Below are 68622 nucleotides of genomic sequence, written 5' to 3' on the forward strand. Positions count from 1 at the left end.
GCTAAACGGAGGCCGGACTGTCAGCGACCGAGCGGTCGGTCTCTCCCTTCACGCCGGGGCCTCCGACGGCTGGTGGCGAGATGTCTGTCAGCCATGCCGGGCGGTGTGGCTCAGGGGTGAGCGCTGACCTGTGAACCCGGAGGTCCCAGTTCAATTCCCGGTCAGGGCACAGGCCCGGGTGTGGGCTCCATCCCCGGTGGGGGCGTGCGGGAGGCAGCCGATCCATGGTTCTCATCATTGATGTTTCTCTCTCTCCCTTTCACTTCCTCTCTAAAATCAATAAAAATATTTTTTAAAAAGAAAGATGTGTCTGGGGCCCAAGAGACTGTGAATTCTCCTGGGTCACCTGTACGCTCAGTCACCTGTAGGCTCAGTCACCTGTATGCTCAGTCACCTGTATGCTTGGTCACCTGTAGGCTGGGTCACCTGTAGACTGGGTCACCTGTATGCTCAGTCACCTGTAGGCTTGGTCACCTGTAGGCTCGATCACCTGTATGCTCAGTCACCTGTAGGCTTGGTCACCTGTACGCTGGGTCACCTGTAGGCTCAGTCACCTGTAGGCTCAGTCACTTGTAGACTTGGTCACCTATAGGCTGGGTCACCTGTAGCCTGGGTCACCTGTAGGCTGGGTCACCTGTAGACTCGGTCACCTGTAGGCTGGGTCACCTCTATGTTGGGTCACCTGTAGGCTGGGTCACCTGTAGGCTCAGTCACCTGTAGGCTCAGTCACCTATAGGCTGGGTCACCTGTAGGCTGGGTCACCTCTATGTTGGGTCACCTGTATGTTGGGTCACCTGTAGGCTGGGTCACCTGTATGTTGGGTCACCTGTAGGCTGGGTCACCTGTATGTTGGGTCACCTGTAGGCTGGGTCACCTGTAGGCTGGGTCACCTGTAGGCTGGGTGGCCGTGACGCAGCCAGTTGTGCGGCCGCCAGGTGCTCCCGCTGTATGTGAGGCGGGCCCTGCCCCACAGTGTGTGGTGTCACCGAGCCCCTTGGCTCCTCAGGGGGCGTTTGGCCATTCTCAGGGCTCAGCTGCCCCAAAGCGTCGTCTCCCCTATTGGGGCAGAAGTGGTTCCTTTAACGTTTCCCCTCTTTCTTGAGAGTTTTCCAGGGTCACGGCGACCTTTTTACACGTGTGGGAAGGTGCTGAGCCAGGATGGGGCGGAGGACTGTGGGGTGAGGGAAGCATCGCCCCAGCCAGTGGGGTTGTCCCTGGAAAAGCCACCTGCCCCCTGCCCCGCCGCCCCCGCCTGACCGGTGAGCACCTGCGCCCAGGAAAGGCTTTGGGCAAAGGCGCTAACGAGGCTCAAGAGACACAATGAAACCCGGAAAGCCCGATGCTTGTCTGTACAGCAAACACTTTCACAATGAAACTCCTCCTTCCGGGAGGCTGGGGGGGCGGGGCAGGGGCACAGGGGCGTGGGAGCGGGGAGGGGGTGGGGGGTGGGGCAGGGGCACAGGGCGTGGGAGCGGGGAGGGGGGGCTCCGCAGGCGCTGGCCTCGCTAGGCGGGCCGCACCTTCATCTCGGCCACCTTGTAGCTGTAGTTGTGGCCCTTCCCCGACTTCCAGTTGATGCCCTTCGCGTAGCTCTCGTGGGGGCCCCCGAGGTAGCGCCCGTTCAGGTTGGACACGTGGCAGTTGTAGTACCACCAGGCGCCCTGGTAGACCTGGGCGCAGCTCCCTGTGTGCCCGTCGTTGTCCTGGTCCTTGGTGGAGAACAGGGAGCTGTTGTGGGCCGTCAGGGAGTCGCCTGCTCGAGGGAACACGGAGGGAGGTGCTGTTGGTGCTAAAGAGAAGGCGCTGCCCGGGGTCCCCGCCCAGGTCCTGCTCCCGCCTCTCCTCAGGGCCCTGCACCTCGGAGACCAACCGCCCAGCCCAGGGCCCCAGGAGCCCACACAGGCCTGGGGGCCCCTGACCCGGGGCCCAGAATCTTCCCTGGGACTCAGCTCCAGCCTGTCCCTCCCCCCCACCCAACCCCCGCCTGTGCCCGTCCCCCTCCACCTGTGCCTGTCCCCTCCCAGCCTGTGCCTGTCCCCTCCGCCTGTGCCTGTCCCCCCCGCCTGTGCCTGTCCCCCCACCTGTGCCTGTCCCCCCCCCCCCGCCTATACCGGTCCCCTCCCAGCCTGTGCCTGTCCCCTCCACCTGTGCCTGTCCCCCCACCTGTTCCTGTCCCCCCCGCCTGTGCCTGTCCCCTCCCAGCCTGTGCCTGTCCCCTCCACCTGTGCCTGTCCCCCTCCGCCTGTGCCTGTCCCCCCCAGCCTGTGCCTGTCCCCCCTAGCCTTTGCCTGTCCCCCCCGCCTGTGCCTGTCCCCCCTGCCTGTGCCTGTCCCTCCCGCCTGTGCCTGTCCCGCCCCCCCCCCCCCCCCCCCGCCTATACCGGTCCCCTCCCAGCCTGTGCCTGTCCTTACAGCCTGTGTTTGTCCGCTGGGCTTCATCCCCATCCCCGGTCCCCCAGGTCCTTCAGAGCAGGGACAGCACTGCCCTTGTCTGGGCCCTGCCTCATCTCCAGCCCTGGCCACACAGCTCACTGTGGCTCCTGTCCCCCCAGCCTCCACACACTACCCCAGCCTCAGCTTTACCCACCCCCCCACCCCCCGCCTCACATACAGATGGAGAGGCCGGACTCAGAGAGGCCGGAAACCAGGCCCCCTAGGGACACAGAACCAGGACACCTCACATATGCTCTCCACTGCCCACCCCCATGCCCTCCCTCTACTGCCCACTGCCCATACCCCCCTGACCCCCCTCACTTCCCACCCCTCACAGTACGGCTGACACTCACCGGCGGTGCCCCCAGTAAAGGCCCCCAGGACCAGCTGGTACTTCTCGGCCTCGCTCCCCACCCTGAACGACTGGTACTTGGCAAAGTGGCGGGTGCCCTGGAAGTCCACCAGGTCCACACGGAGCTCGTTGGTGCCTGCGGGGGGGGGGGGGGGCAGGGCCTCAGACCCGGGAGCAGGGACCCTGAGCTGCCAGGACGAGGTGCACTGGGGACCCAGGGAGACCCTCGAGGTCCCCCAGAAAGTCCCGGTCGCTGAGGGGTGAGGCATGTGCTCCCAGGGTCTGAGCCAAACCCCAGCCCTCCCTCCAGCCCCAGAGAGAAGGAGCCCAGGGGGGTGGGGTTGCTGCAGCCTCCCGTGTGTGTTCAGGGACGGGGCACGGTGGGCGGCGAGGGCAGGGCTGGGCGCTGGGCCGGACCCCGACGAGGGCCTCCATGTCCCCCCCCGACTTGGCCTCTGAGATGACAGCAGCCGTGACTGGAGGAGGTCTGCCCCCCAAACCCACTTCCTCTGGCCCTGATGCGCCCCCTCAAGCTGGGACCTTCCTGTCCTCAGAGCCGACACGTGTGGGGGCGGAGGAGCGGGCTCCGTCCAGGTGGCCCAGGTCGGAGGTCGGGGCAGGAGGGTTACCCCCACCCCCCACACCTCAGGCCACGGCCCAGGCCCTACCCTGGGCGGTCAGGGCGTGGATGTGGTCGTTGCCCAGCCAGAACTCGCCCAGCTGGCTGCCGAAGCCCTGCTTGTAGGCGGCCCAGTCCCGGTAGAAGTCCACGGAGCCGTCCACCCTGCGCTGGATCACCTGGGGGAGGGGAGACGGCGCTGCCGCCCAGCACGGCCCCGCCCACAGCCCAGACCCCGGGCGGGCAGACGGCGCCCACGAGGGACCGAGGAGGACGTGGCAGCTGGGAGAGGGGAGGCCAGGCCCGGAGCCCACACCCGGAGGCACCGGGCTCCCTGGGGCCGGGCCCACGGTCGGGTTCACCCACCCCGTCGGGTTCTCTCCGTCCCCTGGGAAGGGGCAGCCCCGGACACAGGGGCCTGGACAGTGACAAGGGCCCCGGAGCGCGGGTCCTCGGGGTGGAGCCTGGTCTGCGAGGCCCGGGCCCGGCAGCCGCCCCCCCAGCACCGCACCGCCCTCCCGCCGCCGGCACTCACGGTCCAGCCCCCGCCGTCCGTGTGCATGTCGCACAGCACGGTCAGCGGCCGGCAGTCGGGCAGGTAGATGGTGTGCCAGCCGCTCAGGGTGCGGCCCCTGGTGCGCATCTCCCCGCAGCTCCGAGGTCCTGGGAAGGGAAGCGGCACGTGGAGGCCCCAGGACGGAGGGAGGGAGGGCGGGACAGTGGGGTCTGCGTGGGCAGGAGGCTCCAGGGCTGGACAGAGACCCCACCAGGGCCACCCAGCTGTGACAGACAGGCCCTGTGAGCCCGCCCCTCCTGCCCCAGGGCGCCCCAAACTTGGTCCGGGGGCACCGGCCATTGGGGTCTAATATTTTGGGGGCAAGGGAGTAGGACAGTCATTGGGGTCCCTAAGGCAGGACAGGAGGGGGGGCTGAGTGCTGTCCCATGTGATTGGCCAGCGGTGAGGCAGAGGGCGGGGCTGAGTGCTGTCCCATGTGATTGGCCAGCGGTGAGGCAGAGGGCGGGGCTGAGTGCTGTCCCATGTGATTGGCCAGCGGTGAGGCAGAGGGCGGGGCCTCTGGGGCTGCAGGCTGATGGGCTGCATGGGGGACCCCAGGCCATGGTCCCTGCAGGGAGGGCCGGCACACCCACCACCTCGGGCCAAACTGGGCTCCGGACCCAGGCGGGTCGCCCACCTGTGTCACATCGCTCAGCTTCCCACGATGCTCCTGGGGGAGAGGAAACACCCGTGAGAGGCGGGACGGCCAAGCCCTGGTCCCTCCGCCCCAGGAGGCGATGGAGGCCCTTTCTAGATGCTTCTATAGGAGGCTGGTCCCCCAGGAGGCCCCAGCCTGCCCCCTGGGGAGGCCCTGGCTGTGCTCCCGGGAGGCGGAGTCTGAGCCTCAGCTGCCTCCTGGGCCCAGGGCAGCATCGGGGACACGGAGAGAGCGGGCTGCTCGGTGGGGAGGGCAGCGAAGGGGTGTCTGCACCTCGGACCACAGGGGGTGAGCCTGGGGGGGGGGGTGACTGTCTCGGGTCCAGAGAGGGGTCTCCAGGGCGTGCATGTCCGGGTCCTTCTCTCTTTCCTGGACTTTGTGCGGGGACCGTGGAGAAGGTGTCTGTGCCATCGACTCTGCACCAGCACACGGAGCGCGGACATGTGTGAGGGCCACACGCGTGTCATGGGCAGTTCAGGGCACAGGTTCCACATCTGCTCATGGTCTGTGACCGCAGCTTGGCTCACAGCCTCTGGCCGACGTTGTGTTTTAATCGCTGCCCAACTTCCTGGAGCCCCAGGCGGAGTCCCGGGAGGACAGGCCGGCCCCGCTCAGGGGTCCGAGGCCGGGACGGGAGGGATGGGCTGGGCGGGCTCTGGGAGGAGTGTGGCCCCACCCCGCCCTCCACACCCTCCCGGAGAGGGAAGGCCTGCTCTCCACCCAGCCCCTGCCCCACACCCTGGGAACCCCCTGTGTTCAGGGTCCGGAAGCCACCCCTGGGAGGGCGGGAGGGCCTCACCTTTCTCTCCCCGCGCGCCCTTCTCCCCTCGGTCTCCTGCAGAGAGAGGAGTGTCAGCACAGGCTCGAGGACAGGACAGGCTCATGCCAGACCCGTCAGCCAGAGGACTCGCTGTCCCCCTCCTGGGGCCGAGAGAGCCCAGGGCGGGGACAGGTCAGGGCCAAGGGAGCCGGGTCTCCTTTCTGTGCCGGTCAGTGCTGGGCGGGGGTCAGTGCTGTGCTGGTCTCAGGACTCGCCCTGCTCTCTCTCGGGGGCTCTGGACACACACCCAGGCCCAAGGTGAGGGAGCACCCTGTTTAGAGCAGGGTTGGCCCCTAGAAAGCCCCATGTGACACCTGGGAAGTGCTCCTCCTCTCTCCCTGCCCCTGGGGGGTGGAGGGTCCTGCCCGGGCTCTCCATGCTCTTTGCTGAGTTACCTTTGGGCCCGGGGGGTCCCGCCTTCCCAGGGACTCCTGATGGGCCTGCTTCTCCTGCAAATTTAAACATGTCAGTGAGCAAACTCCAGGTTTCGGACTCCTAGCATCTCCAGGTTAGACCCTCGGGAACCAGAGGGAGGGGACCCGGACCCCAGCCCTCCTAGTGCCCAGCTGTGCAGTCAGAGGCCAGGACCTGCTACCAGGGTGCCCTCTCATCCGGGCACTCACCTCTCCTGCCGTTGTCGGCGCCGGGCTCTCCTTTTGGTCCCTGGGCCCCAGGCAGCCCCGGGCAGCCCCGGAGGATGGTGAGCTTGTCAGCCTCCAGCCCCAGCACCTTCACTTCTGCAGAGAAGCACGGACAACCGTCAGGGTGAGGACATGCACCATTGCCCCGCCCTCCACCCTAAAGGACGTGCCAACGTGGGGACCCGGCCTGGCAGATGGCTGTGCCCGGACCACCTGCCTCAGCTGGAGGGCCAGCCTGGAGGGGAGGCGGTCCCGCCTCTGCTGAGCCTGTGGTGGGTCCTCCCCCAGGTGATGGGCCCGGCCTCAGGGTCCCCCTGCCCCCAGGGAACCCGCTCCTCAGGCTGTGTGTCCTCAGGAGTCACTCAGCCCCTCTGGGCTCTGTGCCCGGCTACACAGTGAGAGCAGAGGGAGGCTTTGGGGGGTCAGAGTGGCTGATGCGAATGTGTGAGACCTTAGGAAGAGCTCCCCCACTGCGGCCCGTCCAGTGAGTGCAGCCCCCGCATCTGTGACGGGGGGTGGGGGGGGCAGTGCCGCGAGTCACCCCCATTCCCCGGGCACGTGGCCTGGGAATCCCGGGCTGGAGGGTGCGGAGGGTGGGGGTCCCTGTGATCCGAGGACACACAGCAGCCCCCGCAGAACTGGAACCAGAGAGGCACCTGCCTCTCAGAGTTCAAGAGCGTCCGTCACAAAAACACGGCCTCTAGGGAGGGTGTGGGGAACCTGGAAACCCTCCCCTGTCCTAGCCTCTCCCACAGCCAGAGACTCCGGAGGGAGGGGTGGCACCCCCTGGAGAGCTCCTGGGCCAGGGAAGGAGGTCGGGGCCCGTGGAGACCCTGGGACCCTTGCCCTCTTCCTCTGCCACCTCGGGGACCCAGTGGGGCCACCTGTCCCCCAAGGCTCAAGGCCCCCAGCACTGGGTGGGACTTTGCACTGACCCGGGCTGGGGGAAGGGGGCGCTCTCCAGCCTCCCCCCTCACACCACCTTGCCCCTCATAGGAGGACCCCGAGGCAGGTGCCCCTGCAGAGGGTGGTTAAGCCTCAGTCTGAAGAAGAATGTTCTGGAAGGACCCGGCAGGGGGCAGGCAGTGGTCTGTGAAGAGGCTCTCGGCTCTGGGACCTTTATCAGACCGGCCCGCCGGGCGCCTGGCTCACCTGGACAGTTGTCGGTCGTGGTGGCTGCAGTGCCCAGGAGGACGAGGGCCAGGACCACGGTCCCCATGGCAGCGCCTGATCCTGGTGGCGGCATCCCAGATCCCGCTGCCAAGGCGCTCGCACCTTTTATTGCTGCCTGAGCCCCGCCTCTGCTCTAGTTCCCTCCCATGTGAGCCACTTCCTCCCCAGCCCCAGGGGACGGTCCCCCCACCACGCCCTCAGCCCCCCCTCTGCAGTGGCCCAGCTTCCCCTCATTGGGACCAGATGCCCCGGGTGGGGAGGGCTGTGTGGGGAGGGCCTGTGTGTGTCTTTATTATATTTAATTAAGGATATGTTTTTATTGAATTTGGAGACAAAAGGAAGGAGGGAGAGCTAGAAACACCTCAGTGAGAGAGAATCACACCCGTCCTGGGATCCAGCCCGCAACCCGCCCATGTGCCCTTGACCGAGATTGAACCTGGGACCCTTCTGTCCGCAGGCTGGCACTCTATCCACTGAGCCACACCAGCCAGGGCTGCCTGCATGTGTCCTTAGAGAAAGCCCAGGAGCCCCCTCTGGTCCCCCAGCTCTGCCCAGGGGGACCCCGGAGGGACTGGCAGGACAGCAGGGGTGGCCGGGCAGGAACTCACTTGCATGCAATGGGCTGCGGGTTCCAGAGGGTTACAGACTCACTGGGGTCCATGGTGGGCAGAGGGGAGGGGAGGAGTTGACTGCCCTGCAGAGGCAGGACTGGGAGCTGGTCTGGGGCAGCAGCAGCCTGAGTGGGGAGTGGGGAGGTGGCACTGAATTGTCCCCGGGACCATGTGGCAGCGTCGCAGCCCCAGCAGGGACGGGAGGCACGGGCCCTGTCCACGCCTCTCCCGCCCTGGGAGCGGGTTGCCTACAGGTGACCGAGCCTACAGGTTACCTGGGAGAGTTCATGGTTTCTTGGGCCCAGACACATCTTTCTTTTTAAAATATATTTTTATTGATTTCAGAGAGGAAGTGAAAGGGAGAGAGAAAAACATCAATGATGAGAACCATGGATCGGCTGCCTCCCGCACGCCCCCACCGGGGATGGAGCCCACACCCGGGCCTGTGCCGTGACCGGGAATTGAACTGGGACCTCCGGGTTCACAGGTCAGCGCTCACCCCTGAGCCTCGCCGCCGGGCATGGCTGACAGACATCTCGCCACCAGCCGTCGGAGGCCCCGGCGTGAAGGGAGAGACCGACCGCTCGGTCGCTGACAGTCCGGCCTCCGTTTAGCGAAGGGCCTTCAGGAATGAAAGGAGAGCCGCTCGGCCGGTCACCAGCAGCACGGACGGTTTCCTGCTTCCGCCGCGACGCGTTAGCACAGACTCGGGGCTTCAAGCAGCTGACGTGCGTTTAGCACTGAGAGGCCGCGGTGGGTCTCCCCGGCCTGGACGCCGCCGGCTCCATCCGGAGGCTCCGGGGAGAATGGGCCCTTTTGTTCCCGTTGCTAATCCTCACCTGAGAGCATTTTCCATGGCCTGTTGGCCTGGAAGGGAGAGAGGAAGGGGAGAGACAGACAGAGACCTCGAGGTGAGAGAGACACATGGACTGGTTGCCCCCACACACACCCAGCTGGGGCCGGGGATCGAGCCTGAACCCAGGTATGTGCCCTTGACCGGAATCGAACCCGTGACCCTTCAGTCAGAGGGCTGACGCTCCAACCACTGAGCCACACCGGCCAGGGCAGGGAGGACTTGTTCTTGCCCCTTCCAGCTTCCAGCGGCCTCTGGCAGTCCGTGGCGGCGGCCTCTCCCTCCAACATCAAAGCCGGCGACACCCATCTCTGGCTGCTCCCGGCCCCATCTCGCTCTGAGCACAGCCAGGAAAGTCCCGCGTGGAAGGATGCGCGGATGAGATGGCCCCCGAGGCCAGGGTCCTCCCCCGACGCAGGATCCTCCCGTCCACCGCAGGCGCCGTCCCTCTGGCCACGCGGGGTGGCACGGCCCGGTTTGGGGGTTTGGGCGGGAAGTCTGCAGAGCGTTACTCTGCCTAGGACAGCCTGTTCTGTAAAGTAGTTTCACTTCCATAAAAAAAGTGCCACCGCTCAGGGAAAGGGTGGGGTTTGAAGGCATTGCCCGAGAAGAATGCTGCAGTCCCGTCTGTTCATAGAGTTTCTCCATCACGTCAGCCTCGGGGAAAGGCTCAGGGTAGGGCCTGGCCACAGCCCATGCCCGGGACCCCCCTGCGGGTGGCCGCCTCCACCTCCCGCCATAGCCATGTGGTCGCTCGGTGCCTCCGACTTGGAAAACAGCTGGGGAGGGACTGTTATCGGAGAGACACGCCCGCCCAGGACCTGGCCCGTCCCCTCCCTGGCGTCCGGGGTCCTGGACCCACTCGCTGTGGGGAGGGGCCCCTGCAGCCCCGGCTGACCCCCTCCCCCAGGGCCCGGCCGTGGCTCAGGTCGGAAGAGCCTCTCCCTCAGGACATAAGCATCGCGGAGACCCAGGAAGACTCCGTCCGAGGCAAGCCCCGGCGGTTACCATGAGGGAGGTCACCGAAGCATGACTTCTGTTGGGAGGGGTCTAGATGGTGTGCTCGCTCACAGTCTTCTGATGTTTAAAGAGCTCAGCCTGTCACAGATGAAGTCTCATAAGCCCAGTCGGAAACTCGCGCCTCACTGATGGGCTGGGCCCTGCCAGGCAGGCGGCAGCCCTGCCCTGTTCACGGGCGGCGTCAGGCAGCAGGGGCGGGGGCTCCCTGAGTCTCTAAGAGAAACAGCTCCTACGGGGGCTGAGCGCTGAGCAGGTCGGTGCTTCAGACAGTGAGACGCCTCTGAGGGACTCGCCATTGCTGCCATTGCTGAGGGACACTATCGCTGCCATTTACAGTGTCGAAGGGATTTGATGGATTAAAGGGATGCCCTCAGATCCCCTAAACGCTGACTGTGAGGAGAGACAGGGGCCGGCGGGGCTCAGTGGGGGAGCATCGTCCTGAGGTCAGGGTTCCATTCCCGTCAGGGCACAGGCCCGGGTTGCAGGCTCCATCCCCAGTGGGGGGCGTGCAGGAGGCAGCCTGTCTGTGAAGCTCTCTCATCATGGATGTCTCTCTCCCTCTCCCTGTCCCTCTCTAACAGCAATAGACACGCATTTAAAATGTGTTAAAGGGCCGAGACCGGTTTGGCTCAGTGGATAGAGCGTCGGCCTGCGGACTGAAGGGTCCCAGGTTCGATTCCGGTCAGGGGCATGTACCTGGGTTGCGGGCACGTCCCCAGTGGGAGATGTGCAGGAGGCGGCTGATCGATGTTTCTAGCTCTCTGTCTCTCTCCCTTCCTCTCTGTGGAAAATCAATAAAATATATTAAAAAAAAAATTTAAAAAAATTAAAATGTGTTAAAGGAACATACGGATGTGCAGGCCTTAGGGAGACAAAGCCAGGGTCTCTGAGCCGACCGTAAAAGCGCAGGGAAAGCTGTGTTTAAAAAGTGTCGCTTCCTGAAGCCAAACATGAATGTTAAAGCGCAAAGGGCACCCACCAGGCTCTTTCCCAAACACAAAGGCCTCCTGACCAGAGCGGCAGCCCCCAGTGGCGGCCGGGCTGCTCCCGCTGGTGTTTGGGGTGAGATGGAGTGAGCCGCCAGCACAGAGGCCGCCTGGAGGGCATGGGCGAGCCCCTCTGGACGTCCCGTGGACGGTTCCGCTCTGCCCAGAAGCAGGGCCCGACCTGACGAGAGGAAGGGCCTCTGGCATCGCAGACGGCGCCCCAGACCCCGGCACAAGGTCCAGGGCACAGTGGGCGGCTCGTGCCCGGGGGCCGTTAGGAAAAGAGCGGGGACAGTCGGGAGCCGCGGACACTGGCCTCTGCGCCGGGGGGACCGGGGCGCTGCGCTGTGGCACCTCCTTCTCTGTCTAAGGCTCGGTGACTTCTGCTTGCACCCAGTTAAAGCCGAGAGCACCCTTCTGTGGGGAGGTCTGTGGGGAGGGCCGCGCCCGCTCCTGCAGTGCAGATGGAGGGCTCCCGAAGGTCCTGGATCGCTGGCTGGGACCTCTGGCCCGTGTTGGGGTGGGCGGCGGGGCCCCAGCCTCCGGCGAAGCTCCAGGAATCGGTCATCGGCGCCCCCCACACACATGGCTCATCAGCCACCGTGACAAGGACAACGAATTAAAGAGCTCACGGTGGCTGAGACGTCGGTGGGGGGCAGAGCTGGCTCCGCGCCCGGAGGGGGCTTCAGGCCCCGGACAAGGACGCGGGTCCATCCCCTCCGAGGCCCCTCCTCTTCGGAAAGGCCGGGTTTGGGAGGTGATGTTGACCAGCAGCGCCACACGCAGGGCCACGGCACACCACACGCTGGTTCCGGCCGAGGCCGGGTCTGATGCCGCTCGGCACGGCCGTGACCCCAACGCCAGCCCCTTCTGATCCCCGTCTTCTCCCCTCAAGGCTTCGCACTGGGTTCTGTTTCTTTTGTTCAGTCCTCACGGGAGGACATTTCCCCATTAATCTTTAAACAGCGGTTCTCAACCTTCTGGCCCTTTAAATACAGTTCCTCATGTTGTGCCCCAACCATACAATTATTTTCGTTGTTACTTCATCACTGTCATGTTGCTACTGTTATGAATCGTCATGTAAATATCTGATATGCAGGATGGTCTTACGCGACCCCTGTGAAAGGGTCGTTCGACCGCCAAAAGGGTCGCGACCCACAGGTTGAGAACCGCTGCTTTAGAGAGAGGAAGGGAGGGAGGAGCAGAACAGAGAGAAACATTGATGTGAGAGAGACACATCGATGGGTTGCCTCCTGCACACGCCCCGACCAGGACTGGGGATCAAACCTGAGGTAGGTGCCCTTGACCTGGAGTCACACCGTCCACCCTTCGGTCCAATGCTGGTGCTCTAACCTCCGGACTACCCAGCCAAGGCTCCCATGGGATTCCTCACCAATGCACCACCCCCCTCCCGCGCAGAACTGGGGGTCGGCACACACGCTCTCCCAGGCTGGCTGGTGCGGGCGGGGCCTGCGGCCAGACCCTGTGAGTCTGTGCTCTTCCGCGTGGCCCGAGGCTGCAAACCTGCCGGGAGCACAGACCGCTGGCAGGACAGGCAGGAGGCAGCGGCTGTGTGCCCTGGAGCGGCACTGCCACGCAGGCGCCACAGGCCCTGCTTTGCCCACCTCGTCTGATGCCACCAGAACCTCCTACAGTGCCAGGGTCTGGGCGGCACGGACAGGCACCAGACGTGCACAGGACCAGTGACCGGACGACACAAATGTGACGGGAATCGTGTGCTGCGGAGCGAGGTGAAGCTTTATTGAGGACGCGTGAGTGCGCAAGGTCAGGGTCACCCTCACCCTGGCAGGCGGGAGAGGAAGGCGGGAGTAGGTCGGGGTCTGGAAGCTGAGGGTCCCTGATGGGCCAGGGGCGGGGCCGGGGTGAGCTCTGCCTTTGTGTGGAGGCCTCCTGTGCCCGTGCTGGGAGCGCGGACCTGCTCGGAGACGCTCCAGGCCGCCGACCGCCCTACACGGGCCGCACCTTCATCTCGGCCACCTTGTAGCTGTAGTAGTTCAACTGTGCTGTCCACCAGTAGATACCGTTCCCAGAGCTCCCGGGGGAGCCCCCAAGGTGGCGCCCGTTCAGGTCGGACCAGTGGGAGCTGTAGAACCACCAGGCGCCCTGGTACGTCACAGCATAGTTGTAGGAGGACCCGTCGTTGTCCTGGTCTTTGGTGGAGAACGGGGAGCTGTTGTGTTGGGTCAGGGAGTCACCTGCCGGGAGACGCGGGCCGCTTACACTCAGCGCCAGGAGCTGCCGGCTCCAGGTCCAGCCGGAGCTGTCCAGCTGCGCGCCGTGCGCTGGGAAGTCTGACGGTGTCGCGCACGCCAGCGAACGCTCGGTCGGCGGATCCCCGGCCTCGGAATCCCCCCTCTGCTCTGTGCCCGCCAGCGAACGGGCACTGTGCCCCGTGGAGGGGAGGCCACTGCCCGAGACGTCCAGGTCCCGCAGGCCCCACGGGAGGGACGTGCGCCATGAGCGGTGCTACCCGGGCGTCCTGTCCACCTGCTCCGACGCAGGCGGTCAGGAGGGAGACGCTCAGGTCCTGCTCTTTGTAGCCCGTGTGTCCTGCCCTCCTCATGGGCGCATCCAGGTGGAGGTGGGTTATCCCCACGTGTGGATGGAGGAACGTGGTGAGGCCAGGCCCCGCCCAGACCCAGGGACACAGAGCCAGGACCCCGCCCAGACGCTCTCCACGGCCCACCCCTGACTCCCACCCCTCACCGTACGGCTGACACTCACCGGCGGTGCCCCCTGCAAAGGCTCCCAGGACCAGCTGGTACTTCTCGGCCTCGCTCCCCACCCTGATCGACTGGTACTTGGCAAAGTGGCGGGTGTCCTGGAAGTCCACCAGGTCCACACGGAGCTCGTTGGTGCCTGCGGGGGGCAGGGCCTCAGTCCCGGGAGCAGGGACCCTGAGCTGCCAGGACATGGGTGACGCTCAGGGGACCTACACTGGGCATGGAGGACGACCCTCGAGGTCCCCCAGAAAGTCCTGGTCGCTGAGGGGTGGGGGCACGTGCTCCCACAGTCCCGAGCCAAACCCCAGCCCTCCCTCCAGCCCCAGAGAGAAGGGGCCCTCTGCGTTCCCGGGGGGGTCATCACAGCCTCGCGGGAAGTGGCCTTCTCCCGTGTGTGTTGAGAGAAGGGGCATGGTGGGCGGCGAGGGCAGGGCTGGGTGCTGGGCATGACCCGGACTAGGGCCTCCGTGTCCCCCCATGTTGGCCTCTGATATGCCAGGGGATGTGACTGGGGGAGGTCTGCCCCCCAACCCACTTCCTCTGGCTCTGACGCCCCCCCTCCCACTGGGACCTTCCTGTCCTCAGAGCGGAACGTGTGGGGCGGAGGAGCGGGCTCTGTCCAGGAGGCCCAGGTTGGAGGTCATGGCAGGTGGGATTACCACCCCCCCCCCCCACCCAGGCCGCAGCCGGGACCCTACCCTGGGCGGTCAGGGCGTGGATGTGGTCGTTGCCCAGCCAGAACTCGCCCAGCTGGCTGCCGAAGCCCTGCTTGTAGGCGGCCCAGTCCCGGTAGAAGTCCACAGAGCCGTCCACCCTGCGCTGGATCACCTGGGGGAGGGGAGACGGCGCTGCCGCCCAGCACGGCCCCGCCCACAGCCCAGACTCTGGGCGGGAAGATGGGCGCCCACGTGGGACCAAGGAGGACGTGGCCGCTGGGAGCGGGGAGGCCACGGCCCGGAGCCCACACCTGGTGCTGGGGTCCAACCCCAGCAGGTCCAGGGGTCCCCAAGGTGTGGACGGAGTCGGCAAAGAGGGAAAGACTCGGTGGCAGCGTTCAGTTGATCAGCATGGTTGGGTTCTCTTGCCTGGTTCTATTGCCAGGTTCTGTCTGTCCATGTTCTCTTGCTAGGTTCTCCAGGTTCCCCACCCAGGTTCTCTCCAGGTTCTCCAGCCAGGTTCAGTCACCAGGTTCTTGTCAGGTTCTCTTGCCATGTTCTATCCAGGTTCTGTAGCCAGGTTCACAGAAGCTAGAGACAGAACCTAGAGACAGAACTTGGCTACAGAACCTGGATAGAACATGGCAAGAGAACCTAACTAGAATCTGGTGACTGAACCTGGCTGGAGAACCTAGCAAGAGAACATGGACACAGAGCCTGACTGGAGATCCTGACCAGAACCTACCTGGAGACCCTGACAAGAGAACCCGGCTATGATGATCAACTGAACGCTGCCTCCGTGTCATTCCTTCTTCGCCGACTCCGTCCACACCTTTGGGGACCCCTGGACCTGCTGGGGTTAGACTCCAGCATCTGGTGCCCGAACAGGGACCCCTAGGTAAGCCCCACTCTCGGGACGGATAGGACTTCACCGTAGGAAGAGGGTGGATAGTCTTCGCCGACTCCGTCCACACCTTTGGGAACCCCTGGAACAGGATTCCCATAGGTAAGCCCCCCCCCATTGAGAACCCCCACATTCGGGATGGATAGGACTCCACCAGGGTACTGCAGACCCCCCTATAGAGGATAAGTAGGGTAAGAAGGTGGATAGTACAGAATTTAGATTGAGAAGATATGCCATACTGAGTCCAAAGAAAGAAGACTCTGTATTGATCTTTAGATTAAGAAGATGTGCCATACTGAGTCTAAAGAAATAAGACTCTGTATTGATCTTTTAACACATATGCTTGCTAGCAGAGGAATTAAGGTTACTCCCTGTCAGACAGAACGTTTTATACAAGAAGGATGTCCATGCTTTTCTGAGAAAGGAAAGGAAAATGTAAAGGCATGGGAGGAGGTAGACCCAAGGAGCCTTATCCTTAACCCCACTGCAGCCTTTCCACCCCGGGAAAGTGCAGGATTAGCAAGCTCTCCCTGGGGTGATAGATCAGGACTCAGGTAATAGCGGAAAGTGCCAAACCTACCCTTAAAATGGATACAAGAGAGCATTTGGGGTTTTTCTTTTTAATGCCTGCTTTTAAAAAATAAAAAAGGGGGAATTTGCCGGGAGCCGGTCCATCCTTGCTGTTTCAAGGGACCTGGCATATATGGCATACTGTTCTTAATATGTTTGCTCACCTTCTTGGCACTATGTGTTTTAACCAAGGTCACCTCTCCAAAAAAGGTTGTTTCCCCAGGTAGGGATTTTCCCCTGAAGTTAGGGAGGGAATAAAACCTCTTAACTAAGTGCCAGGCGGGTAATTAATCCCTTTAACTACGAACAATCATGCTTAAGCTACATAATCTTTACTCCCTGGAATGGAGATAAGAAATGCCCTAACCTTTGGAATAGAGATTGATAGGATTGGAATCAACTGGTATAAATACAGATGTAACAAGACAACAGGACACAGAACTTAGATGAAGAACCTAGACACAGAACCTAGAGACAGAACCTAGCGAGAGAACATGGCAAAAGATCCTGGACAGAACCTGGCTACAGAACCTGGCTAGAACATGGCAAGAGAACCTGACTAGAACCTGGTGACTGAACCTGGCTGGAGAACCTGGACAGAACCTGGCTGGAGAACCTAGCAAGAGAACATGGACACAGAACCTGGCTGGAGAACCGAACCAGAACTTCGCTGGAGATCCAGACCAGAACTTGGCTAGAGATTGTGGCTAGAGATCCTGGCAAGGCTGCTGATCAACTGAACACTGTCTCCGTGTCATTCCTTCTTCGCCAACTCCGTCCACACCTTTGGGGACCCCTGGACCTGCTGGGGTTGGACCCCGGCACTTCAGCCAGGTTCTCTCGCTAGGTTCTGTCTCCAGTTTCAGTCCAGGATCTTTTGCCATGTTCTCTCCAGCGAAGTTCTTCTGTCTCTAGGTTCTGTGTAGGTTCTGTGTCCTGTTGTCTTGTTACATCTGTATTTATACCAGTTGATTCAATCCTATCAATCTCTATTCCAAAGGTTAGGGCATTTCTTATCTCCATTCCAGGGAGTAAAGATTATGTAGCTTAAGCATGATTGTTCGTAGTTAAAGTGATTAATTACCCGCCTGGCACTTAGTTAAGGGGTGTTATTCCCTCCCTAACTTCAGGGGAAAATCCCTACCTGGGGAAACAATCTTCCTCAGAGAGGTGACCTTGGTTAAAACACATAGTGCCAAGAAGGTGAGCAAACATATTAAGAACAGTATGCCATATATGCCAGGTCCCTTGAAACAGCAAGGATAGACCGGCTCCCGGCAACCTGGAGGCACAGGGCTCCCTCGGGCCGGGCCCACGGTCGGGTTCACCCACCCCGTCAGGATCTCTCCGACCCCTGGGGAAAGGGCAGCCCCGGACACAGGGGCCTGGACAGTGACAAGGGCCCGGAGCGCGGGTCCTCGGGGTGGAGTCTAGTCTGTGAGGCCAGGGCCCGGCAGCCGTCCCCCCCCACCCATTCCCAGGACTGCACCGCCCTTCAGCCGCCGGCACTCACGGTCCAGCCCCCGCCGTCCGTGTCCATGTCGCACAGCACGGTCAGCGGCCGGCAGCCAGGCAGGTAGATGGTGTGCCAGCCGCTCAGGGTGTGGCCCCTGGTTTGCAGGTCCCTGCAGCTCCGAGGTCCTGGTAAGGGAAGCGGCACATGGAGGCCCCCAGGACGGAGGGAGGGTGGGACAGTGGGGTCTGCGTGGGCAGGAGGCTCCAGGGCTGGACAGAGACCCCACCAGGGACACAGGCTGTGACGTCATGCCCATGTGCCAGGCCCCTCCCAGCAGGGCGCCCCCACCTTGGTCCCTGGGCACCGGCCATTGGGGTTCTAATATTTAGGGGGCAAGGGAGTAGGACTGTCATTGGGGTCCCTAAGGCAGGAGCGGAGGGCGGGCTGAGTGCTGTCCCCTGTGATTGGCCAGCGGTGAGGCAGGGGGCGGGGCCTCTGGGGCTGCAGGCTGATGGGCTGCATGGGGGACCCCAGGCCATGGTCCCTGCAGGGAGTGCCGGGCACACCCACCACCTCTGGCCAAACTGGGCGCCGGACCCGGGTGGGTCGCCCACCTGTGTCACATCGCTCAGCTTCCCACGATGCTCCTGGGGGAGAGGAAACACCCGTGAGAGGCGGGACGGCCAAGCCCTGGTCCCTCCGCCCCAGTAGGAGATGGAGGCCCTTTCTAGATGCTTCCATAGGAGGCTGGTTCCCCAGCCAGACCTCAGCCTGCCCCCTGGGGAGGCCCTGGCTGTGCTCCCGGGAGGCGGAGTCTGAGCCTCAGCTGCCTCCTGGGCCCAGGGAAGCCTCGGGGACACGGGGAGAGTGGGCCGCTCGGTGGGGAGGGCAGCGAAGGGGTGTCTGCACCTCGGGCCACAGTGGGGTGAGCCTGGGGGTGGTGACTGTCTCGGGTCCAGAGAGGGGTCACCAGGGTGTGCATGTCCGGGGCCCCTTCTCTGACTTCCTGGACTTTGTGCGCGGAACATGGAGAAGGTTTCTGTGTCATCGACTCTGCACCAGCACGTGGAGCACGTACATGTGTGTGGGCCACACGCGTGTCATGGGTAGTTCATGGCATATCCTATATAATAAAAGCCTAATATGCTAAGTGTCTGGTTGTCCAATTGGCTATTCAACCAATCACAGTGTAATATGCTAATGATATGCTAAGACCACTCAACTGCTTGCTATGATGTGCACTGACCACAGGGGATAGACAATCCCTCCGGTAGGTTAGCTCCCTCTAGGGTCTGGACAATTGGTCTGAACTGGACAATTGGTCTGAACATGCCTCCCCATGAGTGCATGATTTTCATGCACCAGACCTCTAGTATAGAACACTAGAGGCCCAGTGCACGAAATTGTGCACCGGGAGTGGGGGGGTGTGTCCCTCAGTCCAGCCTGAACCCTCTCCTATCTGGGACCCCTTGAGGGATGTCCAACTTTCCATTTAGGCCCTGGCCTAAATAGATATTCAGACATCCCTCTCACAATCCAGGACTGCTGGCTCCCAACCGCTCGCCTGCCTGCCTGCCTGATTTCTCCTAATCACTCCCCTGCAAGCCTGATCACCCCTTAACTGCCCTCCCCTGTAGGCCTGGTCTCCCCTCCAAATTGCCCTCCCCTGCAGGCCTGTTCACCCCTAACTTCCCTCCCCTGCAGGCCTGTTCACCCCTAACTGCCCTCCCCTGCAGACCTGGATCCCCCCAAGTGCCCTCCCCTGCAGGCCTGTTCACCCCTAACTGCCCTCCCCTGTAGGCCTGGTCTCCCCCAACTGCCCTCCCCTGCAGGCCCGTTCACCCCTAACTGCCCTCCCCTGCAGGCCTGTTCACCCCTAACTGCCCTCCCCTGCAGACCTGGATCCCCCCAAGTGCCCTCCCCTGCAGGCCTGTTCACCCCTAACTGCCCTCCCCTGTAGGCCTGGTCTCCCCCAACTGCCCTCCCCTGCAGGCCCGTTCACCCCTAACTGCCCTCCCCTGCAGGCCTGTTCACCCCTAACTGCCCTCCCCTGCAGACCTGGATCCCCCCAAGTGCCCTCCCCTGCTGCCATCTTTTGGTGGCCATCTTGTGTCCACATGGGGGTGGCCATCGTGTATTGGAGTGATGGTCAATTTGCATATTACCTCTTTATTATATAGGATTTGCTCAATGTCTGTGACCATAGCTTGGCTCACAGCCTCTGGCCGACATTGTGTTTTAAACGTTGCCCAACTTCCTCTAGCCCAGTGGTTTTCAACCTTCTGGCCCTTTAAATACAGTTCCTCATGTTGTGACTCAACCATAAAATTATTTTTGTTGCTACTTCATAACTGTAATGTTACTACTGTTATGAATCATAATATAAATATCTGATATGCAGGATGGTCTTAGGCGACCCCTGTGAAAGGGTGGTTCAACCGCCAAAGGGGTCATGACCCGCAGGTTGAGAACCACTGCTCTAGCCCCAGACAGAGAGCCCTGGGAGGACAGGGCCGGCCCTGCTCAGGGGTCCGAGGCCAGGATGGGAGGGATGGGCTGCACAGGCTCAGAGAGGTGTGTGGTCCCATCCTGCCCTCCACACCCTCCCCATAGAGGGAAGGACCTGCTCTCCACCCAGCCCCTGATCCACACCCTGGGAACCCCCTTGTGTTCAGGGTCCGGAAGCCACCCCTGGGGATTGCGGGAGGGCCTCACCTTTCTCTCCCCGCGCGCCCTTCTCCCCTCGGTCTCCTGCAGAGAGAGGAGGGTCAGCACAGGCTCGAGGACAGGACAGGCTCATGCCAGACCCGTCAGCCAGAGGACTCGCTGTCCCCCTCCTGGGGCCGAGAGAGCCCAGGGCGGGGACAGGTCAGGGCCAAGGGAGCCGGGTCTCATTTCTGTGCCGGTCAGTGCTGGGCTGGGGTCGGGATCCGCCCTGGGCCCCCGGGTGCTCTGGACACAGACACAGACCAGGCCCAGGCCCTGGGTGAGGGAGCACCTTGTTGGGGGAAGGGTTAGGGTTAGGGGTAGCGTTAGGGACAAGGTTAGAGTGAGGGTTGTCGTGGTCGGCACACTCATTAGTCAACAGAGCTAAATAGCAACAGTACAGCGATTGAAATTTCTTTTGAGAGCCAAAGTTTTTTAAACTTAAACTATATAGGTAGGTACATTGTTATTAACTTCATTAGGGTCCTCCCAAGGCTTAGGAAGAGCAGCACTCAAGGGGCCAAAGAGCCGCATGTGGCTCGCGAGTGGCAGTTTGCAGACCACAGGCGTTAGGGAATATGGATAAGGTTAGGGATAGGGATAAGGATAGGGTTAATGTTAGGGATAAGGATAGTGTTCCGGTTAGGTTTAGTGATAGGATAGACTTTGGGTTAGGAATAAGGTTAGGGTTAGGATTAGAGTTGGGTTAGCATTTGGGATAAGGATAGGGTTAGGGTTAGGCTGAGGCATAAGTTAGGGATAGGGTTAAAGATAAGGATAGAGTTAGGGTTAGGGTTAGGTTTAGGAATTAGGATAGGTTTAGCTTTAGGGATAAGGATGCAGTTAGAGTTAGTTATAAGGTTAGGGTAGGGTTAGGGATAGGGACATGGTTAGGGTTAGGATTAAGGATAGAGTTAGGATTAGGGTTATGGATCAGTATAGGATTAGGCATAATGTTAATGTTAGGGTTAGGGTTCCGGATAAGGAAAGGGTTAGGGATAGGGTTAGGGTTAGTGTTTGGGATAAGGATAGGATTATGGTTACCATTAAGTTATGGTTAGGAATCTTCCCATGTGTCACCCGGGAAGTGCCCCTCCTCTCTCCCTGCCCCCGGGTGGTGGGGGGTCCTTCCCAGGCTCTCCATGCTTTTTGCTGAGTTACCTTTGGGCCCGGGGGTTCCCGCATTCCCACAGACTCCAGCTGGGCCTGGGTCTCCTGCAAATTCAAACATGTCAGTGAGCAAACTCTAGGGACCCAGGCCCCTCGGGCCTCCAGGTTAGATCCTCTGGAAACAGAGGGAGGGGACCCGGACCCCAGGCCTCCTAGTCCCTGCTGTGCAGTCAGAGGGCAGGACCTGCGACCAGGGGCCTTCCCAGGGAACCAGGTCTGAGCCCAGCTCTGCCCTTGTCGGGGAACCTGGGCGTTTCCATTGGCTGTGACTGCTGGGCCCACTGTGGTCGCCCCTGAAGACAGTCCCCCCAGGCTCAGGGAGGGCAGGGAGGACAGTCCAGCCAGGTCCCCCCGAAGCAGGTGCATCATCACCAGGAGCCATGCTGGCTGCCCACACAGGCCCGGCACTCCATGGGTGACCCGACACCAGCTCCCTTATGGGAAACTGATATAGGGTTGAGCCTCAGACTGACCTACTGGCAAAGTCACAAACAAGTCCCAGCTTAGAGGGCTCAGTCCTCTCAGCATAATTAGGCTTGACCTTATAACACTCCCCAGATCTTACCTGGGAAGCTAATGGGCTGAGGGAAGGGCATGGAGTGTAAACATGATCAAAACAGGTGAAACTCACAAGAACTGTAACTATGGTAACCACTGCATTGTTTACCTCAGACTATAAAGGTCGGTGCGGACTGAGCACGGGTGGAAGTCCTTCCTCTTGAGTTGGACTTACCCTCCTGGTCCCCCAATATTTCCAAATTATCTCTTGTCTTTCCTATTTCATTTGTGTGCGGCTCCTCTTCCAGATATTGAACCCTGAACCACATGGGACGTGGGAGGAAACATTTACGACATCTGGCGCCCGAACAGGGACTCTGGAAGTGAAGTTTTCGCTAGAGCGGAAAAAAAAACGAAGTTTCGCTGGCAAAGTGAGGAACAAAGAATTAACCGTAAAGGTAGGAAAATTCTTCGTAAAGGTGAGGGGTTATTTCACCGCACACGAACAGCCACAATCAGCTACAGTAGTCCGGAGCTGTAAGCGGTGTTGGAACGTTTTCTCAACCAGGCTAATGGGGCAGGATTCGGCTTTAAAAAAATAGATTCGGCTTAAAAGAAAAAAAATAGATTCGGCTTTAAAAAGTAAGAAGAAGGTACATTAGATCTTGAAAGTTTGCCAAAAAGTAAGTCGGAGCTTGAAAAAAGTTCAGCAAGCAGGGGAAAACTTATCTTAAAAAACAAAAAACAAACAAAAACACACAAAAAAAAACCACACCTCCACCTCCATGTCCTAATCCTGAAATTATTAATCACCATTAATAGAATCACCTGTGCAAAAAGCCATCAGAGAAGGATTGAAGGACATGCCGGTGGAAGAAAGGCTTGCCATTTCCTATCATGCAGATAGCTGACCCACCGCTCCCGAATCAGATAACAAGACGCCATGAAAAAATTGACTTTAAAATGATAAAGGCCTTACGTGAAAGTGTACTTCAAAATGGTCCAACCACTCCTTTTACAGGAGAAATTATGAATAATATTTCTGAAGCATTCTTAATCCCTCATGATTGGTACTCTCTAGCTCGTGCAACTCCAAAAATAATCTCCTCCGTACTCTCTAGCTCGTGGAGGAGATTATTTACTATGGAAGGGAGAATTTTTGGAGAAATGCCAGGAGCAAGCCCATACAAACCGCGGACTGAATGCTCAAATAACTTATGAAATGCTAGCAGGACTGGGACAATATAATGACGTGCAAACTCAGTTAAATTACGTGCAGCTGGCATATGAGCAAATCAGAGCTTGTGGAAGGGAAAGCTTGGTGGGCTTTACCAGCAAAAGGGGACCCTAAGGGAGCTTTTGGTAAGTGCATGCAGGGGCCTTTAGAATCATTTTCTGATTTTGTGGCTCGTCTCCCTCGAGCAGTGAGACGACAGATTCAGCATGAGGCAGCAGGAGATACTTTAATTCAGCAATTAGCCTATGAAAACGCCAATGAGGATTGTAAGCAATGCCTGATGCCTCTGAGAAAAGGCAGTACCATTACAGAAATGATTCGAGCATGTCAGAATGTGGGGTCAGGCACTTTTCTAGCAAATGTACTCGCTGCCGCTGTAACCGTAAAGAATAATAAGTGCTATAACTGCGAAAACAGGACATTTTAGAGAAGAATGTAGGCAACTAAGAAGGACGCAAGGGGGCGCTCTCGGGAAAGGCGCGAACATCCCGCCTCCTGAGCCGATCAACACAAATCCAACCTCTTGGTGTCCTAGGTGCCGGAAGGGCTACCATTGGGTCGGCCATTGTAAATCAAGATTCCATAGAAATAGGCAGCCGTTATATCAAGACACAGGGTATGGCCAACCGCAGGGAAACGGCCAGGGGGGCTGCCCCCTGCCCCGTCATTAAAAGGGGAGATCTGCCCTGCAAAGCCCACAGTGGACTCTCTGATCCGGACCACTCCAGGGAGCGCAGGCCTCAATCTTAACAGTACTATAGCGGTCACTTTGACCACTGATGTGGCTCAGCAAGCTGCTCCTACAGGAATCTGGGGACCTGGGCCACCGGGAACTTTAGGATTAATTTTAGGGAGAAGTGGAAACACTCTGAAAGGATTAACTGTTTTGCCTGGGATCATAGATTCAGACTATGAGGGAGAGATTAAAGTTATATTAGAATGTAATCATATTATGCAAATTACTCCAGGACAAAGGATTGCTCAGATACTACTTTTACCTTATGTTCAGCAAGGCGAGGCTATAAACAGGAGGAGAGGGGCGCAGGGGTTTGGAAGCTCAGACATCTATTGGATACAGGAAATTAGCAAAACCCGTCCTATGATTAATTTGAGAATAGAAGGAAAAGTGTTTAAGGGCTTAGTAGACACTGGGGCAGATGTCAGCGTTATCAGCAAAGAATTCTGGCCTCCGAGTTGGTCCGTGGTAGAAGCTATGGACTCAATTAGGGGGGTGGGAGTTCCTGATAACACACAATCTAGTGCTGCAGTCTTAAGGTGGCAAGATGAGGAAGGACAGACAGGATGGTTCCAGCCCTACATTGTCTCTGGAATTGCAGTCAATCTGTGGGGCCGGGATGTCTTAGAAGCTTTACAAGCTTGTATTATTACCGGCAAAGGACAGCAGTTTATAGCTCAGATGGGATATCAGCCAGGTCAAGGCGTAGAAAACCCAGGAAGACGAGGATATCAACCTTTTTAGGAGTGGTCACTGCTCAGTCCCTCGCCCCCATGCTGATCCTATACAATGGAAAGACGATAAACTGTATGGGTGGATCAGTGGCCATTAACCAAGGAGAAATTAGGTCATATTCATGAATTGATACAGGAACAAATAGGAGCTGGTCACATAGAGCCTTCCAATAGCCCTTGGAATACGCCTATATTTATTATACCTAAGAAGGTGGCAGGAAAATGGCGATGGTTACATGATCTTAGAGCAGTTAATGCTACTATGCATACCATGGGAGCTTTGCAACCTGGACTCCCAGCGCCTTCCCAAATCCGTCTAGATTGATCTCTTATAGTAGTAGATCTTAAGGATTGTTTTTTCACCATTCCCTTGGCACCTCAGGATAAACAAAGATTTGCCTTTTCAGTGCCATCTGTTAATAATATAGAACCCATGAAAAGATACCAATGGAAGGTCTTGCCTCAAGGAATAGCCAATAGCCCTGCCTTGTGCCAAAAATACGTGGCTCAAGCTGTTCGGCCTTTAAGGGACAGATATTCCCGATGTTACGTTATTCATTACATGGATGACTTGCTCTTAGGAAGTCCACGGGAAGAGCAGACTTTGGAAATGTTTTTCCAATTAGAAAAGGAGCTCCCTAAATGGGGTTTAAAAATTCCTCCAGAAAAGGTACAGAAAGAGACACCTTTTAAATATCTGGGAACCATAATTGAAAACCAATGCATTAGGCCGCAAAAGGTGGAACTAAGAAAAAATTGCCTTAAAACTTTAAATGACTTTCAGAAATTATTAGGGGACATTAACTGGTTAAGACCTTACCTAAAAATCTCTACGGGAGAAATGACAAATTTATTTAATATACTTAGGGGTGACTCTAACCTTTCCTCACCCAGAACACTAACAAATGGAGCCAGAAAGGAGTTGCTAAGAATTGAGCAGGCGATATCCTCAGCCCAAGTAGCACGGGTACAGCCTGAATTGCCTTTATTGGGACAGATTAACCAGACTGCAAATAGTCCCACTGGAGTCATCTTCCAAAATAAAGACTCTCCCGCTATTATTGAATGGCTCCACCTAGGCCATCAGTCCTCTAAAACTGCTATTACTTATGTAGAACTTATAGCTCAATTGATATTTCAGCTTAGAAAGCGTTGCAGGCAGCTTAGAGGAGAAGAACCAAAATGCATCTATCTTCCCCTCACTGGGAAGCAATTAGAAATGTTATTTCAAACTGACTTAAATTGGCAAATTGGACTAAGTGGATATTCAGGGGAACTTAGCTGTCACCTATTAAAAGATAAACTACTACAATTTTTATATTATACCCCCATTATTATACCAAAAAATACTAGGCAGGAACCTATCCCTGGAGCATTAACTGTTTTTACGGACGGGTCATCTAATGGGAAAGCCGCCTATCATACAATAAGTTCAGACCGAGTCATACTGACCAGTCATACTTCTGTGCAAAGAATTGAATTGTCAGCTATTAAGGCTGCATTGCAAGATTTCCAATAGCCTGTTAACATAATTTCTGATTCCTCTTATGCTTCGGGCCTAGTAAGTAGAATTGAAACTGCCCGGTTGAAATGACCAAAGTTTGGCTTAGTGACCAAAGTATATTCTTACTATTTCAACAAGTCCAGCAGATTGTGCAGCAGAGACAATACCCTCTTTATATCACTCAGATCAGGGCTCACAGTGTATTACCTGGCTCATTAATGGAAGGACATGCACACGCTGATCAATTGGTTGCTTTATTAAAAGAGACCTCAGAGTCTCATCAGCTTTTACATCAGCCTGCCAGAATGTTGTCCAAACAATTCTCAATCTCTTGACAGCAGGCAAAACAGATTATCAAGGAATGTCCCACTTGCATGTTACATCTACCTCAAGGGCCTAACACAGGAGTCAACCCTAGAGGTTTGTTAAGGGACCGTATCTGGCAAATGGATGTAACACATTATACTCCTTTTGGACGTCTTGGGGCATTGCATGTCTCTGTAGATACCTTTTCAAAAGTCCTATGGGCTACGGCATCTACGGGAGAAATGGCAAAACAGGTTATTAATCATTGCCTAGCTGCTTTTGCTGTCATGGGAATTCCAAAAATTATTAAAACTGATAATGGGCCTGCTTATACAAGCTGTCAATTCCAGGAATTTTGTAAAAGGTGGAAAATTCAGCACATTACGGGAATACCATATAATTCCCAAGGACAGGCCATTATTGAACGACAGCATCAGCAGCTAAAATCCCAACAAGGAGGGATGGTGGAGAAATCACCTGCAGGTAGGCTGCACCAAGCCTTAATCACTTTAAATTTTTTCACTTGTGATGCTGATGGAAAGACACCTATGGAGCTACATTGAGGTCAGAATAAAACAAAAGAAAATGGTCTAGTTAAATGGAAGGATCCGGAATCTGGTTTATGGAAGGGACCTGACCCATTATTAACCTTTGGCAGAGGGTATGCTTGTATATTCCCAGAGAAGTTTTCCAAACCCATGTGGATTCCTGCTAGAAATATTAAACTGCAACAGGGATCCAAGAGAGAAACTACCCAGACTAATGAGGACCTTGTGTCTGGAGCCACACCATGCAGCTGCAGACAATCCACTACCTCAGCCGCAGAGAGCAGCAACTCCAAGCAGTCCACTGAAGCTGAGCAGCGGGAGGAGGACAAGCCGGACAACTAACAGCCCGGAGACCACCTGGGGCATGGTAAAGAAGACGGTACAGACGCCTGACACCTGAGAACGTCTTTCCTGCCGTGCTAGCAGTGATCATCTGTACGGTAACATTACCTAGGGAAACTCCCCCCAGAGCATGTGGGGAATTGAAAAGTTTTACAAAATTTAAAAATGCGTCTGGGATTTTTGTGCACGTGTAGGAAAAAAGCTGGGGCTTAAAACTAATACGCGCATCATCTGATTTTGGACATTTAGATAGAGTTTTGAGCTGGAATCTCTTTGTAAATGTACAATATAAAACCCAAGACTGATTATTTCCTAAGAAAAATGGCAAATTTGACCCAGGGATGAAAGAACTACAGGCTGGTTCTAGCAACAAGATTGGTATTTTCCCAAAATAAAGCGATTTCCAAAGTAAATGCCTTAAAATAATAAGTGGATTTGAATCTCAAGAATTATTGAAATATATTGGTTATGAAAGTCCAGTGGTCCAGGGAGAAACTAGCTTAGCTCTTTGACATTTACATGAACCAGGTTAGACCAGGGGAAAACAGCTTTTCCTGAGGCTGTGATCTCGTGGCCAATTTTGAAGTTTCCGCAACCGCAGGAAACAATGTAGCTATACGTTTGCTTCTTGACTTTCCTCAGAAAAAATTATGGTCGTTTTAAAGTCAAGGGCTGGGCCAGGCCTGTTTGCCTGCCTTAAGCGTGGTTTTCCAGAGCTGCTGGGAACTTGGGACCTTGGAGTTTACGGAATCAAATGATAAAAACTTATACCTAGATATTTTGAAGTGAAATAGTACGAGGATGCTGATTAGAAATTACTCTGCAAGAAAATAATAGAAAGGGGTTTTTCCTTCAAACATCTGGAGGACTGTAATTAAATGTACTAGGTTTAATATAGAAAGGTAAATAATTCGGGTTTTTGCCTTCCTGAATATAGCTAGAGTAAAGTTACTGAAAGACTAATTGAAGAAATTTAATTAATGTCACTTCCAGTTTAAAATTGAATTGCCATGGCCTAGAGCAAAGAATATCCTTACATGTTATTGTTCTACAAGGTCATCAATGATTTTTGATATTTCACAACAGTATATTGTACATTTGTCCCAAACAAATTTACAAACGAATTCTTTGAATATTTGGAAGGACATGAAAGGATTTAATCCTTTCCACTGTGTGGAAGGCCCCCTGAGAAGGCACTTGAGCATTCTGTACTGACCTCTCTTGCCCTTTTTGCCAAGAGGGTCCCTCTTCTTACAATCCAATTGCCCACAGCTGTTGCCTGAGCTCTGTTCATGCTGAGGTTGAAGCCTCATGGTGGCTGGTACCATGGATCTGTTTCTTGCCCAACAGCATGAGCTGGGCCCTCTCTGGAGAAGAAACCTGGGTTCCCCATGATCAATGCCGGGGCCCTGCCAGCAGGCGAGGGGATCCTAAGGCAGTTGCTGGGTGTGGAGGCCACAGGGGCATAGGCTACCAAGGAGACAGAACTGAACCTCACATCACCCTGCTTGGCCCCGGAGGATGGCTGGTTAGGCAGAGACGGGTAAGATTCCTCAGGAAAGGAACAACCTAAGACAGGCACAGTCGCAGAGGGGCCACCAGGAGAGAACTTGGGGGTCAACAGAGGTGGGGCACAGATCCTCACCCCCCCCCAACTATGCAGGGGCTTGAACACTCGCCCCTTCTGAGGGAGGTCTCCTGCCCCCATGGCTGCTGCGCTTCCCATGCCCAGCTCAGATCGGGACCCAGATAACAGAAAGAGACTTGGCCCAGCTGAGATTGGTACCCAGAAAACAGAGACTTGGCTAACAACAGCTACCCTATATCTAAATCCAGACTAACACCAGGAATGCTCAGGGCCTCCTCAAGGATGCAAAATAATCCTTTCCATTAATATTTACAGTGTAACCTAAGATTGTTGTTAGAGTATTAATTTTGACAGTAATTGAAATAAGTAGTATTAACCAAAATTTCATTTCATGGTAAGATTGCTTAACATGCAATGAACTTAAAGCAATCATATTTTTGTGCAAAACATTAAAAATTTAAAGTTATCTAGACTGCCTTATAAAAATTTTCCAAAAGCCTCCTAATAATTAAATCAAAAACGGGGGGGATACTGGAAAAATGCCATGTAAGGAAAAATATCCTGTAACTAATTTACATCTGGAAAAAAATTTTTTCATTTGTAATGCTAACAGCAAGACACCCATGAAAAAGATACATGGTGTCAAAATAAGCCAAAGGAAATTCATTTGGGCAAATATAAAAAGGACCCCAAGTAAAATTCCCTTTATTAACCTTCAGTCGAGAATAGGTTTGCATATTTTCAGAAAACAACTTCAAGACCATGTGGATTCCTGCAACAGAGAGGAATTCTCAGGAATGCTCCAGCCATGATGACAAGAGGAAAAACAATCCAGGGATGGAAGATGCTGAAGACGCCTTGCCATGCTAGCAGTCAGCAGCTGTGCGTCACTGCAGGTTCCCCAGGATCAAACCAGAGAAGTTCGGACCTGCACTGCCACCATTTGTCCACCATCCAGAACTGAAATATCATTGCTGACATGTACACATAAGGAATTGTCGGACATTGAAACTTGGACTCAGAACTGTTGGACATTGAAATTGGGATTTAAACATTCTTTGTTCTTAAAATGTTATGTTTAAGTTTTAAAATGTTTTAGGGTTATGGATTGGCATTGTTTTGTTATTGTTTTAATAGCCAGAGGTTTGTTCTTGATGTTTAAGTTTTATTTTCATTATAGTAGCTAATAATTTTTTTTTTAAAAAAAGGGTGAGATGTGGGAGACTGATATAGGGTCGAGCCTCGGACTGACCTGTTGGCAGGGTCACAAACAAGTCCCGCCTCAGTCCTCTTAGCGTAATTAGGCTTCACCTTATAACATTCCCCAGATCGTACCAGGGAAGCTAATGGGCTGAGGGAAGGGCAGGGAGTGTAAACATGATCAAAACAGGTGAAACTCACAAGAACTGTAACTATGGTAACCACTGCATTGTTTACCTCAGACTATAAAGTTCGGTGCGGACTGAGCACGGGTGGAAGTCCTTCCTCTTGAGTTGGACTTACCCTCCTGGTCCCCCAATATTTCCAAATTATCTCTTGTCTTTCCTATTTCATTTGTGTGCGGCTCCTCTTCCAGATATTGAACCCTGAACCACGCGGGACGTGGGAGGAAACATTTATGACACTCACTCCCACGGGGACCCACACCCAGTGGACCAAGCCCCAGGCCCCGCCTGAGACCTGCTAGGGACCCTGCCCCGTCGAGTCTCCCTGGGCAGGAATGAGGCCCAGCCCCCCTCACCCGGACACTCACCTTTCCTGCCATCGGCGCCTGCCGCTCCCTTGGGCCCCTGGGCCCCAAGCAGCCCTGAGCAGCCCCGGAGGATGGTGAGCTTGTCGGCCTCCAGCCCCAGCACCTTCACTTCTGAAGAGAAGCGTGGGAGCCCGTCAGGGTGAGGACCTGGGCCGAGCTAGCACTGCGCCCCCCGCCCCCCGCCTCCCGCAGGACCTGCCACCATGAAGACCCGGCCTGGCAGATGGCTGTGCCCTGGCCACCTGCCTCAGCCAGAGGGCCAGCCTGGAGGGGAGGCGGTCCCACCTCTGCTGAGCCTGTGCTCGGTCCTCCCCCAGGTGATGGGCCCGGCCTCGGGGTCCCCCTGCCCCCGGGGAACCCCGCTCCTCAGGCTGTGTCCTCGGGGAGTCACTCAGCCCCTCTGGGCTCTGTGCCCGGCTGCAGAGTGAGAGCAGAGGGAGGCGTTGGGGGTCAGACTGGCTGATGCGAATGTGTGAGACCTTAGGAGGAGCTCCCCCACTGCAGCCCGTCCAGTGAGTGCAGCCCCCGCATCTGTGACGGGGGGGGGGGGGGGGGGGCGGGGGGGGAAGTGCCGCGAGTCACCCCCATTCCCCGGGCACGTGGCCTGGGAATCCCGGGCTGGAGGGTGCGGAGGGTGGGGGTCCCTGTGATCCGAGGACACACAGCAGCCCCCGCAGAACTGGAGCCAGAGGTGGACCTGCCTCTCACAGTTCAATTGCGTCCATCACAAATACACGGCCTCTAGGGAGGGTGTGGGGACCCGGAAACCCGCCACCCCCCCGGGGTCCCCTTGGGGTCACATGGTCCGCGGGCCTCTCCTCTGCAGGTCCTCCCTGGGCGGAGCCAATGGGGACCTCACTTCTGCATTCGCTTAGTGTTTGCTCATTAACAACAGGGCACCGGGGGGTTGGGGACAAGGAGAGGCCCTGGTGGAGCCTGGCCGGTCAGAGCGCCATCCAGGGCGCGGAGACTGTGGGCGCGGTCGCCATCAGGGCGCGAGCAGCGGGAACAGCGAATCCACCTCTCTCTCCCTCCCTCTCTCTCTGGCAAATGAATAAATTTTAAAATCCTTTTGTTTTAAAGAAAGAAAATAGGACGCCAGGAGGGGAGAACATGGACTCAGGGTGACGGTCCCCGTGAGGCCCGTGTGTCCTTCCTCCCGACTCAGCGGCCTTTCTCCCGTCACAGGGGACATGCTCCCCCCACCTCCTCACAGGCCGCACCGCAGGCCCAGGGGCCCTGGGAGGCAGCACCTGGTCCCGGGTCCCAGCCCCGCCCACAGCCAGAGACTCCGGAGGGAGGGGTGGCACCCCCTGGAGAGCCCCTGGGCCAGGGAAGGAGGTCGGGCCCGTGGGGACCCTGGGACCCTTGCCCTCTTGCTGTGCCACCTCGGGGAGCAGTGGGGCCGCCTGTCCCCCGAGCTCGAGGCCCCCAGCGCTGGGTGCGACCTTGTGAGACCCCCCAAGAGGGACCCTCACTCTGTCCCATAGATTGACGGCGACCCAATCATCCGCAGGAGACGTCACTTGATGCAATCAGCAAGAGGCTTTATTGCAGCATGCTGGGGCACAACTCATACTCACGCAGGAGCAGAGGAGTTGGGCCCCCAGCAAGGGGTCTTTCAGCTATTTATATGCAAAAATCATACATCAGGGAGGGGTTGCATGCAGGAGGGTGTCTTGATAGGGATAGGGCATTCCTGCCTGGTGTTTTTACAACCTGTTTATCTCAAGGTTGATTGAAGCCTGGTTTACTCAGCCTGCCCTTTGTTGGGGCTATCTCCTGGAGGAACAGCCTTGGGGAGGGCGTCATTCTCTCTGTTCCTATCTCTAGTGGAGGAAGCCTAGGGAGTTGAGATAAAACAGGCAGCTAGGCCTGGCAGCTGGGCCTGTGCAGTTTGTAACATTCTTTCATTCCCCCATTTGCTTTTTGGTAAGTTCTAATCATGGAACTTTTGTCTCTAGACATTCCTTTTCGAAACTATCTCTCTGGCGGAGAGACTGGTATTGCTGCCTGAGCACTAGTACCTGCACAGCACTTATTCTTTCTCTGATAAAGATGACCAGTCGGTTTAAGATACAGGGCCCAAAAGTAAGAATTAAAAGCAATATAATAAGAGGACCCATAAGGGGGTGGATATGAGGGTCCACTGAGTCCTAGACTTCTCTATTTTGCCTGGGCTGTCTTAAGCCGGGTGTGATGAAGCCACGTCGGGATCCCGTCGACCTGACTGCCGTGGGGGTGGTCCTTTCAGTCCTTGGGTGGCAAATTTCTTTACTCAAACAGTGTCACCAGGTTGGAAGGGATGAACCGGATGCAGGCAGATCATCTTGGACGTGTTTCTGGTCTGCTTTCTGGGTAGACTGAAAAGCCTGAAAGAACTTGAGTAAAGATTGGTTATGGATTTCAGCTTTTCTAGATTGGGTTTCCATGTCTGTAGAGGCCCCAGTGGTTTTAGGGCAGCCTCCCGGGCTGCTTCATCTGCAGCCTAGTTCCCTCCTGCTTCTGGGGAGTTAGTGCCAGTTGGCCCATCGTCCTTGCTCTGCTCATGTCTGTCTAACTGCCTACTATATTACCTCAAGGATCCTGGCTCTGAATTCTTTCAGGGAAAATGGGCGTTGAATTCTCTTCTGTAGCTGCTTCGTGCTGAGGAGGGACAGAAGTTTCTCTCAGATCCAAGAGATCCTTGCTATCTGTCAGAGGGACCATGAGGCCTGGGCACAGAAGGAGGTGGGCTTGTGACCTGGCGGAGACAAACTGTAACAAATGGTCTGGTGGGAGGGAAAGAAAACATTTCAGTTTTAATAACCTCTGTTGAAATAGGATTTTTCTTCTTAAAACTCCTCTATGGCTATCAAAAAGCCAAATCAAGACCAATTTATTTACTGTATTTAATTTGGCCTGATGTTTGCATAAACACAACAAGAATGGTAACCGATTACCTTTGCTGGAATTTCATGATTGAATCTTAATGTGCCCTGTAGGGCCAGGAAGCCAAGCCATCCAGCTGCCATCAGGCCTGCCTGCTGTATCTGCTGCGTTAGGTGAATCCCTCACCTGTAGCAACTCCACCTGAGCCCACGCTCTAGGCTTTAAGGCCCATCTCAGTAGCCCTCCTATTCGTTGCGGCCCAGAGTGCATGGGGGTTTTGCAGGGATGCAGAGGCATCCTTATTGCTCCCCTTCTACTCTGACCAACTGCCAGTGATGGTAGGGCATGGGCCTGACGCTCCAGCGCCAGCCATCTTCAGGGCTCCCTAGCAAGATACCAGGCTTTCTCCTGTGGCACTCTCATTGGCTTCAAGTCTTCAGAGCTCAGATAGGGCTCCCTAAAATATGATACTCCAGTCAAAGTTTCCATTAAATAAAACCACTACTGGAAACTGGTCTTATTGAATTTATGCAAAGAAATGTATTGCCATGACTTCCAAATTTCAGAGGAATTACATAAGGAGAAAAAGTCACTGACCTGCCGTAAGATCTTCTGATTTTCCTTGTAACTGTTATATTTCTTTTATCATTTTTCCTAAGTACTTTGGCATAACTATTTACCCTCTGTTTAGGGAGGCAGAATGTAAATTATTTACTCTCTCTGGCTTACTGGCCTGTACCATTTGATTAATTTCCTTTTAACATTTCTCTTCTCCTTCTTATCACATACACAACCTTTCTAAATTTCATACTTTCAAATTAGCCTTTAAACTTTTTTTTCTATGTCCTTAAAAAAATGCATAACCATGCCTCAGACCTTCTACTCAGTAATTCCTTATTCCTAGAAACCTCAATCCTTTATAGCCAGTATTTCTTAGATTACTAAAAGTAGGTGCTTCCTTCCCTATGCAATTTCAAGTATATTGTATTCGTCTAATTTAGTCTTGGAAGGGTTAAAGAGAACAAAACGGGGCAGAGAGAAACTTACTGTGCTTAGCAGCTTGCGGCCTTGAGTCCAGCAGATAAGTAAAAATCAACAAAACTTCTGGTCTGCTTTCCCTGCCGACGGCCCCCCTCTTTTCTGCATTAACCATTTCCTCAGCTGCTCTCCCTCCTAGATTTTTCCTTCTTTAAGCCCCAGAGGCTCAAATTCTTCTCCTTTTCTACTACTTTTGACCTCTCTGCCTATCCTCCTGTCTTTGAGCCTAGGGCTCCTCTATCTCAGCAGGCTGAGAGCCTACTACCCTATCTAGTGAACTTTACCACCACTACCCCATCTCACACCCGCTCCGGAGCAGTTTTCAGCTCTCTTCCTCCCACAGTTAGAGCGGATGCTGTCCCCAACAGAGACCTACTGTAAATCTATCAGGAAGGGCAGGTAAGTCGCAGGTCTCAGGACCACATGATAAAAATCCAGCAGTCCCTCTCCCTCACCCTACACAGGCCATGAGAAAATGTACTACCTTTAAATTAACCCTGGACTTCTAAAATTTTACCTAACACAGCAAAATTATACCTCAGGGCAAAGCAATTAAAAGTTCTCTACTGTCTTCCCCTTAAAGAAGGGTTTTCCCTATCTTTAAACAACAGAAAGAGATAACAAATACTCTCATGTGTATAGCCAGACAGCACAAAGTAGCTTTCGCTTCACACACTTACATTCATACACCAGACAGTCCAAGTTTTTGACTTCTACCAAATGTTTACTCAGAGTTTAAGCAATCCAACCAATTCCTGACTAATTGCCTAAGGGAGCTCTATGGCTTCCCAGGAGGTGATCAAGCTCCCCTTCCACTCACTTGGAGTGGGCCTGACTGGTAGGGGGTCGACAAAGACAACTGACCCTGACCCATTTTGACAAAGACAAAGACAAAGACAACAAACAACAAAGACACCTAAGAACAGCCTTCCGACCCCGCGGAAGAAAAACTGAAAAAAAAAGCCAGATGGGGGCTTTTACACCCCCCCACATGGGGGCTCAAGGCGTCCCTTGACTCCCCCTCTTCCCTTGGGGCGTCCCCCAGGGCTGCAACCTGTGGTCCTCCAGGGACGTCTACCGACCACTGTTCGGCCACTCTCACGAGTTGCCGAATGGCTGCCAAACCAAAAGCGCGCACTCAAATCCAGACTGCTTAACAAACACAAGACAAAGACAAACAACTCGGGGTACCCCTTCTTACCTCCAAGGTCGGCTCCGCGGATGAGGGGGTGGTCGTCTAATCCCGGACGAGCCCCCAAATGTGAGACCACCGAAGAGGGACCCTCACTCTGTCCCATAGATTGACGGCGACCCAATCATCCGCAGGAGACGTCACTTGATGCAATCAGCAAGAGGCTTTATTCCAGCATGCTGGGGCACAACTCATACTCACGCAGGAGCAGAGGAGTTGGGCCCCCAGCAAGGGGTCTTTCAGCTATTTATATGCAAAAATCATACATCAGGGAGGGGTTGCATGCAGGAGGGTGTCTTGATAGGGATAGGGCATTCCTGCCTGGTGTTTTTACAACCTGTTTATCTCAAGGTTGATTGAAGCCTGGTTTACTCAGCCTGCCCTTTGTTGGGGCTATCTCCTGGAGGAACAGCCTTGGGGAGGGCGTCATTCTCTCTGTTCCTATCTCTAGTGGAGGAAGCCTAGGGAGTTGAGATAAAACAGGCAGCTAGGCCTGGCAGCTGGGCCTGTGCAGTTTGTAACATTCTTTCAACCTTACACTGACCCGGGAGAGGGGGCGCTCTCCAGCCTCCCCCCCTCACACCACCTGTGCCCCGCATGGAGGACCCTGAGGCAGGTGCCCCTGCAGAGGGTGGTTAAGCCTCAGTCTGAAGGAGAATGTTCTGGAAGGACCTGGCAGGGGGCTGGCAGTGGTCTGTGCGGAGGCTCTCGGCTCTGGGACCTTCGTCAGGCCGGTCCGTCTGACGCCTGGCTCACCTGGACAGCTGTCGGCCGTGGCGGCTGCAGTGCCCAGGAGGACGAGGGCCAGGACCACGGTTCCCATGGCGGCAGCTGATCCGGGTGGTGGCATCCCGGGTCCCGCTGCCAAGGCGCTCCCACCTTTTATTGCTGCCTGAGCCCCGCCTCTGCTCTAGTTCCCTCCCATGTGGGCCACTCCCTCCCCAGCCTCAGGGGACGGTCCCCCCAACACGCCCTCAGCCCCGCCTCTGCTGTGCCCCCCTTCCCCTCAGTGGGACCAGATGCCCCACGAGAGGAGGGCTGTGTGGGGAGGGCCTGGGTGTGTCTTTATTATATTTAATTAAGGATATGTTTTTATTGTTTTTGGAGAAGAAAGGAAGGAGGGAGAGCTAGAAACACTGATGATGAGAGAGAATCACACCCGCCCTGGGATCCAGCCCGCAACCCGCCCATGTGCCCTTGACCGGGATGGAACCTGGGACCCTTCGGTCCGCAGGCTGGCACTCTATCCACTGAGCCACACCGGCCAGGGCTGCCTGCTTGTGTCCTTAGAGAAAGCCCAGGAGCCCCCTCTCGTCCCCCAGCTCTGCCCAGGGGACCCCCCTGAGGGACACCCAGGACGGCAGGGGTGGACGGGGGGAACTCACTTGCATGCAATGGGCTGCTGGTTCCGGAGGGTTAGGGACTCCCTGGGGTCCAGGGTGGTCAGAGGGGAGGGAAGGGGAGGGGAGGGGAGGGGAGGGGAGGGGAGGAGTTGACTGCCCTGCAAAGGCAGGACTGGGAGCTGGACTGGTGCAGCAGCAGCCTGACTGGGGAGTGGGGAGGTGGCACTGAATTCTCCCTGGGACCCTGTGACAGCGGCGCAGCCCCAGCAGTGACAGGAGCACGGGCCCTGTCCACGCCTCTCCCGCCCTGGGAGCGGGTCGCTGAATCTCGAAGCCCCCACCTGGTGGAGACGGAGGAAGCAGGTGAGGCCCCCGTCCCCGTCCAGGTGTGACCCCCGGCCGACGGGACCCAGGATGGAGGTCCCATCGGGCCCATTTCCGTGTCCCTGGCACCTGGGGCCTGAGAGTAGGTTCTGGACCCGGGGGGGTCTCTACAGGAAGAAGGGGGACACAGAACAGAGATCAGGGGAGAGAGCTGAGCTCCCAGAATGTCCTGGTCATCTTGCCGGTCAGCGGCGTCCAGCGTGCTCTCTGCGTCTGGTTTGGTGGCTGAGCGCCAGTCACCTGCTGGGCGGGGTCCCCTGGGAGCGGGAGGCAGCTCCTGGGAATTGTGCACAAAGGTGTCATTCACCTCCAGGTTACATATTTCCCACCGAGGTGTTTATGTAACGGGCAATCACGGGGCTCGGGCGGCCAGTCACTCCTTGAGCCAATTCACAGAGACAGGCTGGCATCATGGGTAAGCGTTTACTCCGGTCCTGCCGGCAGCGTGGGGAGCAGCCGTCACCCACAGACCTGTGCTGTGCCCCCCGTAAGCCACCTGCTTACATTGGCTCTGGCTCCTGAATAAACCCTTTTCCTTGGGTAGAAGGACACAGGTGACAGGGGAAGTAGCCAAAGGGTGAACCAAATGGCCGCTCACATGTCATGGGGCCTGGAGACCTGCACAGGCCTGCGGGTGGCAATTGCTGGGGGTCTGCAAAGGGCTGGGGTCTGGCTTCTGGAACAAGGTTGCTACCTTCCCAGGATCACAGGCAGCTCCCGGTGGGGGAGGAGGGGCCCGTTTCCAGGTGAGCCCCCGGGTCCCACGCGCACCTCCCAGCCGGGTGGGAAGTTGCCTCTGTAATCAGTGCAGAGCCAACACGGTGAGCGGAGCAGGAGTCATATTTCGTATGTGGCAGCGGGTCCCCACCTTCTCGCTCTACCCCATCATTCACAGGAGCGGGAGGTGGTGACAGGCGAGATGGACACGCCCGCCTCCTGCGCACACGGGACAGGCTCAGGGTGGGGGACCCCCGGGGGCTCAGAACTCAGGAAGATGGCCCAGCTCCTGGGGGAGGGGACGCAGGCCTCCCGGGTGAGGGTGGTGACCAAGCCTTGAACACGGCTCGTGCCCGTGACCTGCCTGCACGTGGACGTGCCTCACCCCCTGGCTCCCCTGAGGCAGGCCGGCCGGAGACAGACGTTCCTGGGATCATATTCTAGCGCCAAGGAAGCTCCGTCAGCCAGTCACCCGCCCCCCATTCCCTTATCATTTCTCCTGTGAAGGATGATCTGTGAGTAGCATGTGATTGCGTACATCTGCCTGTTTTCTTAAGAATTCTAGGGAAATCCTGACCGGTTTGGCTCAGTGGATAGAGCGTCGGCCTGCAGACTGAAGAGTCCCAGGTTTGATTCTGGCCAAGGGCATGTGCCATGGTTGCGGGCACATCCACAGTGGGGAGTGTGCAGGAGGCAGCTGATCGATGTTTCTCATCGATGTTTCTAACTCTCTATCCCGCTCCCTTCCTCTCTGTAAAAAATCAATAAAATATATTTTCAAAAAAAAGATAGGATCACTTAAAAAAAAATAAATAAAAGCATTCTAGGGACGGTTCATAGGAAGCAGTCTCCGGCCCGGACATCCCGGCTGCTAGGCGTTTGCTGACCTTCGACCGTGATCTGAACAGACGGGATTTGCAGACAATCCCCTCAGCAGAGAACTCTCAAACCCTCCCTCCATCCCTTTGTTCTCCCCCCACCTCCCCTGCTCCTCCTCCTCCTCCCACATGGTCTTTGCACCCTGGCCACTGTGCCTCAGTGGTTAGAGCGTTGGCCCACGCACCAAAGGGTCTCGGGTTCGACTCTGGTCAAGTGCATGTTCCTGTGTTGCAGGTTCACTCCCTGCCCCCTGGTTGGGGCGTGTGGGGGAGGCAACCAGTTGCAGTGTCTCTCTCACATCAATGTTTCTCTCCCTTTCTCTCCCTCTCCCTCCCTCCTCCTTTCCACTCTCTCTGAAAATCAATGAATAAAATATCCAGAGGTGAAGATTCATGAAAAAAAATTTAAAAAGGGATGACCTTTGTGACGAGTCTGCAGTCTCCTCGGGCTGCCGGCTCCTGAATAAACCATCTTTCCTCCCAGCAGCACCGGCCCCTGGAGGACTGGTGGCGGCAGCAGCAGGCAGCCCAGCCCGGCTTGGTACCAAATCCGGCTCTTGGGGTGTTGGCAACAGCTCACAGCACGAGGCCTGTTAGAGTGACAGCCTGCTTGTCCAATGGAAAAGGTGCACTTGAGTTGTGGAAGGAGTGAGTGACTGATGTGCAAGTCAGGGTTTGGGGACAGTGAGGAGGCCCGGAGTTATAGTATGTGCACGTTCCCCCATTTCTAAGAATCAGCACATGCTCAGAGGCCCTGTAAAGGCAGACAGCGGGGACGCGGGGACACACCTTCCGATCGAGGCAGCTTGCAGATGCAGGTCAAAGGTCGCAGGGTCCGAGCGCCGAGCCAGTGAGGGAGCGAGGATGCTTCCAGGCCCGGTGGCAGGTCAGTGACACCTGCCTGTTACCGCAGAGTCAGGTCATGGGTCAGAGTCAGGTCACGGGAAAGAGTCAGGTCACGGGTCAGACCTGAATGCGCGGGGAGGGGGTCAGGGGCCCTTTGACGTTAACGCTGTAATGAACGGAACAAATGACACCTGAGGTGACACCAGGTGACCATCTCGGAGCCAGGACATAAGAGCAGAGCGAACGATCACAGGTTCACAGATGGAAACTGTGCCTTCCCAGGTCAGAGCCTGCACAGGCCCATGTGGGGGCTCCCAGCCCGCCCAGCAGGGGCTCCAGGCCCGCACCTCCTCTGGCTGGTGACGGCCCCTCCCCTGAGGGTCACCTGCATTCCCGCCAACCCAGTGCCCTGGGACTGGTGGTCAGGAGCCTCCGCCCTTCCTCCCGCTTCCCTGGGGCGGCCCCGACCCTCAGCCCCGTGACGCCAGGGCCCGGGACGGAAAGCGTGTTGCTGAGCATCCGGACATCAGCTGAGACCCAGCGAGGGCACTTCCCAGGGTCGCTCCGTGCATCCTGGTACTTTCCGTGCCCGACTGCCCTCCTGCGAGTCCCTGGATGGGACGTGCTCTCCTGTCAGCCCCCGTGTCCCGACTGCGGCTTCTCTCCTCCTGGGGCGGTGAGGGAAGAGGGGAGTCTGCCCCGCACACCGCCTCCCCCGCAGCGGGGCCTTCGCGCCCTCCTCCCCTCGCGCTCCTCAGTCTGTGCCCAATCCCACTCTAAAGCCAGGCGGTCTAGTTGGCTTCCACCTGGGCATCGCTGGGAAAAGGGAAACACCACCCGCGCCTCTCACAGCTGAAGCTCTGCCCTGTGAAGGGCTCCCGGGTCTCAGGAGGGAGCGTGTATTTACAGTGGAAATCTGGCACCTAGAGGTCCAGGGAGGGTTGTGGATAAGTATAGGGTTAGGGTTAAGGTTAGGGTTAGGATTAGGGTTAGAGTTAGGGTTAGGGTTAGTGTTTGGGATAAGGATCGGATTATGGTTACCATTAGGTTATGGGTAGGAATTTTCCCATGTGGCACCCGGGACGTGCCCCTCCTCTCTCCCTGCCCCCGGGGGTGGGGGGTCCTGCTCGGGCTCTCCATGCTCCTTGCTGAGTTACCTTTGAGCTTCCCTCCTGGCCGGGCCACTTCCTCCCCAGTCCAGAAGACTGTCCCCCCGCCCTACGCCCTAAGCCATCCCTCTGCAGTGGCCCAGCTTCCCCTCAGTGGGACCAGATGCCCCACGAGGGGAGGGCTGTGTGGGGAGGGCCTGCGTGTGTCTTTATTATATTTAATTAAGGATATGTTTTTATTGAATTTGGAGACGAAAGGAAGGAGAGAGAGCTAGAAACACCTCAGTGAGAGAGAATCACACCCGCCCTGGGATCCAGCCCACAACCCGCACATGTGCCCTTGACCGGGATGGAACCTGGGACCCTTCGGTCCGCAGGCTGGCACTCTATCCACTGAGCCACACCGGCCAGGGCTGCCTGCTTGTGTCCTTAGAGAAAGCCCAGGAGCCCCCTCTCGTCCCCCAGCTCTGCTCAGGGGGACCCCCCTGAGGGACCCCCAGGACGGCAGGGGTGGCCAGGCAGGAACTCACTTGCATGCAATGGGCTGCGGGTTCCGGAGGGTTAGGGATTCCCTGGGGTCCATGGTGGGCAGAGGGGAGGGGAGGGCAGGGGAGGAGTTGACTGCCCTGCAGAGGCAGGACTGGGAGCTGGACTGGGGCAGCAGCAGGCTGACTGGGGAGTGGGCAGGTGGCACTGAAATCTCACTGGGACCCTGTGACAGCGGCGCAGCCCCAGCAGGGACGGGAGGCACGGGTCCTGTCCACGCCTATCCCGCCCTGGGAGCGGGTCGCTGAATCTCGAAGCCCCACCTGGATGGAGACGGAGGTGGCAGGTCGGGGCCCCCGTCCCTGTCCAGGTGTGACCCCCAGGCTGACGTGACCCAGGATGGAGGTCCCATCGGGCCCATTTCCGTGTCCCTGGCACCAGGGGCCTGAGAGTTGGTTCTGGTCCCGGGGGCGTCTCTACAGGAGGGAGGGGGACACAGAACAGAGCTCAGGAGAGGGAGCTGAGCTCCCAGAATGTCCCGGTCATCTTGCCGGTCAGCGGTGTCCAGCGTGCTCTCTGCGTCTGGTTTGGTGGCTGAGCGCCAGGCACCTGCTGGACCGGGGCCCCGTGGGAGCGGGAGGCAACTCCTGGGAATTGTACCCAACGGTGTCGTTCACCTACAGGTTACATATTTCCCACCGAGGAGTGCATGTAACGGACAATCACGGGGCCCGGGCTTCCGGTCCTGCCTGAGCCAATTCACAGAGACAGGGTGGGATCATGGATGAGCTTTACTCCGCTCCTGCCGGCAGCGTGGGGAGCAGCCGTCACCCACAGACCTGTGCTGTGCCCCCCGTAAGCCGGCTGCTGACATTGGCTCTGGCTCCTGAATAAACTGCTTTCCTTGGGTAGAAGGACAGAGGTGACAGGGGAAGTAGCCAAAGGGTGAGCCAAATGGCCGCTCACATGTCATGGGGGCTGGAGACATACAAGGCGTGCGGGTGGTGATTGCTGGGGGTCTGCAAAGGGCTGGGGGTCTGCAAAGGGCTGGGGGTCTGGCTTCTGGAACAAGGTTGCTACCTTCCCAGGATCACAGGCATCTCCTGGCGGGGGAGGAGGGGCCCGTTTCCAGGTGAGCCCCGGGGTCCCATGCTCACCTCCCAGCCGGGTGGGAAGGTGGCTCTGTAATCAGTGCAGAGCCAACACGGTGAGCGGAGCAGGAGTCATATTTCGTATGTGGCAGCGGGTCCCCACCATCTCGCTCTGCCCTGTCATTCACGGGAGGGGGAGGTGGTGATAGGGGAGATGGACACGCCAGCCTCCTGCGCACTCGGGACCGTCTGAGGGGAGGGGGACCCCCGGGGGCTCAGAACTCAGGACGATGGTCCTGCTCCTGGGGGAGGGGACGCAGGCCTCCGGGCGTGGGTGGTGACCAAGCCTTGAACACGGCTCGTGCTCGTGACCTGCCTGCATGTGGACCTGCCTCACCCCCTGGCTCCCCCGCAGCAGGCTGGCTGGAGACAGATGTTCCCAGGATCATATTCTAGCGCCAAGGAAGCTCCGTTAGCTAGTCACCCCCCCCCCCCATTCCCTTATCATTTCTCCTGTGAAGGATGATCTGTGAGTAGCATGTGATTGCGTACATCAGCCTGTTTTCTTAAGAATTCTAGAGATGGTCCATAGGAAGCAGCCTCCGGCCCCGGACATCCGGCTGCCAGACGTTTGCTGACCTTCGACTGTGATCTGAACAGATGGGGTTTGCGGACAATCCCCTCAGCGGACAACTCTCAACCCCTCCCTCCATCCATTTGTTCTCCCCCAACCCCCTCTTGCTACAAAACACCTCTGCCTGAGTCCATTTGTTAAGATGGTCTTTGGGTCCTGGCCCATGTTTCTCAGTGGTCAGAGTCAGGGTCACGGGTCAGAGTCAGGGTCACCGGTCAGAGTCAGGGTCACGGGTCAGAGTCAGGGTCACCGGTCAGAGTCAGGGTCACGGGTCAGGGTCAGGGTCACGGGTCAGAGTCAGGGTCACGGGTCAGAGTCAGGGTCACTTGTCAGAGTCAGGTCACGGGTCAGAGTCAGGTCATTGGTCAGAGTCAGGTCACGGGTCAGACCTGAAAGAACGGGGAAGGGGTCACGGGCCCTTGGACGTTAAGGCTGTAATAAACAGAACAAATGACACCTGAGGTGACACCAGGTGAGCGTCTACGAGCCAGGACATAAGAGCAGAGCGAACGATCACAGGTTCACAGATGGAAACGGTGCCTTCCCAGGTCAGAGCCTGCACAGGCCCATGTGGGGGCTCCCGGCCCGCCCAGCAGGGGCCCCAGGCCCGCACCTCCTCTGGCTGGTGACGGCCCCTACCCTGAGGGTCAGCTGCATTCCCGCCAACTGGGCGCCCTGGGGGCGGTGATCAGGAGCCTCCGCCCTTCCTCCCACTTCCCTGGGGCAGCCCCGACCCTCAGCCCCGTGACCCCAGGGCCCGGGACGGAAAGCGTGTTGCTGAGCATCCGGACATCAGCTGAGGCCCGGCGAGAGCGCCTCCCAGGGTCGCTCCGTGCATCCTGGTACTTTCCGTGCCGACTACCCTCCTGCGAGTCCCTGGATGGGACGTGCTCTCCTGTCAGGCCCCGTGTCCGACTGCGGCTTCTCTCCTCCTGGGGCGGTGAGTGCAGCACCCGCATCTGTGACAGCGGGGACGGGGGCAGTGTCGCGAGTCACCCCCATTCCCCGGGCACGTGGCCTGGGCATCTTGGGCTGGAGGGTGCGGAGGGTGGGGGTCCCTGTGATCCGAGGACACACAGCAGCCCCCGCAGACCTGGAGCCAGAGAGGCACCTGCGTCTCAGAGTTCAAGTGCATCCGTCACAAATACACGGCCTCTAGGAAGGGTGTGGGGACCCGGAAACCCTCCCCTGTCCCAGCCCCTCCCACAGCCAGAGACTCCGGAGGGAGGGGTGGCACCCCCTTGAGAGCTCCTGGGCCAGGGAAGGAGATCAGGGTTCGTGGGGACCCTGGGACCCTTGCCCTCTTGCTGTGCAACCTGGGGGAGCAGTGGGACTGCCTGTCCCCTGAGGCTCAAAGCCCCAAGCACTAGGTGCAACCTTGCACTGACCTGGGCTGGGAGAGTTGGCGCTCTCCACCCTCCCCCCCTCATACCACCTGTGCCCCTCCTGGGAGGACCTCGAGGCAGGTGCCCCTGCAGAGGGTGGTTAAGCCTCAGTGTGAAGAAGAATGTTCTGGAAGGACTTGGCAGGGGGCTCGCAGTGGTCCGTGCCCAGGCTCTTGGCTCTGGGACCTTCGTCAGGCAGGCCCACCGGGCACGTGGCTCACCTGGACAGTTGTCGGCCGTGGCGGCTGCAGTGCCCAGGAGGGCGAGGGTCAGGACCACGGGCCCCATGACAGCGGCTGCTCCGTGTGGTGACATCCCGGGTCCTGCTGGCAAGACAGTCACCCCTTTTATTGCTGCCTGAGCTCCGCCTCTGCTCTATTTCCTTCCTGGCCAGGCCACTTTCTCCCCAGCTCCCGGGGACGGTCTCCCCACCACACCCTCAGCCCTCCCTCTGCAGTGGGCCCCGCTCCCCTCAGTGGGACCAGATGCCCCCCGTGGGGAGTGCTGTGTGGGGAGGGCCTGTGTGTGTCTTTATCATTTTTTATTAAGGATACTAGATGCATGAAAATTCATGCACTGGAGGGTTGTCCTGCAGCCAGACTTGCCTCCACTCACAGTCTGGGAGTGCTCTGGGGTGGGGCATGACCTGGCGATCAGGAAAGGCGACGCCACCATCACACCTCTGCTGCTGCCACTGCCAGCAGCACAAGCCTCGGCCGGCCCAGGGTGGCTGGGCAGCCGATATCCAATTCTTTTAATATATATATTTTATTGATTTTTTTTACAGAGAGGAGGGAAGAGGGATAGAGAGTTAGAAACACCGATCATCTGCCTCCTGCACACTCTGTGCCCACAACCAAGGTACATGCACTTGACCAGAATCGAACCCAGGTCCCTCCAGTCTGCAGGCTGAGGCTCTATCCACTGAGGCAAACCAATCAGGGCTCGACATCCAATTTTTGCCTGCACCTCGGGCCAGCCCTGGGCAGCTGGCAGGCTGAGGGCGGGTCTGGCCACACCGTGTGCCGGCCACCCTCCCGGTGGGGCTGAAAGGGCTGGGGGGCTCCGGAGGGCTGGGGGGCTCCGGGGGACTGCGGGGACTGAGCACTACCATTTTGTGGCTATGGGCACCTCCATCTTTGTGACGGTGTGACGGTCAATTTGCATAGTTCCTCTTTATTAGATAAGATAGTTTTATTGATTCTGGAGGTGAAAGGAAAGGGGGGAAAGACCTAGAAACACCGCAATGAGAGAGAATCACACCCACCCTGGGATCCAGCCCGCAACCCGCCCATGTGCCCTTGACCGGGATTGAACCTGGGACCCTTCGGTCCGCAGGCTGGCACTCTATCCACTGAGCCACACCGGCCAGGGCTGCCTGCTTGTGTCCTTAGAGAGAGCCCAGGAGCCCCCTCTCGTCCCCCAGCTCTGTCCAGGGGACCCCCTGAGTGACGCCCAGGATGGCAGGGGTGGCTGGGCAGGAACTCACTTGCATGCAATGGGCTGCGGGTTCTGGACGGTTAGAGACTCCCTGGGGTCCAGGGTGGTCAGAGGGGAGGGAGAAGTGGAGAGAGAGGGGAGGGGGGATGGGAAGGGAGGGACAGGGAGGGAAGAGAAGGGGAGGGGTGGGGAGGTGTTGACTGCCCTGCAGAGGCAGGACTGGGAGCTGGACTGGTGCAGCAGCAGCCTGAATGGGGAGTGGGGAGGTGGGTACAGGCGAGATTGACAGGAGGAAACAAAGAAGATCATTGACCCGCCTGCCTCCCCAAACACGGGACAGGCTGAGGGGAGGGGGACCCCCGGGGACTCAGAACTCAGGACGATGGCCCAGCTCCTGGGGGAGGGGACGCAGGCCTCCCGGGTGAGGGAGGTGACCGAGCCTTGAACACGGCTGGTGCCATGACCTGCCTGCACGTGGACCTGCCTCACCCCCTGGCTCCCTGAGGCAGGCCGGCCGGGAGACAGACATTCCCAGGATCATATTCTAGCGCCTAAATAGCTATGTCAGCTAGTCACCCACCCCCCATTCCCTTATCATTTCTCCTGTGAAGGATGATCTGTGAGTAGCATGTGATTGCGTACTTTATCCTGTTTTCTTAAGAATTCTAGAGATGGTCCATAGGAAGCAGCCTCCGACCCCGGACATCCCGGCTGCCAGACGTTTGCTGACCTTCGACCGTGATCTGAACAGACGGGATTTGCAGACAATCCCCTCAGCAGAGAACTCTCAACCCCTCCTTCCATCCATTTGTTCTCCCCCCACACCTCCTCCTCCTCCTACAAAACACCTCTGCCTGAGTCCATTTGTTAAGATGATCTCTGCACCCTGGCCACTGTGGTCAGCGGTTTAAGCGCTGGCCGGAGCACTGAAGGGTCTCGGGTTCGATTCTTGGTGGAGGGCACGTTCCTGGGTTGCAGGTTCACCCCCTGCCCCCTGGTTGGGGCATGTGTGGGAGGCAACCAGTTGAGGTGTCTCTCTCACATCGATGTTTCTCTCCCTTCCCTCCTCTTCCCACTCTCTCTGAAAAGCAATGAATAAAATATCCAACGGTGAGGATTCATGAAAAAAAAATTTAAAAAGATATGACCTTTGTGACGAGTCTCCAGTCTCCTCGGGCTGCTGGCTCCTGAATAAACCGTCTTTCCTCCCAGCAGCACCGGCCCGTGGAGGACTGGTGGCGGCAGCAGGCAGACGAGACCAGCTCGGTACCAAATCCGGCTCTTGGGGTGTTGGCAACAGCTCAGAGCACGCGGCCTGTTAGAGTGACAGCCTGCTCGTCCAAGGGAAAAGGTGCACTTGAGTTGTGGAAGGAGTGAGTGACTGATGTGCAAGTCAGGGTTTGGGGACAGTGAGGAGGCCCGGAGTTCCTAGTATGTGTACGTTCCCCCATTTGTAAGAATCAGCGCATGCTCAGAGGCCCCGTAAAGGCAGACAGCGGGGGTGCAGGGACACACGTTCCAATCGGTGCGCCTTGCAGATGCAGGTCAAAGGTCGCAGGGTCCGAGCGCCGAGCCAGTGAGGGAGGGAGGATGCTTCCAGGCCCAGAGGCAGGTCGGTGACACCCGCCTGTCATGGCAGAGTCAGGTCATGGGTCAGAGTCAGGTCCCGGGTCAGACCTGAAAGAACGGGGAAGGGGTCAGGGGCCCTTGGACGTTAAGGCTGTAATAAACGGAACAAATGACACCTGAGGTGACACCAGGTGAGCGTCTCGGAGCCAGGACATAAGAGCAGAGCGAACGATCACAGGTTCACAGATGGAAACTGTGCCTTCCCAGGTCAGAGCCTGCACAGGCCCATGTGGGGGCTCCCGGTCCTCCCAGCAGGGGCTCCCGGCCTGCACCTCCTCTGGCTGGTGACGGCCCCTACCCTGAGGGTCACCTGCATTCCCGCCAACCCGGCGCCTGGGGCTGGCGGTCAGGAGCCTCCGCCCTTCCTCCCGCTTCCCTGGGGCGGCCGCGACACTCAGCCCCGTGAAGCCAGGGCCCGGGACGGAAAGCGTGTTGCTGAGCATCCGGACATCAGCTGAGACCGGGTGAGGGCGCCTCCCAGGGTAGCTCCGTGCATCCTGGTACTTTCCGTGCCCGACTGCCCCCTGCGAGTCCCTGGATGGGACGTGCTCTCCTGTCAGCCCCCATGTCCCGACTGCGGCTTCTCTCCTCCTGGGGCGGTGAGGGAAGAGGGGAGTCTGCCCCGCACACCGCCTCCCCCAGCGGGGCCTTCGCGCCCTCCTCCCCTCGCCCTCCTCTGTCTGTGCCCAATCCCACTCTAAAGCGAGGGGTCGAGTTGGCTTCCACCAGCGCGTCGCTGGGAAAAGGGAAACACCACCCGCGCCTCTCACAGCTGAAGCTCTGCCCTGTGAAGGGCTCCCGGTCTCGGGAGGGAGCGTGTTTCCGGTGGGATCGGCCCCGGGAGCCCCAGGGAGGGGGCCTGTCTGGAGCCACGTGGCAGCCAGGAGGCAGGAGGCAGCCCCAGCGCTGGCACAGCCACAGGACTGCCTGTTCCCAGCCGAGAGGGACACCCGGGAACTTTCTAGAATGACAAGCTCTCGGGGCCATGCACCCCTCAGGGTAACCTGTTCCGCAGCAACAAGTAGCACAGACGCTAAAGGGCATCTTCCTCTGTGTGTCTCCCTCGCGGAGTCTCCACCTCGTCCCAGCCGCCACCGAGGCCTCTCAGGCCAGTGGTTCCTCGTTGATAACGAGTCTGAGAAACTCCCCAAGGGCAGCGGGATCCTCGCACAGCCACACACGCTCGTCCCCACACACGCCCAAGAGGGAGACCCTCCCAACCTGCCCGATGCCCGTCTGTCCCCGCGGGGAAGCCGGACCAGGACGGAGAGGAGTGGGTGTTGCTTGTTGCAGCCGGGACGCTCGGCCTCCGGCAGGCAGAATTGTACGGCAGCCATGGCCAACCCTGTGGAGGGGACCACGCTCACCCCATCCCTGGCCCCGGGCTCAGGCTGTGGCTGCCGAGACCACGCAGGGCACCGTCTCCTTTCTCCCAGGATGGGAGTGAAGCAAGGCAGGGCGCCGTCTCAGCTCGCGTCTCCTGAAGACCTGCCCGGCGTGGGCAGCTGCAGGTCCAGGTGAGCTCTTGCTGACAATTGTTGGGGACGTGAGTGTGGGGAGCGGAGGCCCCGGGCCTGAGAGCAGCTCCGTGTCCAGCGCCTGTGCCTGGGTCCCAGGACACGCCTGCGGGAGCACACTCCAGCTCCTGGGGAGCACTCACAGGCCGCAGGCTGCCGGCCCCACCCACACCCGCACCTGAAAGTCCTATCCTGCAGCCCAGACCGGCAGGTGCAGCCAGGCCTCAAGGTTGAGGGAGATGCGAGAAGTGGGGGGCTCTGCAGGGCCTCACCCATGGGCTTCCCTGACGCCCCTCCCCTCTCTTTCCCTCTCTCAGGATCACTCACTTCGAGGTGGAAGCTGCAGCACCTCCCTCCAATGAATGCCACTCCTCCCCCCACACCCCCGTGCCCCGTGCCCCATGCCCACAGGTGTGGGTGCTCCTTTAATGACCCCACCAGGGGCCAGAGACTCCTGCAGGAGGCGGGGACTCTCTCTGAAAGGCGGGGGCTCCCGGCGCAGCCAGCCGCCTGCTCCTGCACCCGCTCTCGCTGCCTGGCCTCCAGCAGCAGCCCCCACACCTGCCTGCGCAGTTGGGAGAGCCTTCCCGTCAGTGCCCGCCACATTTCAGCAGAGGGATGCAGCTCAAGCCCGCCACCTCTGAGCCTGCCTAAGTGTTCTCCCCTCCAATTGTTTCCCACTCTTTTTTTAAAAAAATTTATTTAATACTAGAGGCCCGCTGCACAAAATTCATGCACTGGTGTGTGTGTGTGTCGGGGGAGGGGTGTTCCTCAGCCCAGCCTGCACCCTCTCCAATCTGGGACCCCTCAGGGGATGTCTGACTGATGGTTTAGGCCCTGTGCAATCGGGCCTAAATCGGCAGTCAGGCACCCCACTCCTAACCTGGGACTGCTGGCTCATAACCATTTGCCTGCCTGGTTGCCAGATTGCCCCTAACAACTCCCCTGCTAGCCTGATTGACACATAATGCTCCCCTGCCCGCCCAATCACCCCCAACTGCCCTCTCCTGAAGACCTGGTCCCATCTCAACGGCCCTCCCCTGCAGGCCTGGTCATCCCCAACTGCCCTCTCCGCCGGCCATCTTGTGATGATGTGGTGGTGGTCATCTTGTGACGATGATGGGGCGGACCTCTTGTGACAGGAGGGTGTGAGGGTCAATTTGCATATTACCTCTTCGTTAAACAGGACATTTTAATTGATTTCATAGAGGAAGAGAGCGGGAGAGAGAGAAAACATCACTGATGAGAGAACATCTCTGATGATCAGCTGCCTCCTGACGCCCCACACTGGACCGAGCCCACAGCCCGGCCTGTGCCCTGACCCGGATGAAACCGTGACTCCTGGTTCATAGGTCGATGCTCAGCCCCTGAGCCCCCCCGGCCGGGCCCTTCTCAGTTTTCTCTCTAACGAATGGTGCCGGGACGGCGCCTCCCAGGCCTGATCGTCCGCAGCCTCTGGGTGCTGTGGTCATCCAGCCGCCTGGACCGAGAATCAGTGCCAGTGTTTACTAACAACGCCAACATGGTCGGGGCAGCTCCCAGAAGTACATAACGCCTTCTTCCCAAGGTGATTATAATTATAACTAGAGGCCCGGTGCACGAAATTCGTGCACTGGGGGATGGGGTTCCCTCAGCCAAACCTGCCCCTCAGTTCGGGAGCCCTCAGTGGATGTCCTACTGATGGCCACAGTCTGGCAGTAGGGGCTCGGTGCAGGTGTCCCGTGTGTGTGTGTGTGTGTGTGTGTGTGTGTGTGTGTGTCTGCTGGGGGCCTGACCCAGCCACACCCTGGAGGCTTGGAGCAGGCGCCCCTCTCTGTTGATCTCTCAGGCTCCTGGCCTCCACTGCATGTTGCACTCTCCCTTGAGCTGTGGCCAGGGTGGGGCGCCCTTTCCTGCTGTGGGATCGCCAGGGCGACCCAGGGACAGGCGCACAGGGGGGCTGGCTGCAGGCCACTCTATCCTGCTGTGGGATCCCATCCGCGATCCCATGGGCAGGCCTACAGGGGGGCTGGCTGGAGGCCTCCCTTTCCTGCTCCATGATCGCCGCAGTGACCCAAGGGCAGGCTCATATGGGGGCTGGCTAGAGGCCACCCTTTACTGCTCCATGATCTCTGGGGCAATCCCACAGGCAGGCGCACAGGGGGGCTGCCTAGAGGCTGCTCTGTCTTGCTCAGGGATCACCGCGGCGACCCAGGGGCAGGCAGGTGCATATGGGGCCCCCTTTCCTGCTGTGGGAATGCCGCGGCGACCCACCTGCAGGTGCACAGGAGGTCTGGCTAGAGGCTGCCCTTTCCTGCTCCATCATCTCCAGGGCGATACCACAAGCAGGCGCACAGGGGGACTGGCTAGAGGCCGCCCTTTCCTGCTCCATGATCTCTGAGGCGAACCCACAGGCAGGCACACAGGGGGGCTGGCTGCAGGCCGCCCTTTCCTGCTGTGGGATCTCCGGTTGCTCATCCCTGGCAGGGGCAGCCAGGGAAGAGGCGGGCACCAGCCTCTTCCCTGCCCCCCTCGGCTTCTCCGATCACCAGCAGGGCAGCGGGCAAAGGTGGCTGGTTCTCCCATCCAGGGCCAGGGGCAGTGCCTCCCGGCTCTTGTGTGCCTGCCTGTGTTTCCAATCACCGTCCTTCCCCTATGGCCTCCCATCATTGTGCCTATGTATGCAAATTAACCCCCATCTTTGTTGAAAGTTAATTTGCATATCGCCCTGATTAGCCAATGGGAAGGGTAGCGAAGTTACGGTTAATTACCATGTTTGTCTATTATTAGATAGGATGGCTTCAGTGGGGAGCTCCCTATTTGTTTATCTAAAAGGGGGACTTCAGGATGTTTGCAGTTTAGCCAAGAAAATAAGACGTCCTATGGAGGCGCAGATGTTGCTAACATTGCAGGCCCCTGGGATATGGGAAAATATGTTCAGACAGTTACTAACCTGGGGTTCCCTAAGGCCACCCGATGGCTGTCTGATCGGCATCCCCCGCTCCACTCCTGCCCTAATAGCACCACTGCTGAGCAGGGAGCATTTCCTCTAAGGAAAGATTGCGCCAACCCTGTACCAGTGAGACATAGTATTTCTGGCTCTGACGTGTATGTATTGGATTGGTCTCACAGGCTTGATGCTAAATGTCCCCATCACGAGCCTATGTCACCAGGAGGGTTTGTGGGTAACGCCGTGACCGTGGAAAGAGGAGGTTTACAGAAAGGTCTGTGGCGTTTAGCCGGTGCCCTTGACTTTCTTACTTTTACTGGCTCTTTCTAAGCTGATATTAAAGGAGCATGTTCATCGAGCCCTTGCCATGGCTTATGAGCCTGTGTCCAGCCTCCATGTGTATTGGTGACTGGAAAGGTGAACATCACCAGATTGGACTCCCATTATGCTGTCCAATGCCATCACTGTAACCTTACCAGCTGTGCTTCCAGGCATCACCCGAATGAAGATATATTAATTTCAAAGCAGCCTTCCTTTATTATGCTTCCTACCAACATAACAGGGAAATGGTATCAGGTGCACGCCTCCAGGCATTGCAGGACCTGCACAATCAGCTCTCCCAGGAACAGCGTGCTGTGGGCTTATTAGTTCTGGTCTCGTTACCCTCGTTACTGTCATCGCATCTGCTGTCACTGCTTCTCTTCCATTGACCCAGAGCCTCCAGAATGCAAGGTTTGTCCATGAATTGGCTCAGAACACCTCGGCTACACTTCACGATCAAGAAGATAGAGACAAAAGGCTAGAAACAAAGCTAAATGCTCTGGAAGCTGCAGTGATAGGACTAGGCAATCAATTAGAAAGTGTCAAGATGAGACAGCAGCTGCAATGCCATGCTGCTTTCACATATATTTGTGTGACTTCAGCCCCACTATGACAGTTCTCTATGGGACTGGAGTAAAATCAAGATGCACCTACAGGGAATATGGCATCATAATAATATCAGTATAGACCTCGTATGGCTACACAAACATGTGCAAGCCATTCTGAATAGTCATGATGAAAGTATATCTCCAGTAAAACTAGCAAAAGAATTGCTGGATGATTTAAAAGGATTTAATCCATGGAAAATGTTAAAACACACCACCCGGTACCTAATAGGATTATTTATGTACCACTAATTTTATCTCCCTTTCTTTTAGTCAGCAGCAAGCTCCTGAGATCTCAAGTCCACAGGCTCCAATTAGACGTCCAATCTACATTTAAAATATAAAATAGGGGGAGATGCAGAGAGCACCTGAAGAAAGGTCCCTGACTAATTGTCATCTGAATCCAGTGGCGCCTGGGAGAGCCATGCCCTGGAAACATACCCTGACAGAGGCAGGTGTGTTGTCAGTCTGACGTTTAGCTCAGGCGCCAGGCAGGTGAGTTCCAGCCAGGCACCAGGAACAAACAGGATTATCCAGACCCATCCAGAACTGACGATTACAAAGAAGCAGCAAGAATGCACATATTTTCTTTATCTTAAACTTTAGTAAAACTTCCTGGTAATTTTAATGTATAAAATAAACACGCAGTACCTGCTCTAGGTCCCGGTCTCTCCATCAGAGGGCAGCTGACCCACCCTGTCCCAGCTTTCCCTACTGTCTTTGTGTCTGTCTCTTTCATTTTCTCAATTCCCCATCGCCCCTACTCAGGACTCCTGTTTGCTCTCTAGCTGCGCTGGTCGCAGAAAAGAGAAATATTTATAGACTGACACCGTGTGCCTGTGGAGCGAGGCGAAGCTTTATTGAGGATTAGTGCAGTGTGCAAGGTCTGGGTCACCCTCACCCTGGCAGGCGGGATAGGAAGGCGGGAGTCGGGCGGGTTCTCGAAGCTGAGGGTCCCTGAAGGGCCGGGGGTGGGGTTGGGGTGAACACCGACTTTGCATGAGGAACGCGTGTGCCCGTGCTGGGGGCGGGAGACCTGCTCGGAGACACTCCAGGCCGCCGGCCACCCTACACGGGCCGCACCTTCATCTCGGCCACCTTGTAGCTGTAGTAGTACCCCTTCCCCGAATTCCAGTAGATGCCGTTTCCGTAGCTACCGTGGGAGCCCCCAAGGTAGCGCCCGTTCAGGTTGGACACCTGGCTGTTGATGTACCACCAGGCGCCCTGGTACGTCTCAGCATAGTTGTAGGAGGTCCCGTCGTTGTCCTGGTCTTTGGTGGAGAACTGGGTGCTGTTGTGTTGGGTCAGGGAGTCACCTGCCGGGAGACGCGGGGCCGCTTACACTCAGCGCCAGGAGGTGCCGGCTCCAGGTCCGGCCGGAGCTGTCCCGCTGCGCATCGTGCGCTGGGAAGTCCGACGGTGCCGGGAACGCCAGCGAACGCTCGGTCGGCGGATCCCCGGCCTCGGAATCCCACCCTCTGCTCTGTGACCGCCAGCGAACGGGCACTGTGCCCCGTGGAGGGGAGGCCACTGCCCGAGACGTCCGGGTCCCGCAGGCCCCACGGGAGGGACGTGCGCCATGAGCGGTGCTACCCGGGCGTCCTGTCCACCTGCTCCAGTGCGGGCGGTCAGGAGGGAGACGCTCAGGTCCTGCTCTTTGTAGCCCGTGTGTCCCGCCCTCGTCATGGGCGCATCCAGGTGGAGGCGGGTTATCCCCACGTGTGGATGGAGGAACGTGGTGAGGCCAGGCCCCGCCCAGACCCAGGGACACAGAGCCAGGACCCGCCCAGACGCTCTCCACTGCCCACCCACTGCCCACCCCCACTGCCCATTCCCACTGCCTTCCCCACACAGCCCACTCCCCACTAGCCACCCTAGACTCCACCCCCCACTGTACGGCTGACACTCACCGGCGTTGCCCCCAGCAAAGGCGCCCAGGACCAGCTTGTACTTCTCGGCCTCGCTCCCCAGCCTGAACGACTGGTACTTGGCAAAGTGGCGGGTGCCCTGGAAGTCCACCAGGTCCACACGGAGCTCGTAGGTGCCTGCGGGGGGCAGGGCCTCAGTCCCGGCAGCAGGGACCCTGAGCTGCCAGGATGTGGGTGATGCTCAGGGGACCTGCACTGGACACCCAGGACGTCCCTCGAGGTCCCCCCAGAAAGTCCCGGTCGCTGAGGGGTGGGGGCACGTGCTCCCACAGTCCCGAGCCAAACCCCCAGCCCTCCTTCAGGCCCAGAGGGAAGGGGCCCTCAGCATTCGGGAGGGGGAAGTGGGGTTGCTTCAGCCTGGTGGAAAGAGGCCGTCTCCCTGTGTGTCCAGGGACGGGGCTCGGAGGGCGGCGAGGGCAGGACGGGGCGCTGGGCATGACCCCGACGAGGGCCTCCGTGTCCCCCCCGGTTTGGCCTCTGAGATGCCAGCGGCCGTCACCGGAGGAGGTCTGCCCCCCAAACCCACTTCCTCTGGCCCTGAAGCCCCCCCTCCCGCTGGGACCTTCCTGTCCTCAGAGGAAGCATATTTGGAGGCGGAGGAACGGGCTCCGTCCAGGTGGCCCAGGTCGGAGGTCGGGGCAGGAGGGTTACCCCCAACCCCCCACCCCCAGGCCGCGCCCGGGCCCTACCCTGGGCGGTCAGGGCGTGGATGTGGTCGTTGCCCAGCCAGAACTCGCCCAGCTGGCTGCCGAAGCCCTGCTTGTAGGCGGCCCAGTCCCGGTAGAAGTCCACGGAGCCGTCCACCCTGCGCTGGATCACCTGGGGGAGGGGAGACGGCGCTGCCGCCCAGCACGGCCCCGCCCACAGCCCAGACCCCGGGCGGACAGACGGCGCCCACGTGGGACCGAGGAGGACGTGGCAGCTGGGAGAGGGGAGGCCAGGCCCGGAGCCCACACCTGGAGGCACGGGGCTCCCTGGGGCCGGGCCCACGGTCGGGTTCACCCACCCCGTCGGGGTCTCTCCGTCCCCTGGGAAGGGGCAGCCCCGGACACAGGGGCCTGGACAGGGACAAGGGCCCCGGAGCGCGGGTCCTCGGGGTGGAGCCTGGTCTGCGAGGCCCGGGCCCGGCAGCTGCCCCCCGAGGACCGCACCGCCCTCCCGCCGCCGGCACTCACGGTCCAGCCCCCGCCGTCCGTGTCCATGTCGCACAGCACGGTCAGCGGCCGGCAGTCGGGCAGGTAGATGGTGTGCCAGCCGCTCAGGGGGTGGCTACTGTTGCTCAGATCCCCGCAGCTCCGAGGTCCTGGGAAGGGAAGCGGCACGTGGAAGCCCCAGGACGGAGGGAGGGCGGGACAGTGGGGTCTGCGTGGGCAGGAGGCTCCAGGGCTGGACAGAGACCCCAACAGGGCCACCGACTGTGATGGACAAGCCCCGTGTGCCCGCCCCTCCCGCCCCAGGGCGCCCCCACCTGGTCCCCGGGCACCGGCCATTGGGGTCTAATATTTTGGGGGCAAGAGACTGGGACTGTCATTGGGGTCCCTAAGGCAGGAGCTGAGGGCGGGGCTGAGTGCTGTCCCATGTGATTGGCCAGAGGGGTGCAGGAGGCGGGGCTGAGTGCTGTCCCATGTGATTGGTCAGTGGGGAGGCAGGAGGCGGGGCTGAGTGCTGTCCCATGTGATTGGCCAGCGGGGAGGCAGGGGGCGGGGCAGAGTGCTGTCCCATGTGATTGGCCAGCGGGGAGGCAGGAGGCGGGGCTGAGTGCTGTCCCATGTGATTGGCCAGAGGGGAGGCAGGAGGCGGGGCTGAGTCCTGTCCCATGTAATTGGCCAGAGGGGAGGCAGGAGGCGGGGCTGAGTCCTGTCCCATGTGATTGGCCAGAGGGGAGGCAGGAGGCGGGGCTGAGTCCTGTCCCATGTGATTGGCCAGAGGGGAGGCAGGAGGCGGGGCTGAGTGCTGTCCCATGTGATTAACCAGCAGGGAGGCAGGGGGTGGGGCTGAGTGCTGTCCTGTGTGATGGCCAGAGGTGAGGCAGGGGGCGGGGCTGAGTGCTGTCCCATGTGATTGGCCAGCGGTGAGGCAGGGGGCGGGCCCTCTGGCCCTGCAGGCTGATGAGCTGCATGGGGGACCCCAGGCCATGCTCCCTGCAGGGAGGGCCGGGCACACCCGCCACCTGGGGCCAAACTGGGCACTGGACCCGGTCGGGTCGCCCACCTGTGTCACATCGCTCAGCTTCCCACGACGCTCCTGGGGGAGAGGAAACACCGGTGAGAGGCGGGACGGCCAAGCCCTGGTCCCTCCGCCCCAGGAGGCGATGGAGGCCCTTTCTAGATGCTTCCATAGGAGGCTGGTCCCCCAGGAGGCCCCAGCCTGTCCCCTGGGGAGGCCCTGGCTGTGCTCCCGGGAGGCGGAGTCTGAGCCTCGGCTGCCTCCTGGGCCCAGGGCAGCCTCGGGGACACGGGGAGAGCGGGCCGCTCAGTGGGGAGGGCAGCGAAGGGGCGTCTGCACCTCGGACCACAGGGGGTGAGCCTGGGGGGGGGTGACTGTCTCGGGTCCAAAGAGGGGTCTCCAGGGCGTGCACATCCGGGCCCTTCTCTGACTCCTAGACTTTGTGCGGGGACCGTGGAGAAGGTGTCTGTGCCATCGACTCTGCACCAGCACGCGGAGCGCGGACATGTGTGAGGGCCACACGCGTGTCATGGGCAGTTCAGGGCACAGGTTCCACATCTGCTCATGGTCTGTGACCGCAGCTTGGCTCACAGCCTCTGGCCGACGTTGTGTTTTAATCGCTGCCCAACTTCCTGGAGCCCCAGGCGGAGACCCGGGAGGACAGGCCGGCCCTGCTCAGGGGTCCGAGGCCGGGACGGGAGGGATGGGCTGCACGGGCTCTGGGAGGAGTGTGGCCCCACCCCGCCCTCCACACCCTCCCGTAGAGGGAAGGCCTGCTCTCCACCCAGCCCCTGCCCCACACCCGGGAACCCCCTTGTGTTCAGGGTCCCGGAAGCCACCCCTGGGAGGGCGGGAGGGCCTCACCTTTCTCTCCCCGCGCGCCCTTCTCCCCTCGGTCTCCTGCAGAGAGAGGAGGGTCAGCACAGGCTCGAGGACAGGACAGGCTCATGCCAGACCCGTCAGCCGGAGGACTCGCTGTCCCCCCTCCTGGGGCCGAGAGAGCCCAGGGCGGGGACAGGTCAGGGCCAAGGGAGCCGGGTCTCCTTTCTGTGCCGGTCAGTGCTGGGCGGGGGTCGGGATCCGCCCTGGGCCCCTGGGTGCTCTGGACACAGACCCAGACCCAGACCCAGACCACTCCCTGGCGGAGGGAGCACCTTGTTGGGGGCAGAGTTAGGATCAGGGTCAGCGTTAGGGACAAGGTGAGAGTGGGGGTTCTCGTGGTCGGCAAACTCATTAGGCAACAGAGCCAAATATCCACAGTACAACGATTGGAATTTCTTTTGAGACCCAAATTTTTTAAACTTAAACTATATTGGTAGGTACATTGTTATTAACTTAATTAGGGTGCTCCCAAGGCTTAGGAAGAGCCACACTCAAGGGGCCCAAGAGCCGCATGTGGCTCACGAGCCCGTTTGCCCACCACAGGCGTTAGGGAATATGGATAAGGTTAGGGATAGGGATAAAGATATTGTTAGGGTAAGGGTTAGATATAAGGATAGGGTTAGGATTAGGGATAAGAATAGGATTAGGGTTAGGCTTAGTGTTAGGGATAAGGATAGTGTTGGAGTTAGTGGTAAGGTTAGGATTAGGGATAAGGATGGTTAGGGTTAGGGTTAGGGATCAGGATAGGATTAGGCATAAGGATAGGTTTAGGGTTAAGGTTAGTGATAAGGATAGGGTTCGGCATAAAGATAAAGTTAATTTTAGGGGTAGGCCTAAGTTAGTATTAGGGTAAGGATTAGGAATAAAGATAGGATTAGTGTTATGGTTCCGGATAAGGATAAATATATGGATAATTTTAGGGTTAGGGATAAAGTTAGGGTTAGAGTTAGGGGTAATAATACGGTTAGAGTTAGGGTTAGTGTTAGTGTTTGGAATAAGGATAGGATTATGGTTACCATTAGGTTATGGTTATGGTTATGGTCAGGGTTAGGGGTAATAATAGGGTTAACGATAGGATTAAGGTTAGTGTTTGGGAAAAGGATAGGGTTACATTAGGGTTAGTGTTAGGGTTTGGGAGAAGGATAGACTAAGGTTAGTGTTTGGGAGAAGGATAGGATTATGGTTGCCATTAGGTTATGCTTAGGAATTATCCCATGTGACACCTGGGACGTGCCCGTCCTCTCTCCCTGCCCTCAGGGGTGGGGGGTCCTGCCCGGGCTCTCCATGCTTCAAGCTGAGTTACCTTTGGGCCCGGGGGGTCCCACATTCCCACGGACTCCAGCTGGGCCTGGGTCTCCTGCAAATTCAAACATGTCAGTGAGCAAACTCTGGGGACCCAGACTCCTAGCATCTCCAGGTTAGACCCTCAGGAACCAGAGGGAAGGGACCTGGACCCCAGCCCTCCTAGTCCCCGCTGTGCAGTCAGAGGCCAGGACCTGCTGCCAGGGGCCTTTCCAGGGGACCAGGCCTGCGCTCAGCTCTGCCCTCGTCCGGGGAACCTGGGCATTTCCATTGGCTGTGACTGCCGGGCCCGCTGTGGTCGCCCCTGGAGACAGGCCCCCCGGGCTCAGCTGGCACCAGGGAGGGCACGGAGGACAGTCCAGCCGAGTCCCCCCGCAGCAGGTGCGTCATCACCAGGAGCCATGCTGGCCGCCCACACAGGCCCGGCGGCTCCGTGGGTGACCCGAGACCAGCTCCCTCCCACGGGGACCCACACCCAGTGGACCAAGCCCCAGGCCCCTCCTGAGACCTGCTGGGGGCTATGCCCTGCTGGGTCTCCCTGGGCAGGAATGAGGCCCAGCCCCCCTCACCCGGACACTCACCTTTCCTGCCGATGGCGCCTGCCGCTCCCTTGGGCCCCTGGGCCCCAGGCAGCCCTGGGCAGCCCCGGAGGATGGTGAGCTTGTCGGCCTCCAGCCCCAGCACCTTCACTTCTGCAGAGAAGCATGGGCGCCCATCAGGGCTAGGACCTGGGCCGATGCCCCCCACCCCCTCCCGAGGGACCTGCCACCGTGGGGACCCGGCCTGGCAGATGGCTGTGCCCGGGCCGCCTGCCTCAGCCAGAGGGCCAGCCTGGAGGGGAGGCGGTCCCACCTCTGCTGAGCCTGTGCTCGGTCCTCCCCCAGGTGATGGGCCCGGCCTCGGGGTCCACCTGCCCCCGGGGAACCCCGCTCCTCAGGCTATGTGTCCTCAGGAGTCACTCAGCCCCTCTGGGCTCTGTGCCCGGCTGCAGAGTGAGAGCAGAGGGAGGCTTTGGGGGGTCAGAGTGGCCGATGCAAATGTGTGAGACCTTAGGAGGAGCTCCCCCACTGCGGCCCGTCCAGTGAGTGCAGCCCCCGCATCTGTGACAGCTGGGTGGGGGAAGTGCCGCGTGTCACCCCCATTCCCCGGGCAAGTGGCCTGGGAATCCCGGGCTGGAGGGTGCGGAGGGTGGGGGTCCCTGTGATCCGAGGACACACAGCAGCCCCCGCAGAACTGGAGCCAGAGAGGCACCTGCCTCTCAGAGTTCAAGTGCGTCCGTCACAAATACACGGCCTCTAGGGAGGGTGTGGGGACCGGAAACCCTCCCCTGTCCCAGCCTCTCCCACAGCCAGAGACTCCGGAGGGACGGGTGGCACCCCCTGGAGACCTCCTGGGCCAGGGAAGGAGGTCGGGGCCCGTGGGGACCCTGGGACCCTTGCCCTCTTGCTGTGCCATCTCGTGGAGCAGTGGGGCCGCCTGTCCCATGAGGCTCAAGGCCCCCAGCACTGGATGCAACCTTGCACTGACCGGGGCAGGGGGAGGGGGCGCTCTCCAGCCTCCCCCCTCATACCACCTGTGCCCCTCCTGGGAGGACCCCGAGGCAGGTGCCCCTGCAGAGGGTGGTTCAGCCTCAGTGTGAAGAAGAATGTTCTGGAAGGACGCGGCAGGGGGCAGGCAGTGGTCTGTGCAGAGGCTCTGGGCTCTGGGACCTCCATCAGGCCGGCCCGCCGGGCGCCTGGCTCACCTGGACAGTTGTCGGCCGTGGCGGCTGCAGTGGCCAGGAGGACGAGGGCCAGGACCACGGTTCCCATGGCAGCGGATGTCCCGTGTGGCTGCATCCCAGCTCCGGCTGCCAAGGTTCTCGCACCTTTTATTGCTGCCTGAGTCCTGCCTCTGCTCTAGTTTCCTCCTGGCCAGGCCACTCCCTCCCCAGCCCCAGGGGACGGTCCCCCCACCACGCCCTCAGCGCCCCCTCTGCAGTGGCCCCCCTTCCCCTCAGTGGGACCAGATGCCCAGCGTGTGGAGGGCTGTGTGGGGAGGGCCTGGGTGTGTCTTTAGTATATTTAATTAAGGATATGTTTTTATTGTTTTTGGAGACGAAAGGAAGGAGGGAGAGCTAGAAACACCGCAATGAGAGAGAATCACACCCGCCCTGGGATCCAGCCCGCAACCCGCCCATGTGCCTTGACCGGGATTGAACCTAGGACCCTTCCGTCCGCAGGCTGGCACTCTATCCACTGAGCCACACCAGCCAGGGCTGCCTTCGTGTGTCCTTAGAGAAAGCCCAGGAGCCCCCTCTCGTCCCCCAGCTCTGCTCAGGTGGACCCTGAGGGATGCCCAGGATGGCAGGGGTGGCCAGGAAGGAACTCACTTGCATGCAATGGGCTGCGGGTTCCAGAGGGTTAGGAACTCCCTGGGGTCCAGGGCGGGCAGAGGGGAGGGGAGGGCAGGGGAGGTGTTGGCTGCCCTGCAGAGGCAGGACTGGGAGCTGGACTGGGGCAGCAGCAGGCTGACTGGGGAGTGGGCAGGTGGCACTGAAATCTCCCTGTGACCCTGTGACAGCGGCGCAGCCCCAGCAGGGACAGAGGGACGGGCCCTGTCCACGCCTCTCCCGCCCTGGGAGCGGGTCGCTGAATCTCGAAGCCCCACCTGGATGGAGACAGAGGTGGCAGGTAGGGGCCCCCGTCCCTGTCCAGGTGTGACCCCCAGGCCGACGTGACCCAGGATGGAGGTCCCATCGGGCCCATTTCCGTGTCCCTGGCACCTGGGGCCTGAGAGTTGGTTCTGGACCCGGGGCGGGGGGTTCTCTACAGGAGGGAGGGGGACACAGAGCAGAGATCAGGGGAGGGAGCTGAGCTCCCAGAATGTCCCGGTCATCTTGCCGGTCAGCGGCGTCCAGCGTGCTCTCTGCGTCTGGTTTGGTGGCTGAGCGCCAGTCACCTGCTGGGCGGGGCCCCTGGGAGCAGGATGGGCTTCCTTTGAAGCCAGTTCCTCGGAACTGTACACAAAGGTGTTCACCTACAGGTTACATTATTTCCCACCGAGGTGTTTATGTAACGGGCAATCACGGGGCGCGGGCGGCCGGTCACTCCTTGAGCCAATTCAGCAGAAACAGGGTGGGATCATGGATGAGTGTTTACCCCGGCCCTGCCGGCAGCATGGAGAGCAGCCGTCACCCACAGACCTGTGCTGTGCCCCCCGTAAGCCGGCTGCTTACATTGGCTCTGGCTCCTGAATAAACCGCTTTCCTTGGGTGGAAGGACAGAGATAAGAGGGGGAAGTAGCCAAAGGGTGAGCCAAATGGCCGCTCACAGGTTATGGGGGCTAGAGACCTGCACATCGCCAGTGCCCTGGGGCTGGTGGTCAGGAGCCTTCGCCCTTCCTCCGGCTTCCCTGGGGCGGCCATGACCCTCAGCCCCGTGACCCCAGGGCCCGGGACGGAAAGCGTGTTGCTGAGCATCCGGACATCAGCTGAGACCCAGCGAGGGCACCTCCCAGGGTCGCTCCGTGCATCCTGGGTACTTTCCGTGCCCGACTGCCCTCCTGCGAGTCCCTGGGTGGGACGTGCTCTCCTGTCAGCCCCCGTGCCCCGACTCCGGCTTCTCTCCTCCTGGGGCGGTGAGGGAAGAGGGGAGTCTGCCCCGCACACTGCCTCCCCCAGCGGGGCCTTCGCGCCCTCCTCCCCTCGCGCTCCTCTGTCTGTGCCCAATCCCACTGGAAAGCGAGGGGTCGAGTTGGCTTCCACCAGCGCGTCGCTGGGAAAAGGGAAACACCACCTGCGCCTCTCACAGCTGAAGCTCTGCCCTGTGAAGGGCTCCCGGTCTCGGGAGGGAGCGTGTTTATGGTGGGATCTGGCCCCGGGAGCCCCAGGGAGGGGGGGGCCTGTCTGGAGCCGCGTGGCAGCCAGGAGGCAGGAGGCAGCCCCCAGCGCTGGCCCGGCCACAGACCTGCCTGTTCCCAGCCGAGAAGGACACCCGGGAACGTTCTAGAATGACAAGCTCTCGGGGCCTCGCACACCTCAGGGTAACTTGTTCCGCAGCAACAAGTAGCACAGACGCTGAAGGGCGTCTTCTTCTGTGTGTCTCCCTCGCGGAGTCTCCACCTCGTCCCAGCCGCGGGGGCCTCTCAGGCCAGTGGTTCCTCGTTGATAATGAGTCTGAGAAAGTCCCCAAGGGCAGCGAGGTCCTCGCACAGCCACACACGCTCATCCCCACACACGCCCCAGAGGGAGACCCTCCCAACCTGCCCGATGCCCGTCTGTCCCCGCGGGGAAGCCGGTCCAGGACGGAGAGGAGTGGATGTTGCCTCTCACAGCCGGGATGCTCGGCCTCTGGGAGGCGGAATCGCAGGGCAGCCATGGCCGGGCCCCTGGGGAGGGGGCCATGCTCACCCCATTCTGGACTTAAGCCCATTTGCCGCTGGGACCGGGAGGGGCACCGTCTCCTCAATCCCAGGAATGGGAGTGAAGCAAGGCCGGGCGCCGTCTCAGCTCGTGTCTGCTGAAGATCCGCCTGGAGTGGGCAGCTGGAGGTGCAGGTGAGCTCTTGCTGACAATTGTTGGGCACTTGAATGTGGGGAGCGGAGTCTCCGGGCCTGAGAGCAGCCCCGCGTCCAGCGCCTGTGCCTGGGTCCTAGGACACGCCTGTGGCAGCACTCACCGGCCCAAGGCTCCCGGCCAAACTCGCACCCCAACCTGAAGGTCCTGTCCTGCATCCCAGACGGGCAGGTGCAGCCAGGCCTCAAGGTTGAGGGAGATGTGAGAAGTGGGGGGCTCTGCAGGGCCTGGCCCACGGGCTTCACTGAGGCCCCTCCCCTTCCCTCCCTCTCGCAGGCTCACTCACTGTCCTCACCTTCGAGGTACAAGTTACAGCACCTCCCTCCAATGAGGGCCGCTCCTCCCCCAGGGCCCTGTGCCCACAGGTGTGGGTGCTCCTGGAATGAGCCCACCAGGGGCCAGAGACTCATGCAGGAGGCGGGGACTCTCTCTGAAAGGCGGGGGCTCCCCGTGCAGCCAGCAGCCCGCACCTGCACCCGCTCTCGCTGCCTGGCCTCCAGCAGCAGCCCCCACACCTGCCCGCGCAGCTGGGAGAGCCTGCCCGCCAGCGCCCACCACCTTTCAGCAGAAGGATGCAGCTCAAGGCCGCCACCTCTGAGCATGCCTGGGCATTTGCCCCTCCGAGTGTTTCTCACTCTTTTGAAAAAAAATTTATTTAATGGTAGAGGCCCGGTGCCTGCACCCTCTCCAATCTGGGGCCCCTCAGGGGAAGTCAGACTGATGGATTAAAACCTATGGAATTGGGCCTAAACCAGCAGTCAGACATCCCTCTCACAATCTGGGACTGCTGGCTCTTAGCCACTCGCCTGCCTGGCTGCCAGATTGCCCCTAACCAGTCCCCTGCCAACCTGATTGACACATAACTGCTCCCCTGCCAGCTTGGTCCCCCTCCCAACTGCCCTCCCCTGCGGGCTTGGTAGCCCCCAATTGCCCTCCCTTCTGACCATCTTGTGATGATGTGGTGGTGGTCATCTTGTGACGACATGGGCCGGCCATCTTGTGACATGAGGGCTTGGCGGTCAATTTGCATATTACCTCTTTATTAAATAAGATATTTTAATTGATTTCATAGAGGAAGGGAGGGTGAGAGAGAGAGAAAACATCACTGATGAGAGAACAACACCAATGATCAGCTGCCTCCTGACGCCCCACACTGGACCGAGCCCACAGCCCGGGCCTGTGCCCTGACCCGGATGAAACCATGACTCTAGGTTCATAGGTCGATGCTCAGCCCCTGAGCCCCACCAGCTGCGCCCTTCTGTTTTCTCTCTAACGAATGGTGCCGGGACGGCGCCTCCCAGGCCTGACCGTCCGCAGCCTCTGGGCTCTGTGGTCAGTCCAGCCGCCTGGACCGAGAATCAGTGCCAGTGTTTACTAACACCGACATGGTAGGGGGCAGCTCCCAGAAGCACGTAACTTCTTCTTCCCAAGGTGATTATACTTATAATGGCTTCAGTGGGGAGCCCCCTATTTGTTTACCTAAAAGGGGGACTTCAGGATGTTTGCAGTTTAGCCAAGAAAATAAGACGTCCTATGGAGGCGCAGACATTGCTAACATTGCAGGCCCCTGGGATATGGGAAAATATATTCAGACAGTTACTAACCTGGGGTTCCCTAAGGCCACCCGATGGCTGTCTGATCAGCATCTCCTGCTCCCCTCCTGCCCTAATAGCACCACTACTGAGCTGGGAGCATTTCCTCTAAGGCAAGATTGCGCCAACCCTGTACCAGTGAGACATAACATTTCTGGCTCTGACGTGTATGTCTTGGATTGGTCTCACAGGCTTGATGCTAAACGTCCCATCACGAGCCTATGTCACCAGGAGGGTTTGTGGGTAACACCCTGACCGCGGAAACAGGAGGTTTACAGAAAGGTCTGTGGCGTTTAGCTGCTGCCCTTGACTTTCTTACTTTTACTGGCTCTTTCTTAGCTGATATTAAAGGAGCATGTTCATAGAGCCCTTGCCATGGCTTATGAGCCTGTGTCCAGCCTCCATGTGTATTGGTGACTGGAAAGGTGAACATCACCAGATTGGACACCCATTATGCTGTCCAATGCCATCACTGTAACCTTACCAGCTGTGTTTCCAGGCATCACCCGAATGAAGATATATTAATTTCAAAGCAGCCTTCCTTTATTATGCCTCCTACCCACATAACAGGGAAATGGTGTCATGATGCACGCCTCCAGGCATTGCAGGACCTGCACAATCAGCTATCCCAGGAACAGCGTGCTGTGGGCTTATTAGTTCTGGTCTCGTTACCCTCGTTACTGTCATCGCATCTGCTGTCACTGCTTCTCTTCAATTGACCCAGAGCCTCCAGAATGCAAGGTTTGTCCATGAATTGGCTCAGAACACCTCGGCTACACTTCACGGTCAAGAAGATATAGACAAAAGGCTAGAAACAAAGCTAAATGCTCTGGAAGCTGTAGTGATAGGACTAGGTCATCAATTAGAAAGTGTCAGGATGAGACAGCAGCTGCGATTGCCATGCTGCTTTCACATATATTTGTGTGACTTCAGCCCCACAATGACAGTTCTCTATGGGATTAAAGTAATATCAAGATGGACGTACAGGGAATATGGCATCATAATAATATGAGTATAGACCTTGTATGGCTACACAAACATGTGCAAGCCATTCTGAATAGTCATGATGAAATTATATCTCCAGTGAAAAGAATTGCTGGATGATTTAAAAGGATTTAATCCATGGAAAATGTTAAAACACACCACCTGGCAACTAATAGGATTCCTTTATGTACCACTAACTTACGCTGCTTCCTTTTAGTCAGCAGCAAGCTCCTGAGATCTCACGTCAGAAGGCTCCAATGAGATGTCCAAGCCACATTTAAAATATAAAGAAGGCGGAGATGGAGAGAGCACCTGAGAAAGGTCCCTGAGCTGATTGTCATCTGAATCCTGTGGCGCCTGGCTGACCCATGACCTGGAAACATACCCTGACAGAGGCAGGTGTGTTGTCAGTCTGACCTTTAGCTCAGGTGCCAAGCACCTGAGTTCCAGCCAGGCACCAGGACAAACACGATTATCCAGACCCATCCAGAACTGACGATTACAAAGAAGCAGCAAGAATGCACATATTTTCGTTATCTTAAACTTTAGTAAAACTTCCTGGTAACTTTACTGTATAAAATAAACCCACTGTATCTGCTCTGGGTCCCTGTCTCTCCATCAGAGGGCAGCTGACCCACCCTGTCCCAGCTTTCCCTACTGTCTCTGTGTCTGTCTCTTTCATTTTCTCAATACCCTGTTGCCCCTACTCAGGACTCTCGTCTGCTCTCTAGCTGCGCTGGTCGAAGAACAGAGAGAAATATTTATAGATTGGCATCGTGTGCCTACAGAGAGAGGCAAAGCTTTATTGAGGATGCGTGCAGTGTGCAAGGTGAGGGTCACTCTCACCCTGGCAGGTGGGAGAGGAAGGGCGAGGAGTCGGTTGGGGTCTACAAGCTTAAGGTTCCTGACAGGCCAGGGGCGGGCCCAGGGCGAGCTCCACCTTTGCGTGGTGGCTTCGTGTGCCCTTCCTGGGGGGCGCGGGACCTGCTCAGAGAGAGACGCTCTGGGCCGCCGGCTGCCCTACACGGGGAACACCTTCATCTTGGCCACCTTGACACAGGGTTAGGACCCCTCCCAGACGCGGGCTCCCTCCAGGTGGCTCAGGTTGGAGGTCGGGGCAGGTGAGTTTGGGGTGGTCAGCAGGGCTCCCAGCCCCCAGCGAAGCTCAAGGAATCTGTCATCGGCCGCCCCCCACACACATGGCTCATCAGGCACCCTGACAAGGATAACGAATTAAAGAGCTCACGGTGGCTGAGACGTCGGTGGGGGGCAGAGCTGGCTCCGCGCCCGGAGGGGGCTTCAGGCCCCGGACAAGGACGCGGGTCCATCCCCTCCGAGGCCCCTCCTCTTCGGAAAGGCCGGGTTTGGGAGGTGATGTTGACCAGCAGCGCCACACGCAGGGCCACGGCACACCACACGCTGGTTCCGGCCGAGGCCGGGTCTGATGCCGCTTGGCATGGCCGTGACCCCAACACCAGCCCCTTCTGATCCCCGTCTTCTGCCCTCAAGGCTTCGCACTGGGTTCTGTTTCTTTTGTTCAGTCCTCACGGGAGGACATTTCCCATCAATCTTTAGGCAGCGGTTCTCAACCTTCTGGCCCTTTAAATACAGTTCCTCATGTTGTGACCCAACCATAACATTATTTTCGTTGCTACTGTTATGAATCGTCATGTAAATATCTGATATGCAGGATGGTCCTAGGCGACCCCTATGAAACGGTCGTTCGACCGCCAAAAGGGTCGCGACCCACAGGTTGAGATCCGCTGCTTTAGAGAGAGAGAGAGGGAGGGAGGAAGGGAGGAGCAGAACAGAGAGAAACATTGATGTGAGAGAGATACATCGATGGGTGCCTACTGCACACGCCCGGACCAGGACTGGGGATCAAACCTGAGGTAGGTTCCCTTGACCTGGAGTCACACCGTCCACCCTTCGGTCCAATGCTGGTGCTCTAACCATTGGGACAACCCAGCCAAGGCTCCCATGGGATTCCTCACTGATTCACCACCGCCCTCCCCCGCGGAGCTGGGGGTCAGCACACACGCTCTCCCAGGCTGGCTGGTGCGGGGCGGGGCCGGCGGCCAGACCGTGTGAGTCTGTGCTCTTCCGCGTGGCCCGAGGCTGCAAACCTGCCGGGAGCACAGACCGCTGGCAGGACAGGCAGGACAGGCAGGAGGCAGCGGCTGTGTGCCCTGAGGCGGCACTGCCACGCAGGCGCCACGGGCCCTGCTTTGCCCACCTCGTCTGATGCCACCAGAACCTCCTACAGTGCCAGGGTCTGGGCGGCACGGACAGGCACCCAGACGTGCACAGGGCCAGTGACCGGACGACACAAATGTGACGGGAATCGTGTGCTGCGGAGCGAGGCGAAGCTTTATTGAGGACGTGTGAGTGCGCAAGGTCAGGGTCACCCTCACCCTGGCGGGCGGGAGAGGAAGGCGGGAGTAGGTCGGGGTCTGGAAGCTGAGGGTCCCTGATGGGCCAGGGGCGGGGCCGGGGTGAGCTCTGCCTTTGCGTGGAGGCCTCCTCTGCCAGGGCTGGGGGCGCGGACCTGCTCGAGACGCTCCAGGCCGCCGACCGCCCTACACGGGCCGCACCTTCATCTCGGCCACCTTGTAGCTGTAGTAG

The 68622-nt window shown here is 58.4% G+C and overlaps 4 protein-coding genes across 4 annotated transcripts in view; all 4 read right to left on the reverse strand.

The window, feature by feature from the left end:
• Positions 1-1322: 1322 nt before the first annotated feature.
• On the reverse strand, positions 1323-7377 carry LOC308528227 (ficolin-2-like). Its single transcript, XM_081103776.1, has 9 exons — positions 7231-7377; positions 6061-6174; positions 5833-5886; positions 5417-5452; positions 4597-4629; positions 3939-4066; positions 3453-3582; positions 2786-2920; positions 1323-1753 (listed from the first exon to the last, which is right to left on the reverse strand). Exons 1-9 carry the CDS (start codon positions 7322-7324, stop codon positions 1506-1508), a joined length of 972 nt encoding a protein of 323 aa, XP_080959902.1. The 5' UTR covers positions 7325-7377; the 3' UTR covers positions 1323-1505.
• A 5091-nt stretch (positions 7378-12468) lies between these two features.
• Positions 12469-36124, reverse strand: LOC308528230 (ficolin-2-like; the record flags this gene model as incomplete). Its single annotated transcript, XM_081103778.1, has 9 exons — positions 12469-12937; positions 13467-13601; positions 14164-14293; positions 17109-17236; positions 17666-17698; positions 19767-19802; positions 20919-20972; positions 30174-30284; positions 36031-36124. 9 exons carry the CDS (start codon positions 36122-36124, stop codon positions 12690-12692), a joined length of 969 nt encoding a protein of 322 aa, XP_080959904.1. The 3' UTR covers positions 12469-12689.
• A 17532-nt stretch (positions 36125-53656) lies between these two features.
• On the reverse strand, positions 53657-60704 carry LOC308528231 (ficolin-2-like; the record flags this gene model as incomplete). The annotated part of the gene is made up of 9 exons (XM_081103779.1): positions 53657-53904; positions 54499-54633; positions 55206-55335; positions 55692-55819; positions 56728-56760; positions 57547-57582; positions 58868-58921; positions 59448-59558; positions 60611-60704. 9 exons carry the CDS (start codon positions 60702-60704, stop codon positions 53657-53659), a joined length of 969 nt encoding a protein of 322 aa, XP_080959905.1.
• Positions 60705-68348: 7644 nt separating this feature from the next.
• The window catches only part of LOC308528228 (ficolin-2-like), an 8258-nt gene continuing 7984 nt past the window's right edge, over positions 68349-68622 (reverse strand). The window contains exon 9 of the mRNA XM_081103777.1: positions 68349-68622. This exon is cut by the window's right edge and continues 202 nt beyond it. Coding sequence (XP_080959903.1) covers positions 68577-68622 — 46 coding nt within the window. The 3' untranslated portion in view covers positions 68349-68576.

This window comes from Myotis nattereri (genome assembly GCF_964212035.1).
Source record: "Myotis nattereri genome assembly, chromosome: 12".
Lineage (NCBI taxonomy): Eukaryota > Metazoa > Chordata > Mammalia > Chiroptera > Vespertilionidae > Myotis > Myotis nattereri.

Excerpts from the sequence above, each read along its gene's own strand:
- LOC308528227 (XM_081103776.1), bottom strand. The coding sequence starts at position 7,324 with ATGCCGCCACCAGGATCAGGCGCTGCCATGGGGACCGTGGTCCTGGCC. Across the intron at positions 6,175-7,230 it reads CACGACCGACAACTGTCCAG|AAGTGAAGGTGCTGGGGCTG; the intron begins GTGAGCCAGGCG and ends GCTTCTCTGCAG. Across the intron at positions 1,754-2,785 it reads CTTTACTGGGGGCACCGCCG|GCGACTCCCTGACGGCCCAC; the intron begins GTGAGTGTCAGC and ends TCCCTCGAGCAG.